We start from the raw sequence: 66,422 nt of genomic DNA on the forward strand, positions 1-66,422 counted from the left end.
AGAAGGAGTTAAATCTGCGGCAGAGGCGGTGGTTAGAATTATTGAAAGATTATGATGTGAGTATTTTATACCACCCCGGGAAGGAAAATGTAGTAGCTGATGCGCTTAGCCGCCGATTAATGGGAAGCCTATGTCAAGTTCCTCCGGAGAAGAAATAAATAATTCGTGAGCTCCACCAACTAGCTAATCTTGGAATTTGTCTAGTTGATTCAGGCAGTACAGGAATTGATGTCAATAATCCCATTGTTTCATCCTTGGATGTGGAAGTAAAATAGCGTCAATATGAAGACCCTCAGTTGAGCCACTATAGAGACACATTTCAGGAAAAGAAGAAGTCTCCATTTGAAACTTCTATAGATGGAGTTCTTCGATACTGAGGCAGGTTATGTGTTCCGAAAGTTGCAGAATTACGTCGCCGAATTCTAGAAGAAGCCCATCATTCTTGGTATTCTATTCATCCTGGTGCAACAAAGATGTATCATAATCTCAAATTGATGTATTGGTGGGATGGAATGAAGAAAGACATAACAGAATTTGTAACTCAATGTCCAAATTGTCAATAAGTAAAAATCGAGCATCAAAACCCAAGAGGGTTATTGCAAGCAATGGAAATTCTAACCTGGAAATTGGAAGCAATAAACATGGATTTCATTGTAGGGTTACCTCATTCCTGAAGCAAGTATGATTCTATATGGGTGATCGTGGACAGACTCACGAAATTATCTCATTTCCTTTCGGTTAGGACTACTTACTCAGCAGAAGATTATGCAAGGCTGTATCTTAAAGAAATAGCGTGACTCCATGGTATTCCGATGTCCATTATTACTGATAGGGGAGCGCAATTTACAGCTAAGTTTTGAAAGTCTTTCCAAGAAGGTTTAGGTACTCAGGTGAAGCTTAGCACAACATTTCACCCGCAAACTGATGGGCAAGCCAAACATACTATTCAGACCTTGGAAGATATTCTAAGAGCATGTGTTCTAGATTTTGGTAGTAGTTGGGACGACCACTTAACCCTTATTGAGTTTGCATACAACAACAGCTATCATTCCAGTATCCAAATGGCTCAGTATGAAGCTCTATATAGAAGGAAGTGTAGATCCCCAATTGGGTGGTTTGAAGTTGGGGAAACACAATTAATAGGCCCTGAGTTGATCCAACAGGTAGTGGAAAAGGTCAAGGTTATCCTAGATTGATTGTTGACAGCCCAGAGTCATTAGAAATCTTACGCGGACAACCGCCGGCGGGACTTAGAATTTAAAGTTGATGACTGGGTATTCTTAAAGGTGTCACCAATGAAAGGAGTGATGAGATTTGGTAAGAAAGGGAAGCTGAGTCCCCGATACATTGGACCTTATAAGGTTGTCCGCAAGGTGGGTCAAGCAGCTTATGAATTGGACTTACCCTCCGAACTGGAATCAGTCCATCCGGTTTTCCATGTCTCAATGCTTCGTAAGTGTGTTGGAGATCCTACTAGGATCGTCCCAGTAAATGATGTTCAAGTGACAGAAAGGTTGGCGTATGAAGAAGTACTCGTTGCCATACTAGATAGGCAAGTACAAAAACTAAGAAATAAAGAAGTGGCGTCAGTTAAGGTCTTATGGGGAAATAACAACCGGGAAGAGATGACTTAGGAGGCGGAAGAAAATATGAAGGCCAAGCACCCACATTTATTTCAGCCCCCGGAAGAAGTCCAAGATGAAACGTCAAGATTATGAGGTATGCATGCTTTCTTTTATGCTTTCGGGTCGTATGTGGCTAAACTTTATTACTGTGATGTTGCGTCCCTGTGAGACATTATTATTATGGGCTGTTGTGACAGGTTGGTAGTGCCATATTACAGAGGAAACTCTGGCGAAAGTTTCGTAAAATTCCCGAGAACTTAACATCCGAGGACGAATGTTTTAAAAGGGGGAAGAATGTTACACCTCCCATGTTATTTCAAGTAGATTTTGACTTATTGGCGGTGTATACCCTCGGTACGGTAGTCCACGCCAGAGCTTTTCTCACGAGATACTTTACGTTGTATGTGTACGGGAATATAAGTAGGCATCCTTGACATTACAGGGGAGTTGGATGTGAAACGAATCGAGTCGGACCAAAGCGAAGCTGTTCAGGTGACTGCTAAAACCAGTCAGCATCAACGGCCATGTTGACGAGCCGTCGACTGGTGCTGTCGACAGGGTTCAGAACTCAGACATTTCAGGTGGTAGTTCGACGGCGCATGTCGATGAGCCGTCGACCTGGCTTGTCGACCTGCCGATCTGGAAGTTTCCAGCCCTGTTTATAAATGTAAGTGTTATATCCCGCATTTTTGCGCATTCGGATAATTCAAGACAATTGCGGGAGGTTGAGTGCAAGCTTACATTTTAACCTTGATTAGCACACAAGTTGTTTATAAGAGTTATGGGAGCGGAAATATTGAGGAAGGCTAAGGGCAAAATTGGAAATTGGAAATTGGAAAAAATTTAGTTTTCATGAACTACAATTAGCTTTGGAATAATTGGGCTTAAAAATCAAAAAAAAAAAAAAAAAGAGGCCCAACTAGGGGCCATTCGGCCATAGTCACAAAAGAAAGGGCCCAAGCCCATGTTAAATAAATCCATGTGTTCAATAAATAAAAAGGGGTCAAATATTATCATGAAAGACATAGAACATTCAAGAAAAGCAAAGTGAAGAGAAAAAAAAAAGAAGGAGATATTCGGCCAAAGGGGGGGGGGGGGGGGGGGAATTTGCCCCCATGAAATCTTGATCCAAAAAATTATTTCTTCATGTATTCCTACTAATTCAAGGGTCCTCTACAACGTGGTGTAGTTATTTCGGAAGATAGGCCGCTTATTTTGTCAATTTAATACCTTGGTCAAGTGAAGAAGCTAGGAGGAAAAAGGTAAGATTTCACCCCTTTTGTCTTGGAAGAAATATATATATGTGTTGTAGAATGTGGAAAGGAATGTAAAGTGTGAAAATTGTGTGTTATGGTTATGTGTATGTGTGGCCGAAAATAGTGTTGGTGAAGAGGGATTATTAAAAATTCTATTTGTTATGTTAAATTGTGTTGTTGAAGCTTTGTGATGGAAATGGAAGAAAATGGTTTAAGATGGCGTGAAAAATTGTTGAAAATGATTATAGGAACTTATGGGATTTTAATGTAATTATGGAAGTGGGGTTCTAAATGTGAATTATTATGTTGATTGGTGAATTTGGAAGGATGCTAGTCCATATTGGCATAAAAGATTGGTTGGTAAGTTGTTATGGGAAGTTTTGTGATTTTATGGTAGATTTATGTAATGATGAAAATGAAATTGTTAAGGTGTGAATTATGATTATTGTTAATGAAATTGGAAGATGAAAATGTGTTATGAATATTTATGTCGAAGATTAGAAGTTTCGGATGAATTATAGTTTCGGCGGGATTTTTATATATTTTGTAAACACTTTGTAGAATGATGTGAAATGCTTCCGAATTGGGTTGGAATGATCTTGAATTAGTGAAGGAATATGAAAATATTGGTATTGGATTGGAAGTGCGAAGTTAGATTAGAAGTTGTCGCACTATATAGAAAAGAATACTATTCATGCTAGAATGCATTTTAATTCGATTGTTGATGTTGTTGGTGTTGTTGGGGGTGTTGTTGTTGACATTTTGGCTGAGCTGAATTCTCGGGGATGTTGTATGTATAGGGGAGATGCTGCCCAAATTTCTGTAGACAAGTATGAGTTAAGATTGAATTCCTAAAGGCTTGTAATTGATATTTGGTAATTGTGACCAATTGTAGACTTTGGAGGAAACGGGATTTGAGTTTGGAGAAGCGTAAGGAGCGAATAAGGTATGTAAAGCTTTACCTTTCCTTCTCTTGGCATGTCTTAGACATAATAGGTTTGGATACGAGCCTCGGGGACTACTCTATTCCTAGAAATCCAAGTTTGAATTTAACCTTTTTTCATTCAATAGAATTGAATCATATGTTCCATGCTTTGTTGAAAGAATAGTGTAAGCGTCTATAAATTACCTAGGAGGATATGGGATTGCCCTAACACCTTCATAGATGATTCCATAAGCTTATTGTACATAATTTGAGCCCGCCACCTCAATTGACTCGAGGTGGGCCCACTATTCCCGATTTCTCTCCTATTGTGTATTGACTTATTTTTGAGCGATTTCAAAGGGAACGTTTTAACTACTCTTCTAACTACTAAATGAAAATTTTTGTAAATATTCCGTTGAGTCTTATAAACTATTTTGGAGCATGGAAACGATCCCAGAAAGATTATTTTTATGTAACTTATTATGACATCCGAAATACACCTACTATGACTACCGTCCGATTTCATTATTACGATTTATCATCTGAGATGTCCCATCGAGTCTTTGTAAATGTATTGTGTTTTATATTGCATTTAGTTTCTCACTACTCCACTCGTGGATGCCTCAATGTTTCCTTCACTGAGCCCGGGCTAGGATTTGTTATCACGCGTATTCCACTGCATTGTTCGTCGTGCCTCGATGTGAGGGGGCAGGTATACATGTACATGGGTTGTGGAGTATGCTGTGCCATGTACACATATTCTGATATATGATGATATGATATGATATGGCCATCTGATATGATATGATATGGCCATCTGATATGTTTGATATGTGCACATTCTGATGTGATATGATATGTTACGAAGCTATTCCCTACTCTGGAGTATGCTGTGTTGTGGCGCCAGTGACGGGGTGGCGACCACGTTCTATTCACCGTGTCCCATAATGGGGCCGGATATGGCATATGTTCTGACATGCATTACCTATGTTTTATGAGTAAGCATTTTTGATACTCCGATTACTACACTTATTTTCTGTATCCCCTGTTCAGATTATGATTCTGTTTATTGTACCTTATGCTTTACATACTCAGTACATATGCCGTACTGACCCCCTCTTCTTCGGGGGCTGCGTTTCATGTCGCGCAGGTACACCCAGATGATGTGGAGTTATTATAGAGGTTGTTTCAGCAGAGTTGGCAAGCTCCAATTGCTCCTGGAGTGCTGCCGAGTCAGATTTTGTATGTGTGCTTCTTCTGGATTGACGTTAGAGACTTTGCAGACAGAGTCGTGGGTATAGTATGTCAGTTGTGTAAGCGGCTTCATCAGCCAATATGTCATTCGGTACTATGTATTAAATTTTTATATATGATCATAGATTCTGTTTGATTTGGAAATCATCGAACAAGAACATTTTGAGAATTTATTATGTATTTTTTTTATTTGATTTTTTTTTAAAAAAAATCTACTAAGATTATGTGTGTCCTAAAGGTCTGTGGGTTCGCTCGGCTTCGGATGTGGGGCCGGGTGCCCATCACACCCTAGCGGAAGTAGGGTGTGACAGTAAGAACCCACGTTTTATTTCATTATTTCCCACAAAAAGCAGATTCTGTATCTCTCTAGAACCCTCCATCTTTTTTCACAACAATCTATACTAAAAAGCCAAGATCAAAGCCAAGAATTAAGAGATTCATATACTAGGAAGCTTATTAGGGTTTGTGAAGGGTAAGAATTTCTTAGCATACAAGTGGAGGATTCCATTCTAATGGAGTAGAGTGACTCAACCTTGTTCCCAAGTGCTTAAGGTGAGTTCTATGTTTATTTCCCTTTTATTGAGAGCATTGGGGGGTTAAACGACTTGGATTATGGAAGGAAATAGAATATAGAGCTCAAATGTGAAAGTAATAGAATCTTAAATAGTAGTTGACATGAATCATGGCTTTTGACATATTATGAATAGAATCTTGCTATTAATGATATTAAGAACTCGGGAGAAGCATAATAGAAGGACGAATGAAATATTGTATCACGACCATGGCTATGGATGCCCTTGAAATGGGAATAGGAGAATGGAATGATGTATAGTTGATGAAGATTGTGGATTATGAGATTATGAATGTTCTTACAAATGTGTGGGAGTTATTATATGGCATGGGGAAATTTGTAGGAACTAAGGAGATGTTGCCTAATTTTCATTAGCTTTAGTTCAAATGTACTTATGCTATTAATTACCTAATTTTTGTATGAATTCCCTTGAAGGTAGAATCGCAAGTTAGAGAGGCACGCAAGTGAACGATAGAGAGTTGAAGCGATAGAGAGTTGAAGAAATACAAAGTATGAAAGGCTAGTCCCTTCCTTCTAAGGCATGATTCTCATGAAACGAATTTCCTTTTTCCTTCCATGACTTTCTTACATTCCGGGAAATATGTGTCAACATTATATAGAGATTCTAAAGCCCATGGTATGACAATTATTATTATTGATAAACCCACCTTATGATACTAGTTCCTTTAAGGTGAGGTAAGATGATTATGATTTCCCCATAATAGAATCGGGAGTTCTCGACCTTACGTCAACCGATATGGTTATAGATTATCCTGGGACTCTAATGTATGTTTTATGATGAGTTTATGTAATGTACGCGATGAGACGATTATACCGCGCCTAGATGGTCGGACATGTCACCGCTAATGCGGGATGCTTGTGATTATACCGCACCTAGATGGACGGAAATGTTACCGCTAATGCGGGCTGCTTGTGATTTTACTGTGCCTAGAGGGCCGGACATGACACCACTAGTGGGCGGCATATGATGGTACTCGGACGCCGGTAAACGAGAATTATATATGTGATAAGTTGATGTATGTGATGCGTTTAAAATGCATTTATTTTTAAAGGCTAAGTAGGTTATGTTTTCACCTTCTGTTTCAGAATTTCTTTATTATGCTCATTTTTTTAAGCCTTACATGCTCAGTACAATGCTTGTACTGACGTCCTTTTCTTTGGACGTTGTGTTCATGCCCACAGGTAGATAGGGAGGTGATCCAGACTCATAGGAGCTATCAGCAGTCTTGAGAGCACTCCATTGTTCCGGAGGTGCCATTGCTTATGATTTTGCAGGTTATTAACGAATTATCACAGAATGAGTATGATTATGAGTAATATGAGTGGTGCTCGGTGGTTAGCCCCGGGTACCCGTCATGGCCCTTAGTCGGGTCGTGACAACCTGCCCACAAACAGTACTAATAAGCCAGCGAGGCCGCAATCTGGATATATATATAAATACTGACTATCTCGTCTAAACTGGGCATACACACCCAAAATATATATACACAATTGAGCAAGCCGACAAGGCTGCTATGATCGTACAAAGCCAACAGTATCCAACAGACATACATAAACCGACAAGGCTATCACACAGACACACTATATACAGGACTCGTCTACAAGCTTGTAGGGAGATGTGTGACTGTACCCTACAATCTGAAATAAAAAAGGAAAACTCCAAAGGACCTGGCAACTCCAAATAGAAAAGGAGCTCACCAATCAGCGGAAGTCAGATCCTGCCTACTGGGAAGGTCCATCAATGTCGATCTGTACCTACAGGCTTGAATACAGCGCCCCCGGCAAAAGGGATGTCAGTACGAAATAATGTACTGAGTATGTAAGGCAACGATAACTGAAACTTAACTGAAAATAATACAATCTGGAGGCCAAAGAATGCCCTGAACATCTCTCCAGACCTGTCTCATATGAAATGCAATATAATACTATCATATATATCTCACTGACCAAGTGGCCAGGCAATATGTCTCACTGACCCGTCGACCAGGCAATCTGTCTCAGTGGCCCGTAGGCCAGGCATATCTGTCTCACTGACCCGTAGGCCAGGCAAAATAAAAATGTCTCACTGACCAAGCGGCCAGGCTATAGAAAATGTATATATATATATATATATATATATATATATATATATATCATGCAGTATATCATGCATATGCTGAAAAATACTTATACTATAACATGCCTCTTCTGTCTCTCTATAAACTCAAGGACATAGGGAGGGGATATGGCCCCTCAGAAAGATTAACATAATAGTCTGAAACTACACAAAAATATGACAAGCACTGTTTTGATAAATCTCTAGTCACAATGTCCATTACGCTCTTACCATATATGGAATTATACCAAGAAAAGAAGGAATAACCTTAACATACCTGAAGCTTACTTCCCGACTTTCCAACCTACCTCCTACCTCGTAATCTACACAACATTAGTCGTAGTCTCATAATATACATATAAAACCATTTATACTATCATTAGGCTTATCGTCATATGCTTGTCTTAAGCCTTCAAATTAAACCCTTTTAGAATCTGCCGAAATTCGGCCAGCATCTCCCCTGTTTATATCCCGAGCCCGAAATTACAATAACAACAACCAAGAACAACACTAACATCAACAACATCATCATCCGTACCAAAATATTCCACATCCACACGATGTTTATCCAATTTCTCAACCAACAAATTCATTATACGATCATTTAATAGCTCTATCGTCGTAAATAAACCTAAATCAATACAAATAAGGAGAGATTCATACCTTGTTCTTACTAGAACAGCAAGATCTTCAATGTTTGCTTTGAATCCAAGCCAAAATCCACCGTAAAACAATACTATAATCACAATTACACGCTATCCGAACCTAAACTAATATTCCGCCACTTGAAAATTACTCACAACCCTCAATTTTATGACATACTCACACCCCTATAAGATTTATGAGTTTTGGGAAATATTTTGGGTGAAAAATTAGGGCCTTGGCCTTTATACAAGGTGTGGAAGTCGGTGGAAACCGACTAAAACTTCACCCTTCTCATTCGCGGCCTTGGGTCGCGTTCGCGAAGGGTTATTCAGTCCTCCTCTTTACGTTCGCGGCCCTTTAGTCGCGTTCGCGAAGGGTGAATCCTTGCTCTGGCGGCCTAAATTGTAACGTCTATAACTCTCTACTCCGATATGATATCAACGAGCGGTTTATTGCGTTAGAAACTAGACTTCATGAACTTCAATTTAGGATTTTGCTTTACTTCAAAACTCCTCATATACTAAAAGATATTCTTTCTCCAAGTTTGACCAAAATTGTCCCCCATCTTTTCTCCAAAGTTCCAACAAACTTGATTTCCTTAATCCACTTGCCCTCCAATCCTTCCCTAGCTTATTGTATGAACTTAAACCCTCATAATCATAAGGTAGGTGCATATAATCTCATATATCCTAGAAGGTACTCCAATATCCATAATTACACAACTAACACCTAATGAATCTCAACGTACAAAACTATGAGGTGTAACATTCCTCCCTCCTTAGAAACATTCATCCTCGAATGTTAAACTCTTACGAATTCTATGAAAATTTTGCTAAAGTTTCCCCTTAATTGTACTACTACCATCCCGTCACAACAACGACAATAATGTCCCCACATGACCAAGGAACTATGAGAAGGAAAGCGTTACGCACCTGGAGTCTATCACATCTCTGTCTGAACTTCTGCTCTAAGTGGAAACAAATGTGGATACCTGGACTTCATATCTTCCTCAGCCTCCCATGTCATTTCTTCCCTATTATTGTTTCTCTAAAGAACTTTCACTGAGGCTACATCTTTAGTTCTTAGCCTCTGAACTTGTCTATCCAGGATTGCAATGGGGACTTCTTCATATGATAGCTGCTCGGTAACCTAAACATCATCGATGGGCACAACTCTCAAAGGATCTCCAACACACTTACAAAGCACGAATACATGGAAGACTGGGTGTACGGACTTTAAGTTGGAAGGAAGATCCAACTCATAAGCTACCTTGCCCACTCTACGAATAATCCTATAAGGCCCAATATATCGAGGGCTTGACGTCTTTCATCGGCGACACCTTTAGGGATACCCAATCATTAGCTTGGAACTCCAAGTCTCATTGGCGATTATCCGCGTAAGACTTATGTCGACTTTTGGCTGTTAATAATTGATCCCGAATAAGCTTAACTCTATCCACCGCTTGCTGAATTAAGTCTGGCCCTACTAATTTCGTCTCTCCTACTTCAAACTATCCAATTGATGATCTGCACTTCCTCCCATATAAACCTTCATACAGGGCCATCTGAATACTGGAGTGGTAACTATTATTGTATGCAAACTCAATAAGAGGCAAGTGATCATCCCAATTTCCCCCAAAATCTAGCACACATGCCCTTAACATATCTTCAAGGGTCTGAATGGTACGCTCAGCCTATCCGTCTGTCTGGGGGTGAAATGTTGTGCTAAGATTCACTTGATTCCCCAAACCCTCCTGGAAATATCTCCAAAAATTAGCCGCAAACCACGTACCCTGTCCGAGATAATGGATACCGGAACACCATGAAGTCGGACTATCTCCTCAATATAAAACTTTGCATAATCACTTTGCATAATCCTCGGCATAGTACATAGTCTTGACAGGTAGAAAATGTGTTGATTTTTTCAGCTTATCAACAATTACCCATATAGAATTAAACCTACGCAGAGACCGAAGTAAGCCTGAGATGAAATCTATATTAACTACTTCCCACTTCTAATTCGGGATCTCCATAGACCGCAATAATCCGTTGGGCTTCTGATGTTCAGTCTTCACCTGCTGACAATTAGGACACTGGGCTACGAACTCTGCCATATCCTTCTTCATTCCATCCCACCAATAAACCTCTATGATGTCGCAGTACATCCTTATTGACCCGGGATGGATAGAATAGCGGGAGAAATGAGCCTCCGCCATAATATTCTGACGTAACCCTGCAACATTGGTAACACGCAACGTACCACGATACCTGAGGACTCCCTCTCCAGTAATCCCAAATGGTGATTTCTTCTTTTACGGAGTTGTATCCTTGTAATGGGTCAATGAAGGGTCTTCATACTGGCGCCTTTTCGCCTCAGCTACTAAGGATGATGTTGCTATAGCCTGAATAGTAACTCCGGCATCTCCTGAATCTATAACTCTGACCCCCAAATTGGCTAGCTCAAGAAGCTTATGAGCCAGCTCCCTTTTTCCAGCTCGTAGGTATGCTAAGCTACCCATAGATTTACGGCTGAGGGCATCTGCTACCACATTCACTTTATCCGGGTGGTACAAAATATCAACATCATAATCTTTCATTAATTCTAACCACCGCCTCTGCTGCAGGTTTAGATCCTTCTGCTTGAAGATGTACTGAAGACTTTTATGATCTGTATAGATGTCAACATGAACGCTTTATAAGTATTGTCTCCATATTTTAAGTGCATGAATCACGACTGCTAACTCTAGGTCGTGAGTCGGGTAGTTCTTCTCGTGCTTCCTGAGCTGTCTAGAAGCGTAAGCAATCACATTACCGCTCTACATCAATACACAACCTAATCCGACCCTCGAAGCGTTACAATAGACAGCATAACCCTCAGATCCCTCTGGAAGCGCTAGAACTGGTGCTGAAGTCAACCTATCCTTCAAATCTTGAAAGCTTCGCTCGCAAGCATTTGTCCATTAGAACTTGGCTACCTTTTGAGTCAACTTCATCAATAGGGCAGAAAGGGAAGAGAAGCCCTCTACAAACCTTCTATAATATCATGTTAAACCCAGAAAACTACGAACCTCTGTAGGCATCATAGGTCGAGGCCAAGTCTTCACATCCTTTATCTTTTGAGTATCCACTTTGATTCCCTCATCTGAAACAATATGCCTTAGGAAACCCACCGAGTTTAGCCGAAATTCACATTTAGAGAATTTTGCATACAACTTCTGGTCTTGAAGAACTCTGAGTACTGCACGCAAATGATCTGCATGCCCAGTCTTTGATCGAGAATAAACCAGAACATCATCTATAAACGCAATCACAAATAGGTCTAGGAAGGGTCTGAATACACGATTCATCAGGTCCATAAATACGGCTGGAGCATTAGCCAACCCGAAAGACATAACAAGGAACTTGAAATGACCATATATAGTCCTAAATGCTGTCTTCGAAATGTCTTTTCCTCTGAGTCTGACCTGGTGATAACCCGACCTGAAGTCTATATTCGAGAAATATCTAGCACCCTGCAGTTGATCAAATAAATCATCTATCCTCAGAAGTGGAGACTTATCCTTAATCGTCACGTTATTCAACTATTTATAGTCGATACACATCCGTAGCGAACCATCATTCGTTTTTATGAACAATACTAGGGCTCCTCACGGTGACTTACTAGGTCTTATAAAGCCCTTCTCCAATAGATCTTTCAACTGTTCCTTCAATTCCTTCAACTCAGCAGGGGCCATCCTATAAAGAGGGATGGATATCGGTTGAGTATCCGGTAGTACATCTATAGCGAAGTCAGTTTCTCGCTGTGGTGGGAGGCCTGGAAGCTCGTCTGGAAACACATCTGGGAACTCATTAACTACATGAATGGACTGAAGAGTTTGTGGTTCTGCTCCTGTATCCTGAACTTGAACTATATGATAGATACAACCTTTCGAAATCATCTTCTTCGCCTTGAGATAGGAAATGAATCTACCTTTCGGCGAAGCCGTATTGCCCTTCCATTCTAAAGTTGTTTCCCCTGAAAAGTGGAACGTGACAGTCTTTGTCCAACACCCCACATTAGCATAAACGGAAGCTAACCAATCCATTCCCATGATGACGTCAAAGTCGACTATCTGTAACTCTATAAGATCTGCTATGGTCTGACGACCATAAACAACTACAGAACAACCACGATAATTCTCCCTAGCAATAACAGGCTCACCAACAGGTGTAGACATAGAAAATGGTTCATTCAACAATGCTGGCGCTATACCGAATTTTCCCGCAATAAGTGGATTGACATTGGACAAATTGCACCCCGAATCTATCAACGCATAAACGTTATATGAACAGACTGTTAATGTACCTGTCATAACATCTGGTGAGGACTCCAAGTCATGACGACCTGCCAAAGCATAGATGCTGTTCTGAGCACAGCCTGCACCAGAAGCTCCGCCCCTACCTCTGCCTCTACCTGCTGAAGACTGTGACCCGCGCCTAGAAGGACGCATGGATACTGATGACCCTGCTATAGACCCTATCGGCTGTGCCATACCAGTAAGTCTCCCCTGTGGGCAGTCCCTCATAAAATGATCTAGGCTGCCACATGTATAACAAGCTCTCGATCCATACTGACATCACCTATAATGCGCTCTGCCACAATTACCACACTGCTGTGGTAGTGATCTAGCCTGCCCCAGACCCCTTTACTGCTATGACCTGGACATACGAGAACTCTCACCTAGTCCAGATGGAATATAATCCCCCGATCTGTATCCCTGAGACTGAGCTTATGGTGGCCTAAATGGCCTACCCTAGTGTTGGGGTCTGAAACTACCCCTACTCTCACCCTGCTGACCAGTAGTCCTAGCCCTCTTATGATACTACCTTTCCATGCTCTCAGCTGCCCGCCGCTGACGTCTATGATCCTCGCAGTTTTGTGCGAATGCATGCATACGAGCAAAGTTCATATTATCACTCACTGCCGTAGTGGTAAAAGCCTCGATATAGCGGGGGTGCAAACCTGCTATGAACCTGTGAATCCTGGCCCTTGATGAATCAAAGAAGGATGGAGCATATCTTGCCAAGGAATCAAATTGGAGGCAATAATCACGAACGCTAGAACTACTTTGCTGGACTGTCAAGAACTGGTCTACCCTCACCTCTCGTATCTCCAATGGTAAGTAATGATCAAGAAAGGACTTTGAAAACTCAGAACAACGAGCGGGAGGTGCCTCAGGACCTCTGGCATGATCCCACCTCTCATACCATAAGATCGCTATATCACAAAGCCTGAAAGCCGCAAACTCTGCTACCTCTGTCTCGGTCACATGCATGACCCTGAAAATACGCTGAAGCTTATCGATAAAGTTTTGTAGATCCTCATCTTGCTTAACCCCCTGAGTGCTCTGGAGGGTCAAGTGCTAAAACCTCATAAACCCTCGAACTGTGGGACCTATTACCGGTCACTGCTCCCGCAGGTGCTCTCGGATATTTCTATGCCATCACAGTCTAGGTCAATAAGTGCACCACCCTCCTAAGATCCTGGCTTATCGGTGCAGGAGGGGGTACTGGAGGTACTGTCTCCCTTGGGAGCTCGTCAAGCGATGGATTCGTTGATGATGGCTGAGATAGGGTCTCACCCTTGCCCTCAGGCCAGGCCTCAATTGTCGGGTGTGCCCCGCTGCTCCCCTCACCAGCTGTCGTATCACCTCTCCGATTAGCTACAGTCTTCCTAGTTACCGACATAGCTGTGCACAAATACAGAAGAGTGTGTTTAACTCAAATCTCCTATGACTTGGATCTACAGCATGATTTAGATCTAACAGAAAGGTAATCAATTCCTAGATGCCCTGTAGCTTCCTGTTTATATGATGTGCTGCACATCACATCTATAAATAAGACTCTACTAGACACGGTTTGTAGACTCCCTAGGACAAACCTGTTATGACACCAAGTTTGTGTTACACCTCGAAAAATCTTCCTTTGTTGCTCAAATGAATGAACTAGTGTGGAGTACGAGTATACGATATTTCCATGAGTAAGAAATGACAATTGATGTCCTTAAGTAAGATTTCAAAGGAAATCGCAATAAGAGATAGTTTATACTCCATAATGACTAATTATAGGTTCTGAAAAATGTGGAAAGTTGCAGATTTGCATTTTGGCCAATTGGACGTAAAATGAAATATGGACCGTAAAGTGGTATTTGGCCCGTAAACTGCCATGTCGTATTTTGACTTCCAAAACTTCAACTTTCTGTCAAATGTTCAAATGGTTAAATACGACTTGGAATACGGACCGTAAATTGAAATATGGCCCGTAAACTGCGATCGTAAATCACCATGATCCCCAGCATACTTTCTGGTTCTATTATGCTTAAATACAACCACGAAATACGGCCCGTAAACTAGAATACAGACCGTAAACTGGGTTTACGACCACTGTGCACTTTCGACGATTGTTCATTTAAGATCAGATTTTGGGTTATTAAAAAGGGGACGAAGTTTATTATTTCATTTCACTTCTACATGACACCCCTTCTCTCTAAAACATCTCTCTACATAAATTCCACAAGAATTCAAGGATATTTGGTGATCAACAACATAAACTAAGTGAATCAAGTATATGAAAACCCATTAAGGATCATACAAGTCAAGAAATCTCATTGGAGATAAACTAGGGTTTTGCTCAAGTGAAGTATTATCAACCAAGGCTTGTTCCTACGACATATATGGTAAGAATTATGATGTTTCTATGTTTTTTAAGGTATTTAAGAGTTGAAATACTTGGATTGTAGAGAGGTATGGCAAAATGGGTCATGAATGTGGAATAGTGCCATTTTGAGAAATAGTTTGAATTGAGTTATGAGTCTTGATGTATTGTAATGTAAATGTGTTATAAATGATGTTGAGAACATGAGATGAGCAGTGTACGTGAATGGACATAGTCGTGTGTTATAGCCATAGATATGAGTAATTGAAAGCAAATTAAGAAATGTGGATAACGCGGATGAATAATGACTATTGCTACGGTATTGTGAATGTATTATTGACATTTGGGAATTGATATACGTTATGGAGGAATGTCGTATAAATAAAGGAGATGCTGTCCAATTTTCTCTAGCTTTAGTCGTATATGCTAGTTATCGATTCTAATGATAATATGACTTCAATGAAGGTAGAAACGCTAGCATTGGAGGTGAACGCGCAAGTGTAAAATAGTGAACAAAAAAGGTATGTAAGGCTAACCCTTCTTTCATAAGGCATGGTTCTTTGGCCTAATATCTAACTCTTCTATGAGGCTATGATGTCCTTCAAATGACTTGATCCCCCGAGCTAGTAAGCTCATGATTCTTGATACGCCACGATTGTACTAAATCCCTCGTATGACGAGTAAGCCGATAAAGATAAATGTGATGAATGACGATGATAGTATAACGATATTAGTGACGATGATGATAATGATGTAAATAGTAAAGATGCTTATGAGCTATTATGTATATGTGTCTATGTATGACTATTATGGAACCCTGAGCTTATGAGGCCTGGTAAGATATGTAAATAAGTATGTATATGATTACGTAACGCGTGCGCACACCTCTGCAGATGGTACGGATAACCCTGACGCCTTGGTAGGGCTAGGTAGATGTAACCCTGAAGCCTTGGTAGGGCTAGGTATGAGTAACCTTGAGCCTTGGTTGGCCAAGTATGTATGAAACACCGATCCTGCATGGTCGGGTATGCTATGTAAACGCTATAAATATGATATGAATACGAATGTGATACGATATGAATGTGGATAAGGGTATGTATACGAATACGAGTACAAATATGGAACATATACGATTTGGATGTAAGTACACAAATACGCATTAGAAATGGAAAGCCCTATGAAAGGCAAGTAAGTGCCTATGACGATGATATCACCATCTCTCATCTTGTGTTATTTCTTATGTTGCTTATTATGCTTATATATTGATATTGATCATGCTTTACATACTCAGTACATTCTTCGTACTGACAAACTTTTGTTTGTGGACGCTGCGTCATGCCCGCAGGTGCACAGGGAGACAGGCTCGATCCATAGCGATATTCTCAGAGACTACATAGTAGAGCTCCATTTCTTTCGGAGCCATAGCTTTTGGGTACTTATTCTTTTGTGTATATAATTATGGGCATAGCGGGGTCCTGTCTCGCTTATGTGATATGTTACACTCTCCTTAGAGGCTCGTAGACATGTGTATATGGTTAGATATGTCTGGCCTTGTCGGCCTATATTTTGTATATCATTTTGATAGCCTCGTCGGCTCATATACATTGATGTGGCATAGATGCCAATGATGATATAAAAGCATTGTTGTCCAATGGGACTAGTATGATGAATGAATAGAAATGTATGTTTAATTGTACGGCTCACCTAGACGTAAGTGAAGTGTAAGCCAAGGGGTGCCCGGGTGGGCTAGCACCGGGCGCTCATCGCGGCCCTCTAGATGGGTCGTGACAGTTTGTCACGCCCCAAATCTGGAGTGGCGTGACCGACACTCGATGCCAAACTAGGCTCGAGCGAACTACACTAAATCTGTGACAGTTTGTCACGCCCAAAATCTCGAGTGGCATGACCGACACTCGATGCCAAACTAGGCTCGAGCGAACTACTCTAAATCTGAAACTTTGAGGAGTAACCCCCGACTTAAACCGGAAAGGCCTACCTGCACACAAACAATACCAACAAGCCGGCGAGGCCACAATCTGGATATATTTATATATATATATATATATATATATATATATATATATATATATATATATATATAAATACTGACTATCTCGTCTAAACTGGGCATACACACCCAAAATATATATACACAACTGAGCAAGCCAACAAGGTTTCTATGATCATACAAAGCCAACAATATCCAACAGACATACACAAACCGACAAGGCTATCACACATAAACACTATATACAGGACTCGTCTACAAGCCTATAAGGAGATGTGTGACTGTACCCTACAATCTGGAATAAAAAATGAAAACTCCAAAGGACCTGGCAACTCAGAACAGAAAAGGAGCTCACTAATCAGCTGAAGTCAGATCCTGCCTACTGGGGAGGTCCATCAATCTGTCGATTTGTACCTGCAGGCATGAATGCAGCGCCCCCGGCAAAAGGGATGTTAGTATGAAATAATGTACCGAGTATATAAGGCAACGATAACTGAAACTGAACTAAAAACAATACAATCTGGAGGCCAAATAATGCCCTGAACATCTCTCCAGACCTGTCTCATATGAAATGCAATATAATACTATCATATATATCTCACTGACCAACTGTCCAGGCAACCGTAAAATCTCATTGGCCAAATAGCCAGGCAATATATCTCACTGACCCGTCGGCCAGGCAATCTGTCTCACTGACCCATAGGCTAGACATATCTGTCTCACTGACCCGTAGGCTAGGCATATCTATCTCACTGACCCATAGGCCAGGCATATCTGTCTCACTGAACCGTAGGCCAGGCATATCTGTCTCACTGCACCGTAGGCCAGGCAAAATAAAAATGTCTCACTGACCAAGTGGCCAGGCTAAAGAAAATGTATATATATATATATATATATATATATATGTTATAGCCCGTATTTTGTACGCTTGGATATTTCAAAGTTGTCGTGGAAAGTTAAGGGCGAGACCATTTTCAAAAAAATTATTTTAACGTACATGTGGTTATGAATATTATTTATGAACATTAGTGTTATGGAAATATTGAGAAAGGTTAAGCGTAAAAAGAGAAACTCACAAAATGGTACATGGTAATAATGTGGAAGGCTAGGGGAAAAATGGTAATATTGAGGAAAGTCGAGGGGCAAAACGGGAATTTTACAAAAGGAGTTCATGAAGGTTCCAAAAAGGGCATATTGGCCATGTGATGGAAATATATGGACCAAAGTGTACATGGTAAGACAATGAGTCATCTTTTATTTCTTTAAGAAAAATTCAAGAAAAAAAGAAGAAAACTCTAGGAAAAGAAAGAAAGGGAGACATGTGGCCATTTCATATTAAGTGGGGGGATAATTGTAAATAATAAAAACACATGGGGTCAAAGCTTGCATAAGAAGACAATTAGTCTTCTTTGACCAATTCAGAAAAATTCAAGAAAAAAGAAAGAAATTTCTAGAGAAATTGAGAGAGAGGCATGTGCCCCTCACATGCTTAAGGAATTACTTATATATATATGAGAGCTTACCCTTTAATTCAAGACAAGCAAGAACAACAACAAAAAAAAAAAAGGAGAAAGACTAAGGGGCTATTCGGCCCCCTCCCCACCAACAAAAACCTTGGATAATTTTTCACCAAAAAATATTCTCTCCTAGCTAAACAACTAATTGAAGGGTCCTTAGCAAAGTAGAGTGTTCATTGGAGCAAGAAAAACACAAATTCTTGAAAGTTACAATCTTGGCCAAAAAGGAAGATAAGAGGAGAAGGTAAGAATTCACGATCTTTTACATGTTATGGATGTTTATGTATGTTGTAGCATGTGGAAATGAATGAAATTCATGAAGTATGTGTATGTATGGTGTTGGCCGAATGGAGTAATTGTTGTGTAGAAATGATGAATTAATTTTATTTTAGTAGTTTGATTGTTGTGTTGTGAATTCCATAATGTAAAATGGATGAAGAACATGAGATCATGCATGTTGAAGTTGTGGCCATGTATGTGGTATGGTGGCCGAAAATGGTGGGGTTGTGTAAGACAAGTGAATTGATTTTATTTTGTACTTTGGTTGTTGTGTTGTGGATTTTATGTTGCGAATAAAAGCTTAATGATCTTAATAAAGTTGTAGTAGTTGGAGACTTGTTTTAGAGGGTTATGTAAATTGGACATAATGTTCTTGCATGCATGGAAGGTAATGTTGTTAGTGTATAACTCATGAATTTAGAAGTAAAGGATGTGGTTGGAAGATTGTAAGGTTGGGGTTGTTGAATTGAATTGAGTTGAATTGAATTGAATTGAATTGAATGTTGGAGTGTTGCTAGAATAAATTGCTAGCATTGTTGTTGGTTTGGACGAGTTGAATTCCCGGATTGTTGTTGATTGAAATTGGCCAAGATAGATTATTGGGGACGGTGTATTTACAGGGGAAATGCTGCCGATATTTCGGTAGACAAAGTGGTACTTTAAGAATCAACTTCTAAATGCCCTAATTAATGTTTGGTAAATGTGACCAAATGTAGATTTTGAAGAAATTGGAACTTGAATTTGGAGGAGCGTAAGGAGCAGAAAAAGGTATGTAAGGCTTTACCCTTCCTTCTTTGGCATGTCTTAGACATAATAGGATTGGATACGAGCCTCGGGGACAACCCTATTCTCCGGAATCCGCGTCTAAATTTGCCCCTTTTTCATTTAGTAGAATTGAATTAGACATTTCATGAATAGTTCGAAGAATTGCCTAAATATCTAAAACTTGCACAAATGAGACCCGACTACCTTAAAACTCTCACAAGTGACGTCATAAAAATGTAACGTACGTAAATTGTGTACGCCGCCTCATTTGACCCGAGGTGGGCCCATTGTTCTCGGATTTTCTTTATTGTTCCGTTTATCAAACAATAAGTGTTATAACTATTCTAATGAGAATATTTCTATGATGACAATGGTAACGATGATGTTAAGGAAGAGAAAATGTCTATGATGAGTATGACAAGAATGATTCCATGACTAAGAGTGTCAAGTTAAGGATTCAATATGAGCATGAAAGTATCATACTAGATCTTGATCTTTAATTCTATTCCTTGGTTATGACCCTATTTTCTAAAGATTTCAAAGCATATGAATTGACGTTTATGATGTCCATGATTTCATTCTATGTTTTCTTTTAATGCTATTCTCTGTTGATAGTCTCGCCTTATGATTATCGTTCCTTCAAGGTGAGACAAACGACCATGGTTATTCCATAATGAAATCGGAGGTTACCGACCTTACGTCACTCTGATAGAGTTGTAGCTTTCACTTGGGCTCTCATGCATGCTTTGTAATTATATATGTATTTTTTTTATGACACCGTGCCTACATGGCCGGGCAGTATAACACCGTGTCGTCCAACAGGCGGCTGGGCAGACACACCACTATAGTGGGCAGTTTATACCCCGGACGCGGGAGGCCCGGACACGGGCTTACACACCGATCCTATATGGACGGGCAGTTTACACACCGTTCCTACTTGGACGGGCAGCTTACTTATAGATATTTATATGTTTTTTTTAAAGAAAGCTAGCATGCATGGCATCCGCCCTAAGGGGCACCCAGATGTATAGGTTACTCTTTTATCTCATGGTATGCTCAGACAGAAGTACACCGTACCTGTATAGTCGGGCAGTTTATATGTATATGTTTATATGTTGTTTCAAGAGGGAAAGTTAGCTTACATGATATCTGCCTTAAGAGGTAAACAGAGGTACAGGTCATTTTCTTATTCTATACTGTTCTTTATGTCTTTTCCATGATCTTATGTTACTACTCTTGCCTTACATACTCGGTACATTGTTCGTACTGACCCCTTTTCTTCGGGGGCTGCATTTCATGCCGCGCAGGTACACCCAGATGAGTTGAAGCTATTATAGAGACGTTCCAGCGAAGTTGGCGAGCTCCATTTGGCCCTGGAGTGTAGCCGAGTCAGCGTATTATGCTATGAGGTTTTGTTCGAAGTTAGAGACTTTGCAGACAGAGTTGTGGGTACAGAGTGTCGATATTGTGATCGGCTCCACCAGCCAACGTGTCATTGTATTATGTCATAAAATCCATGTGATTGCAGAATCAGTTTGGTTTGAGTACGATGGAAAAAGAAATTGAAAGCCTTATTATGTTTTTCATTTTTATTGATGTAAGAGTCTAAGGAAATTAAGTATGTAATAAGAGTCAGCGGGTTCGCTCGGCTCCGAGTATAGGGTCGGGTGCCCATCACACCCTAATAAAGTCGGGGTGTGACAATATACATGCAGTATATCATGCATATGCTGAAAAATATTGATACTATAACATGTCTCTTCTGTCTCTCTATAAACTCAAGGACATAAGAAGGGGATATGGCCCATCAGAATGATTAACATAACACTCTGAAACTACGCAACAATATGACAAGCTCTACTTTGATAAATATCTAGTCACAAGGGTCCATTACGCTCTTACCATATGCTGACACCTAATTTTCACCGCATAAAACATATATTTTAATTTCCATATTTCCCGAGTCCAAGACGGGGTGAGGATGCCCTTTAAAAATTAAAAATTAAAATTTTTTTAGAAAACTACAAAACTGACGTTTAATTATTATTTTCATAAAAATTAACGATTACAAGGAATTACGGGTTATTTACTTTCACAAACGTGATTTGAAAAGAAGATACACATTCCGTTCCGTCTAGCTCGGTAAAATTGTTAATTAAAACAACGTATGACTTACGGTACTCTTGACTGCATTTTTCACATTTTTTAAAGATTGCTCGGAACTATGTCAATATTCGGCTCGTTTTAAAGCTTGCATTTTTACTTTACGAGTTTTTATTTTTATTTATCCTAAATGATTAATATATTTAGCTGTATATACATTTATAATATATAGTCCATTAAATAAGAAGGGGGTTAATTTAAATGTTTTTAAAACTTAAAGGGGGGGGGGGGGGGTTTCTTTTTAAAAAAGGGGAGTGGAAGTTTATTAAAATAAACTCCCCCCTCCCCCCCCCCCCCCCCCCCCCCCCCGCACATTTTCATTACCACCCGCACCCTCGTCTTTTTTTCTCTCACCCAAATGAGGCGATTTTTCTAGGGTTTGATCGCGAGTTTGATTCAGCCACTTCCATGACTGTTTCAGGCCTAATTTTGGGGGTTTTCATCCCCATCCTCTGTTTTATCAACGATTCAATTCACATTCAATTCCTAAAATTACCCCTAATAAGGGTGTTACCCGAATCCTTTCAAGTATTGAGGATGCCATGGGCGGATTCATGAACTCTTAGCCATCTTGTGCTACTCAATACAAATTTGAAGGGGTTTTAGGGGAAACTCCCTTAGGATTTTGTGGTTGGGTACGAATTTAGGAGGGTTTCTATCCATTAGTACATTTGTTTACGTTATTGTCCTATGATTGTACCTATTTTGATGACTAGTGTACAATTTCCTAATTTTATGGGATTGTTAGATAAATTTTGGTACAATATCGTTGTTTTCTTGTTTGTACGTGCTTAGGTGTAAACAATTCTGTTAGAATATAGTACATTTGGGCATATTTGCTGAGAATTAATCTGTCCTTTAGGGGAATTTAGATATTTTTTAATGTTGGGTAAGATTTGAGGGGGGGGGGGGGGGAATTTCAGTTGGGATAATTATTTTTATTCCTATTTCTATCCCTAAACCCTAATTTGATTGCTATAAATAACAAGCCATATGGCTGTTTTAAGGGTCTTTTTTTTTTCTGAAAAACATTCCTAAGTTAAAAACAACACAAAGTGTTCTAGCCTACAAAATACAATACATATACATTATGTATATACTACAAAAAAGCAGAAACATACCACTGATATATACTAAATATACCGCTCTACTAAAAACCATAAGATATATATACTACTTTCTACTTAATATATATAGAATACGTAAAACTTTGAAGAAGAAAGGGCTTATTATTAAGGTGTCAAGTGTTGGTGTTTGAAGAGTTGATTCAATACCCTCTATTTTGGTCTTTGGGTTTCCCCAATAAGAGGTAATTCCTTTTTTTCAATCGTTGTTTTATTTTAGGTTTTGATTATTTGCTGTCTTATGCTTGTTCAATATTAGAATGCTATAAATAATTAGTATGTTTCTTTATGTTGTTATTCTATTCTGTTTTTTTTATTCAAGTCTATAAAATAAGTTAAGTCTAAATCATGTCATGTCAAGTAGATACAATGCCTTGTTAGTTTAATTAAATGAGAAGAAATAGATAAAATGGGGGATTTTAGGCTCTTAAGTTTTAGTTTAAAGGTAGCAAGTTAGATGGTTATGGTAAGCAGTCATAGTTGGTGATAATCTGTATTTAGGCTATAATCTTATACTTCTCAGTTCTGTGTTTTGTGAAAATATGTGGTTGTTGAGACTGTAACTTATAGTTGTTGGAAAATTACTCTTCAATGTTCATAAATGACTTGCTTTGGCTTATTGGGTCACTGGACCATACCTGGTTGTTAAATTAGTTAAATATGATCACTATTAGTTACTTAAGTTCATTTTAGAGTAGTATACTTGCTTGATATGTTGAAAACTTGTCACGACCCAACCCCGTAGGCCGTGACTTGTGCCCGAATTGGACACTCATATTTATCTGTTAACTCTAATAATTTATAATTAGCATGTCATGATCTCATTTGTATGTAAGAAGATAGTGAGTTATTTAGATTTGTCAAGTTCTGTATGCCTTAGTCATCCATCTCCCGAGGAGTTGCACTTATCAAACAACCACATTTATATATATTCCTAAGCAAGCCGACAAGGCTGCCACGATATACAAAATACCAAACATACACACATATGCAAGCCGACAAGGCTGCCATTACGACTGGGTACGCCCCAAACTTAAGTCAAAACATAAAACGCATCAACAACTGTAAACAGACCCACACCGATGTCCACAGACTTCTAAGAGTAACGACCGTATTATGTGGCGGGACAGGGCCCCGCCGTACCCAAATAAACACATACGGACACAACATAAGGAGGTTATACCACAAGCTAGCTCCGGAACAAAGGAGCAGCCCAAAATAGCTGAAGGATGATCTAAGCTGGCGGATCTCCAAAGCGAGCGTCTGTACCTGCGGGCATGAACGCAGCCCCCCGAAGGAAGGGGGTCAGTACGGAATATGTACTGAATATGTAAAGCTTGAAACATAGTATAGACTTATATTGAGACACGGTACATAGGATGCATTGCAACAACAGAATTTCATAAAACTTGCCTTTGAACATATTTCATCTGTATCATTCTCATATCATTGCTATTATAGAGTTTTGTAGTCAAAGCTGCATAATCATTCTGTATAAAACATACATGACGTGTCCCGGCCCTTTTTATGAGGGACTCGGTAATTTAAAATCATAGCATCATAACATAAACATAGACGTGTCCCGGCCCTTTCCTGAGGGACTCGGTAATAAGGAATATGCCCTCCTGGCCACCATCATCTCCATATCATCATATCATCATATCATCACATCATCACATCATCATATCATCATCATATATATATACATAACGTGTCCCGGCCCTCTAGTGAGGGGCTCGGTGATTAATATAATAAATGTGCGCACGAAAACGTACCCTGGCCCGGGACTCAGTGAAGGATATAGCGGTAAGCACGAGCAGAATAATAAACAACCACATATATGCAAATCATCTTTTTAGACTCAAGGGATAAGCAACTAACCCGCTCTAAGTGTCAAAATAATGTTCACCTTCAGTTCATTTCAAGTCTCATAACAAACTATTACAAGAAACGTTTTAGACTTCATGTACATATGTCACTTTAATATGGTATAGCTTTTGGAAGTCAAGTATGTCTTTAGTTGTGCAATTCTTTAAGTATAGGAACTTTCATGCATCGTTCATTAGTCACTCATACTGTAGGTACATGACAATAACATTAGTGAAATATAGATTCATAAGCCATACATGAACTAGAGAATAGAATTTACCCCAAAATTCATATCGTTTCATTCTTACGTCTAGGACATGCCAAAAGAAAGAAGGAATAGGCTTTACATACCTTTTGCGTTTAGTTGTATTACGTTTAAGTAATCGATTAGCTAATGTTAATGTGAATGCTCTTGAAGGTAGAAACGTGAATATTGAAGAGAAGCGTTCAAGCGATAGAGTAGCTAGACAAAAAGGTATGTAAGACCAATCCTTTCTTTCTAAGGCATGAATCTTTCAAATTTTCCATGATCTTCCTATACGATGGAGACTATGAGTCCATGAATATACAAGCTACACACGCATATGATTAAGAAAGGAAATACGATACGAGCATGATAATGATGATGATGAATATAAGTATGTTTTCAAATATGCTTCTCTTTGCGTACGCTCACCTTAAATCGTTAGTTCCTTCAAGGTGAGATATGATGTTGATGATTACTCCATAATACAATCGGGAGTTCACGACCTTATGTCACCCCGGCATAGCCATAGTTGCCTTCAAATCCAAATGTATGTTTTTAATGATAAATGTATAATGATGCTAAGATCAATAACGTTAAGTTATGAATATTATGATGAGAATATGATAAGTTTATGACATGTATATGATGCTATCACACCGCGCCTAGATAGCCGGACATGTCACCGCTAATGCGGGCTGCTTATGATTACATCGTGCCTAGATGGCCGGACATGTCACCGCTAATGCGGGCTGCTTATGATTACACCGTTCCTAGAGGGCCGGACATGACACCACTAGTGGGCGGCATATGATGGTTACCCGGACGCGGGTTAACGATGAGGATTATGATGTGATGATATACGCGCTGTGATGACGTATGTATTATGTTTATATAAATATACGATATATGTATGAGATGTATTCACCTATGAAACTTATGCAGGTTATACCTTCCTCTTATGGCTCATGATTCTTCTATTATGTTCATTTCGTTCTTGTCTTACATGCTCAGTACAATGTTCGTACTGACGTCCGTTTTCTTTGGACGCTGTGTTCATGCCCACAGGTAGACAGGGAGGCGAGCTTGATCCTGACTCGTAGGAGCGGTCAGCTGACTAGAGAGCACTCCATTGTCCGGAGGTGCTACTTGGTTCACTCTTTTGTGTATATATATATATATATATATGTATATATGTATATGTATTTTGGGCACGACGGGGTCTTGTCCCGTCCATATGTCTAGTACTCTAGTAGAGGCTTGTAGATACGCATGTCTGAGTAGTATGGTCTCACGATGCTACGATTGTATATATATATATATATATATATATATATATATATATATATATATTATTTTGTTAGCCGAAAGACTTATGTATATGGAAGTATTTATGTTCTCAAATGACAAATGATTTTCTTATGATTTGAGTATGAAATTGATAAAAGAACGTTTAATGAGTATGATGAGTAGTAGAACGAGTGGTGCTTGGCGGTTAGCCCCGGATACCCGTCACGGCTCCTAGCTGGATCGTGACAGGTTGACCCGGCCCAGTTAGTAAGATAAAGTTAAAGAAGTTACCTATAGAGAAGTTACCACTACGGGCAGCATTAGAAATGTGGATCTGTTGATTTTGATGTAAGACTTCTCCGTCAAAACTTCTTTATCTCTTAAAAAAGAGCTAGACCAAAATACTTTTCCATTTTTTTGTGAAAAATATATGATAGCAATATACACACAAAGCAGAAAAAAGGGCATCTAGTTCGTGAAAAAATACTTTGTTTCCAACCGATTCAAAGTTTGACTTGGGGTTCTTTTGGTCAAAAGTTTAACGATTCTTCCGCTGCGTTAAGGTACACAATTCATTGTTCTTGCTCCGTATTATTTTTTACATTGACATTAAAGCCATTGTTGTGTACTTTGTTGATTGAATACACAATTAAATCGTAGTTTATTATTTGGGTTTGTGAGTCTGTTTATTCTTTGCAATATCTTTTGAATATCTAGTTCTGAAACAAAAGAACGTTAACAGTATTCTTGAAATAGATGTCGCATTAGTGAGATAATTTCACTAAGAGATGAAATTTAAATCTCAAATCAGTATTAGTGTGGGGTTGTGCCAAAATCCTTCTCAGAATGGAACTCACAGTTTCAATTTTTTCTTGTGTCTCGCTTTTGGAGAAGTGCTTTGTTTGTGACTTTTGTTTTGAATGTTGTTGTGTGACTTACCGAAAAGAACCGTTCTTTGTTTTAAAGGTTTGAGCAATGTTGCAAATTCAATTTCTTTTAAAGGAGGCAATGATAAATCTAGTTGTTGACTTTTCAATACCATTTCAAGTAAAATAATTGCAAGGTATCACTACTAAAATAACAACGATTTTCGACCAAAAATTTCGACCACACGCGATCGAAAAAGCCTTTATTTCGACCAATTTTTTGACCACACGCGTAGGTCGATAACAGCTTGGTCGAAAAAAAAATTCGACCACGTGTGGTCGAAATCACATTCTACCGAAATTAAGGGAAAAATTGTTTTCGACCACATGTGGTCGAAAAAATTATTTTTATATTAAATTATATTTAAATTTTTCGACTATGTGTGGTCGAAAACATTATTTATATTTAAATATAAAAATTCAATTTCGACCACATGTGGTCGAAATTGTAAATTGGGCCCAGAATTTCGACCACATGTGGTCGAAATTTAGCAAGGTTCTTGCAGATTTCGACCACATGTGGTCGAAATTGAATTTTTCTGGATACAATTTCGACCACATGTGGTCGAAATTGTGAAATATCTGGACTAATTTTCGACCACCTGTGGTCGAAATTCTGGAATATTTTTTTTCAGCATTTGTCTGTTTTTGACATCCCACCTGCCAATTTTCAAATAACCAAATTCATCAACCAAAACAGTCATCCAATTCATCAACAATGCAACACAACAACCATAAACAATGTTTGAACATTTAAACATTATCCATTCAAACACTTAAACATCATAGATTACGTTCAAACACTTAAACATCTTAAAATTAAAAGTACTTCTCGTTCAAATTAAAACTACATTCATATACATATCCATTTAAACATAGCAGAATTAGAATCCAAAAGCACATTAATCAAAAAAGTCAATGTTCGGTGCTAGAGACATGATCCGTATCCTGCCCACTAGACTCATCGACAAGAGCATGATTTATGTCATCCAAAAAGTTTTGCGCTACTAAATCATGATGTTCCGGCTTCCAAGAAAACTTTCTCTGCAAAGAAATTAATATGATTAGGGAGCATATTAAAGGAATATCCCATAAACAATCAACATATAGTATTTTACTACAAATATTAAATACCAATGAGTTGCTACCAATAGAAATCGAGACAGACAGTATAGAGGTAATACTATTACTCGAAAATGAAAAATATATTTATAACATTTTACATGAGTGCAGATTGTTGATGGACTAATTGAGGAATCCAAGAATCAAGTATAATTTGCTAGCAAAGCAAGGGACCAAGCTAGCCAGTTCTAATGTTTTCATCCAACCAATTCCACATATGTTTACCATTTCATTGTTAAATATGGCAGATAAAATGGGAATAAATTTTGTTAAAAATATGCCAGCTAGAACCTGTAAATAATTTGGCTAGATTTGATAATTTGAGTATTTGCTTCTATTGATTGTGTAACGACACTTCTGTAGTTTTTACACAGGAAAATGCGCAAATGAAAGAAATATAAAAACTTATAACACCTCGAAACCAACAATTATTTATTAACCCTTCTCAATACACTAACTTTAACATCCGATGAACGAAATATCATAACCATCCATAAGTAAAATTAAGTACCCACACTTCTTATAGTTTCCTAGCAAATATGAAGTTCATCCCTTACCTTTCAAATAGCTTGCCAACAAATTCATTAATGAAGATCATTTATATATTTAATTGCCTAGTGGACTGTGAACTCTGGGAAAAATACTAAATGGTTGAACAAATAGATTTGAATGAGCTAACCATATTGATGTCAATGATATCCTCATGGACGCTATAATAGTAGACATTATTCTTTGAATATCAGTAAACTAATAGGATAACCTGGTTCAAAACAACTTACTAATAAAAAGGAATGGCGACTTCAACAAAACAAAGTACATCCTCGAATGTGATAGAGACACTCAGCAGCCAAACTCTGCTGCAAGGTAGAATTAAGCGATATGCTAACATATCAAAAGGAAACAAACCAATTTATAAAGGACCAATAGATGCATTGGCCGCCACCCACCGAATGTAACAATAATCAAATTTTGTCCTGCATATGCAATTATAAAAATGAGTAAATACATTCAATGAACATTAACATAAAAAATTAAGAATGCTTCTATTTGCACAAATTAGTAATAATATGCTGGTCCTTGCCATATGAAAGCATTTATTTTTCTCTTCTTTTTCTGCTTGTCCAGATATTAGATTCATCATCACATACATATTTTGTATTTTTAAAGAGAAAGCAAAAAGATATGACTTTTTACATATCTCACCAATAATATAATCTGTTTTATCTGTACTCAACTTTGTGACACAATTATATTCGGCCTCCATCATGTAATAGTATCTCAAACATCAAGCTATACCATTAATGCACTCCATGTCGTGTATGGAATATAGGGAGCAGGCAGTCTCAACTAAGAGAACAATCCCTGCACTCCCATTTGTTGCAATGCATTACCCATAAACGCAGAACATTAAGAGCTTAGACGACATTTCTCTCTTTCAACATAGCACCTTACTTTTCAAATTCCTTAGACATTTGATGCATTGACTCATATCAAACTTTGAACACATCTAAGGAATTAACAGACTGTAATCAGAAACATGAGTAAGTCGCAAACAATAATTATGTATCTGAGGGATTGCAGACAAAGTAAATGTGCTATTTAAGTATACATCAGGTGTTGTATGAAACAAATAGCACACTTAAGCTGAAGGATGTGCTGCTTTTGAACAAATGAACAAATACAATCATGTACCAAAACCTTTGGGCATTTCAAAAACTAACCATTTCAATCTTGTGCCTAGTAGCTTCCTTTCACAGGATTTCAGTTTCCTCTAGATGGATATATGGTACAAGCTCGGGAATGAGGCACATATTAATTTAGAATAGTAACTCCAAAATAAAAGATGGCCCGTGAAATAAAATAGAGCGTGCAATGAGTAACACAATGGTAGTTGTAGAAGAAAACTTATGTACCTGTGATTCTTTATCTACTTCCTGCTAAGCAATAAACTCTATTCACACCAATTACCACTGGTCCACCAAATGTCTCATCCCCACCAAAAAATATTAAAGCTTGGTGTGTCGATCTCACATAAATTGGGGCTTTCAGTTATCTTTGTGAATTTATAAGCAGATCCATACATTCAACCAGCTAAGTTTTTATTGTTTAAACATTCAATCAGCTATTTCGATCCATCGTCTCATCCATCAAGAAATAAAGTAAGCACAACTGGATATTTTGCAACATAAATTCATTTACCCCTACCTTTGCTACAAATGCAACAACAACATTCAATTTCAATATTTCATTCCATTTCAATTGAAAACTCTAAAAAAAATAAAAAATAACATGATACCAATCCCAAAAAAACTATTTGACAATAAAGAAAAGTTATCGAATCTACTAAATATGGAAGGCAATGCAACTAATAACATGGTGTTGAAATACATTCTTGAGAACTAGTTCAATTTAGCGCTTGTATTCATGAGAATAAAAAAAAAATACCTTAACAGCCACGAATACGGCGGTGGAGACGCTGATGGTCGGGAAAGGAGGTGGCTGCGAGTTAAGCGTCGATGGGTGGTGGGGCAGTCGGGTGGGGGAGGCGTCTAAGGAGGTGGGGTCGTAGGCAGTCGGGTGGTGGGAGGCGTAGAGAGAGGAGAGGGAGAGAGGAAAGAGAGAGAAAGAGAAGGAGCAAAAATAAAACGAAAACAGACCCAATCGGGACTAAAAAAAATCTGTTCAAATTTTCGATCACATGTAGTCGAAATTAGTTTTTTATTTTTATTTTTTAATTAATTATTTTATATTTATAAAATTTAATTATGTATAAAATATTTTTTTCCCATTTATTATTTTTACAAAAATTAATTTCGACCACACGTGGTCGAAATTCACTTTTTCAGTTAAAAAATCGACCCAGTGTGATCGAAATCCTATAAAAAGTTTAATAAAAATTAAATTCTGCAAATTTCGACCACATGTGGTCGATTTTTTTCCGACCAAAATTGTGGTCGAAATTTTTTGGTCGAAAATGCCCCTTTTTTTTAGTAGTGTATGTGGTTTCCAACAGATCATGTCCGTATTTATGTTCTTAATTGATTTGGTAATTGTAATTGCATCACTGGAAATAGGGAAATTCTTGTCCCAATTTTGCCTTTTTCAAAGTTTCAATGACAATGTTTATTCTCCTTGGAGTTTTCATGATGACTTCATGATGAGATAAAGAAGTCAAATATTTTAATTAATGTTTATGAGTATGACATGATCTAATTTTCAATTGCTGTTACTTTTGCTGAAACCTTTGCAATAAGAAAGATTAGTATTTTTTTTTTTAATGATTTCTAGTCATTTTTCCCACTGTAATAGTATCTTGACATTTTCTTTTCTATCTATACGTAATTGGGTATTTGTTTTCATGTAACTATTATAGTAAATGTTGTATTATTAAATGATACTGTCTGCATCTCAAAATCAGAAGAAATCTTTCTTGATGTTAAACTAAGACATCATGGCATTTTTATTTACAAACATTGTGTCTGTTTCTTACTAAAGAAAATGAGAGCAGTACTCAAAATAATTGTTAATAGTTGATACCCTATATACCAAAGTCAAGACATGATCTTTCTTTTACTTGATATATTAGTGGTCATGAAAATTAATTTTTTGTTATAAAATAAACTTGTTTAGTCCTGATGGCCCTTAAACATATTTTTGTCTTCTACGAGTAAGTGTGACATACGTTGTCACATTGAATGGTATAGCCACTCTTATTGTTTCCTTGTTCCTTTTTCAGATAAGGCTGGACAGGTACAAGCTCGAAGTAATCCAAACGGGAGTTCTCGAAATCGAGCAAGGAGACAATGTAGAAGAGTACGTCGTTATAGGATATATTCCCGAGGGTGTGAAGTCATAAGGAATGATGTCCCCAAAATCTGTTAAGGGATCAAAGGGTTGTACTAAGGAAAGGAGAGAAGAAACTTCAGAGATTTTAAAATATTCAAAAGGTTTCCAAATGCTTCAGTACCTGAAGATATTCACCTTTATCAGTTAAAACTAGTTGAACTGGCTAATTATAATGTAATCACGCACATGACCAGATTTACCTTGGCCCGAGGGATGTCACGTGACACTGATTTATCGAATTTTTTAGTAGATATACATATATAAATAATAAATGAAACAAAACTAGAAGGTAACAAAAATAAAAGAACATTACTTGTAACAAAGATGTACATTGGCCTGTTGGTTGGGCGTTCAAGCTTTAAGTGAGAGGTTGCAGGTTCAAACTTTCTCAAATTCTTTTTTTTTTCTCTTACACTTTCGTTTAAATCCTAAAAGAACTAAGCACTTAAATAAAAATCCCAGATGACACCGCTTATGAAAAATCCTGCGTACGCTACTGATCAGGGATTGAGAAGCTTTAGCAATTTTAGCAGACTCTTTCCGAGAACCTTGGAGTGATAATTAATTGATATTTATCACGAGGTTTGGCCAAGTCAACCTTTTTGGGTGTATGTTCGGATATTTGAAGACAAGTGAGAGAATTATGTCCTTGTGGACTTGAAATTTGTTATTCAAAATTTCTTTCCAATATATGAATTATGTTGTTTGGTTCTCCTTTCTTTATATCCTGTTTATGTTTTTAAATGGATTGAGACTTAATTGAATGTCATTGATAAAATACACACTAAGAAATATTTTTCACTTTTGATTAAATGTTTGGGCTGCAGATGATAATCGGAAACTTCGTGACCTTTTGGTTTTACACTAAACGAATCATTATGATAATTAATTTTCTTGAATGTGTATATCACATGCATTATTGATGAGTAAAACTTGCTTAATTGTCTCATATTATCAGACATGGTATCTAAAAACATCATTATTGACTTAAACAAGGGTGAGAAATTAAACAGTGAGAATGACGACATCTGGAGTCGTAAGATATGGTTTGTATAGAAAAATAAGATGATCTTGAAGGTATTAACCATATTTTGAGTCACCCAGAAGAGGGTAACTGTAATGACTCGCTTGGTTCTTTTGAGTTTTTTGTTTTACTCTTTTTCCTCAAAACACCCTCCCTGTAGCTTTAGTATGATATTTATGACCTGAGGAGATGAGTGGTGAGATTCCCAAAGCAATGGGGTGAGTATCAAATAAGAAATAGTAAATTTGGAAATTCTTGAGTTGAGGAAATGAGGAAGTTTGACCAAAGTCAACATCGGGGGTTAACAAACCCGTATTAGAGTTTTATCGATTCCAATAGGCCCGAAACGTAATTTATGACATAGTCGAGGGGTCAGTAAAGACCCCGAGGGGCTCCGCAGTGATTTGAACCCTTGGTTGGAAACTAGTGAAGTTTAATGATTAGTACTGACCACGGTCAATATCGGGTCAAGATGACCTCATTTCGATATTTTGAGTGTACGAGCAGGATCGTAGCGTGTTTTAGAACTGAAATGCATATTTAGAGGAGTTCCAAATGAGTTTTGGGGGGTTAAATCTAGGAATCAAGCTATTAGAAAAAGCTGGACTTTAGCTGGTTCTGGTGTGTACGCTTATGCGCAAGGTGGAGCGCACTTGCGGAGCCCCAGCTGCCCATGGTGGGCCGCATGCATGAAGTTGTGTGGGGTGTCATTGGTCACCATATGCGGATGGTTCCCCGCGTGTACGACGTCACAAGTGCGAGGTACCTTCCGCATATGCAGGGGTCTCCATGTCAAGTGAGGCTCGCACCTATGATTGTTTTTTTTGCATGTGCGACGCCGCACCTGCGAGGGATTTTCCGCTGGTGTGACGTCATTGGGCAGAATTCCCCTTTTATTGCCCAATTTGATTTCATTTGTTCATAACTTAATTTTGGGAGCGTTAGAGCTTGGGTTTAGGCGTTTTCAAGGGAAAATTGAACATTTTGGCTTAGGGTTATGATTTTAACTCCTAATATATTGTTTCTTGTTAAATCCTTCACTTAATTAGTGTTTTAGATCATGGTTTGGGATGGTGGAAATGAGATTTTTAGCCCTAAGGCTTGGATGATGTAATTTCTTGAATTGAGATCCAATTAGTGGACAGTTTTGGCTAATTTTCTGGATTTAGACTATTAAAGTCATTGGTAAGCCGATTTTTTAATAAATTCTAGTTTTGTGCTTGGGGGCTCGGGTTTGGATTTTTGGGTGACTTTTGAGGCTTAGGATATAAGTATTGCATTATGGGTGTCTATGAACTTATTATCTTACATGCGATGCGTATTTGTTAGATTGGGAACGATTCGAGGCTTTGTGAAAAGAAAAGGCATTATCTTGAGGTTCGTGGCACGTTGCTCGACATTAGAGGTATGTCAAAACTTCTGACTTCGCTTGAGGGACATTTTTGATAAAGATAATAAAACAAGATTAATAATAAAGAGGTGAGGGTTTAATGGGGGTCTCATATCTGTGATGTCACAGGTACAGATACAAGTACCGATGTCATGATATGGATAGTAGAATATTGTGTAGTTATGGGTCGTGACCCTAGAATGTCAAGGCATATGGACATTAGCTATTATGTGCTACTTTCTTATACTTGACTGTGTAATTGTATTTGGTACTCTAAGGAACCTCGTACAAACATGTTGATGAACTTACTTGAATATGTTGGCTATTAAGTCTGGATTGTTGATAAACATACTTGAACATGGTCGCTAGTAAATCCAGATTGTTGAGATATTCACTATCTTATGTGTTGTGTCATGAATATGCATTCTTTTAGCTGTATATGATCTGAGAGATCTGGATTTAAATATAAGTGACATATTCTCGGTCTAAACGGTTGGTTGAGGAATATTTTGGCCTCATAAGATTGATTGCATGGTATTTTTGGCCTCATAAGTTGGTTGCATGGTATTTGGTCTCTTAAGGTCGATTGGATGGTATTTGGCCTCTTAAGGTAGGGAGCATGATATTTGGCCTCTTAAGATCTGTAACCCGATGTGATCTGGAGGACCTGGTATTCTGGGTGGTATATGAACTTAGCGGTCCCCCATGGGTCACATCTTCCATATAGTCCTGTGGAGCTCTGTGTGTATACGAAGCATACTGCATTGCATTGCATTTCATTACTCATTTCTTAATTTATTACCTGATTGGCTAGTGATTGATCTAATTATCTAATTACGTGGCTTACTTGGTACTTTTTACTGTCACGACCTAGTCGGAGGGTCATGACGGGCACCCGGTGCTAACCCACACGGGCACCTCTTGATGTACTCTCATATTCACATCTAGGTGAGCCACATGACTTACTCATAATTTACATACATCAATAGTGCTAATCTCGTTGGGCAGCAACACATTTATATCATCATCAATAACAATGCCTATATCCATATACACAAGCCGACAAGGCTATCAAAATGATATACAAAAATATGAGCCGACAAGGCTAAAAGACATCTACCCATACACAACTATCTACGAGCCTCTAAGAAGAGTATGTAACATAGTATAGGCGGGATAGGACCCCGCCATGCCCATATGTATGTACACAAAAGAATAATACCCAAAAGCCGTGGCTCCAGATGAAATGGAGCTCCTCTATGTGGTCCCTGAAAAGAAATCTATGGATCAAGCCTGTCTTCCTGTCCACCTGCGGGCATGACGCAGCGTCCACCAACAAAAAGACGTCAGTACGAATAATGTGCTGAGTATGTAAAGCATAGTCAACATCATAGTAGAAGCATAATAGACAGCACAAGAAATAACATAAGATGGGAGAATCAGGAGGTAACAGAGTCATTTGTACATCTAGTGGCCTTCATCATATCTACTTACTTGTCTTTCGTAGGGACTTTTCATTTCTAATACTTACTCATGCATATATACATACATATACATATTTGTATTCGTATTCGTATTTATTCATACTCGTATCCATATCATACCCGACCATGAGGGTTCGGTGTTTCACATACCCGGCCATGACAAGGCTCGGTGATTATACATACCTGGCCCTACCAAGGCTCAGTGTTATCCGTACCCAACTGTAGTGGTGTGCGCGCGATAGGTATCATACCCAGCCATATAATCTCTATGTTAAATAATAGTCATACATACTTAGACACATATACATAAGAGTCCATAAAAGTCGTCAACATCATTACCATCATCGTTTTCGTTACATTTATCCTTAGAGGATCAACTATCATATAAAGGGAAGCAATATGATAGCGAAAGTATCGAGACTCGTGAGATTTAGTAATCTTAGAGATAGAGTCACTTGGAAGACATTATGGGACTCATGAAAGAATATATATCAAAGGAACCATGCCTTAATGAAAGAAGGGTTAGCATTACATACCTCTTCATCTTCTTAACTGTTTAACGTTCACCGTTGAAGCTTGAGCAATCTACAGTTAGAAGGATTCATACCAAGGTTAAACCTTAATGATACTCTTAAACCCAAACTAGAACAATTCATGATCTAACGAAAATTGGGCAGCATTTCCCCTATTCTATTGACTTCCACTATACTACAATACCATTCCCAACATCAACAATAACATGCACAATATCACAATCAAGCAATCACATTTCCATTAAACCTTTAAAATCTATCCGTGTGCTCAACTTATACCAACAACTCCACACCCATTTTAGCACATTTTCATATAACACTTCTTCATCACCATTATTACCTTCCATAACATGATTATATCCATATCATACTAAGAATCATGACTCAATATATATTACTACTCATAAACATTATAAAAGCTACATTTAGACTTCATTTTCTACTTTCTTCTTCTAACACATAAACACTTGATTCTTGCTATTTGATCTTTGTAATCTCTTGGGTTTGGGTGTAATATGCTTAGAGAAGGGTTTTGGAGTTTTTGGAGAGCTTGGAAGAATGTGGGAAATGAAAATGAGCAAGGGTCGTCCATGTTACAAAATAAATATTTTGACCCGACCCGATTTATATGGCCTATTATACGGGCCGTATAATTTATACGGTCCGTATAATCAGGCCGTAGAATACCACCAGGCTACACCCTTCTCTGTAGCAAACCTACGGACCATTATATGGACCGTATAAATTTATACGGTCCGTACAAATGGTTGTACAACTAGAAAAATTCCGATTTTTATTCTCGTCGACTCGTTTGACTTCCAATCCTCGTGGAACATTCTTGGCACTTATGTAACACTTCATTAACCATAAAATAGGCCCTATATCACCCCCTCAGGATAATCCTAAATAAATATTAGCTCAAATATAGCGGAGACCGTCCGAACACGACTTATGCTTCACCTCTTTCAACAAACTAAACTTCACATATTCGTATGACTCGAAATCTTATAGTATGAACCTTAAGCTATCCAATACTTCCCTTAATCTCATAAGGATTTCATAATCATCCTAAGCTCATACTAGCCTATCCACAAGGCAACACATCCAGAATTTCCGAGGTGTAACATTCTCCCCCCCCCCCCCCCCCCCTTAGGAACATTTGTCCTCGAATGTTAGATGCTTAGGGATTCTATAAATTTTTTGCCAGAGTTTCCCCTATAATATGACACTACCATCCTGCAACAGTAACCCAAAATACATCGCCTCACAGGGCTACACAACAACATCAATAACCATGGCCACACACGACCAGGAAAAACATCAAGAAAAACACTACATACCTGAAGATAATGGCGTCTCTGCCTGAGTCTCCTCTGAAGGTGAAAATAAATGCGGGTACCTGAACTTCATGTCTTATTCGGCTTCCCAAGTCATTTCCTCTCTATTATTATTTCTCTATAAAACTTTTACTGAGGCTACCTCTTTGGTTTTGAGCTTCCGTACTTGCCTATCTAAAATGGCAATAGGCACTTCTTCATAAGACAATTGTTTGGTAACTTGGACATCATCTATTAGTACAATTCTAGAAGGATCTCCGATGCACTTACGAAGCATCGATACATGGAAAACTAGGTGAACTGACTCCAAGTCAAGAGGTAGATCTAATTCATAAGCCACTCGGCCTACCTTGCGTACAATCTCATAAGGTCCAATGCACCGGGGACTAAGCTTGCCTTTTTTGCCAAATCTAATAACGCCCTTCATTGGTGACACCTTCAAGCATACTCAGTCCTTCACTTGGAACTCTAAGTCCCTTCGATGATTATCTGCATAGGACTTTTGGTGACTGAGCTATTAATAATCGGTCCTGTATAAGCTTGACTTTCTCTATAGCTTGCTGGACCAAATCTGGCCCTATCAATTTGGTCTCTTCTACTTCGAACCACCCAATTGGGGATCTGCACTTTCACCCATATAAAGCCTCATACGGAGCCATTTGGATGCTAGAATGATAACTATTGTTATAAGAAAATTCAATAGGTGGTAAGTGATCATCCCAGCCACCTCCAAAATCCAATATACATGCCCGTAACATATCCTCAAGGGTCTGAATGGTACGTTCCGCTTGTCCATCAGTCTGCGGGTGAAATGCTGTGCTAAGACTTACCTGAGTCCCCAAACCTTCTTGGAAAGATTTCCAAAAATTAGTTGTAAATGAGTCCCTCTACCAAGCTTGCCGCTCGTCGTGAAATATTGATGACTTCTTGTTGATATATGACATATTATTATTGGTGTTGCACTTGTTGTTGTTACACCTCGGAAAAATCCTCCATTGTTGTCCAAGTGAATGGACCCGCAAGGAGTACGAGTATCCGATATTTTCATGAGTAAGAAATAACATTTGACGACCCTAAGTAAGATTCCGAAGGCAATTGCAATAAGAGATAGGTTATGCTCCATAATGAATAATTATAGGTTTTGGAAATGTGAAAAGTTGCAGGTTTGCATTCTGGCCAGTTGGTTGTAAAGTGAAATACGGATCGTAAAGTGGTATACGATCCATAAACTACCATGTCGTATTTTGCCTTCCAAAACTTCAACTTTCTGCCAAATGATCAAATGGTTAAATACGACCTGAACTACGGACCGTAAAGTGGTTTACGGCCCGTAAACCGTGATCGTAAATCACTATGTTTCAGCCTGAGTTTCTGGTTCTGATATGATTAAACACGACCACGAAGAACGGTCCGTAAACTGGAATACGGACCATAAAACATCTCTCTACATATATTCCACAAGAATTCAAGGATGTTTGGTGATCAACAACATTAAACAAGTGAGTCAAGTGTAAGTAAACCCATTAAGGATCATTCAAGTCAAGAAATCTCATGGAGATAAACTAGGGTTTTTGCTCAAGTGGAGTATTATCAACTAAAGCTTGTTCCTACAACATCTAAGGTAAGATTTATGGTAATTATATGTTGTTTAAGGTATTCTAGAGTTAAAATGCTTGGACATTAGATGAGTATAGGAAAATGGGTCATGAATGATGAATAGTGACATTTTGAGAAATAGTTTAAATTGAGTTATGAGTCTTGATGTATTGTGATGTAAATGTACTATAAATGATGTTGAGAACATGAGATGAGCAATGTACGTGAATGGACATAGTTGTGTGTTATAGCCATGGATATGAGTAATTTAAAGTAAGTATAGAAATGTGGATAATGCGGGTGAATAATGATTATGGTTATGGTATTGTGAATGCACTATTGACGCTTGGGAGTTGATATACGCTATGGAGGAATGTCGTATAAATAAAGGAGATTTTGTTCGATTTTCTCTAGCTTTAGCCATGTGTGCTAGTTGTCGATTCTAACGATAGTATGACTTTAATGAAGGTAGAAACGCTAGCATTGGAGGAGAAAGCGCAAGTGGTAAATAGTTGAACGGAAAGGTATGTAAGGCTAACCCTTCTTTCATAAGGCATGGTTCTTTGGCCAAACATCTAAATCTTCCATAAGTCTATGAGGTCTCATAAACGATTCGATCTTTCGAGCCATTAAGCTCACGATTCTTGATATGCTACGATTGTACTAAGTTCCTCGTATGACGAGTAAGCCTATAAAGATAAGTGTGATGAATTATGGTAATAGCGATAATGGTATTGATGACGACTATAATGGTAATAGCGATGATGATAACGATGACGATAATGATAGTAATGATAACAGTAAAGATGCTTATGAGCTATATGTATGTATGCCCTTGTATGGCTACTATGAAACACCGAGCTTATATGGCCGGGTAATATATGTATAGAGGTAAATGTATGTATGTTTACGTAACGAGCGCACACCACTGCAGTTGGGTATGGATGACACTGAGCCTTGGTAGGGCCAGGTACGTGTAACACTGAGCCTTGGTTGGCCAGGTATGTATGATCACCGAGCCTAGCTATGGTCGGGTACGTGAAACACCGAACCTTCGGGGTCGGGTATGTTATGTAAATGCTATGTATATGATATGATTATGTATATGATATGGATAAGTATGAAAACGAATATGATATGATATGAATGTGAATAAGGGCATGTATACGAATACGAGCACAAATATGGTACGGGTACTATTATGGAATACAGATAACGATGTATGTACACAAATACGTATTAGAAATGGAAAGTTCCTATGAAAGGCAAGTAAGTGCATATGACGATGATATTGCCATCTCCCATCCTATGTTATTTCTTATGTTGCTATTTATGCTTCTATATTGATATTGATCATGCTTTACATACTCAGTACATTCTTCGTACTGACGTCCTTTTGTTTGTGGACGCTGCGTCATGCCCGCAGGTGCACAGGGAGACAGGCTTGATCCATAGCTGCTTTCTCAGAGATTACATAGCAGAGCTCCATTTCATTCGGAGCCATAGCTTTTGGGTACTTATTCTTTTGTGTACATAATTATGGGCATAGCGGGGTCCTGTCCCGCTCATGTGATATGTTATACTCTTCTTAGAGGCTCATAGTCACGTGTATATGGTTAGATATGTCTGGCCTTGTCGGCCTATATTTTGTATATCATTTGACAGCCTTGTCGGCTCATGTACGTTGATGTGGCATAGATGCCGAATATAGTATAAAGGCATTGTCGTCCAACGAGACTAGTGTGATTGATGAATAGAAATGTATGTTAACTTATGTGGCTCACCTAGATGTAAGCATAAGTGTAAGTTAAGGGGCGCCGGGGTGGGCTAGCACCGGGTGCTCGTCGCGACCCTCTAGACGGGTTGTGACAAAAGTGGTATCAGAGCAGTTCAGTCCTAGGGTGTGTCTACGAGCCGTGTCTAGTAGAGTCTTGGTTATGGGTGTGTTGCGCGCCACACTTATAAATAAGAAGCTGCAGACATTATAGGAATGAATGACCTTCTTTCTTCGTAAGAATCGTGCGATAGAGCTATGATGTAAGAAATTCTTGTTCCTTAATCGTGTGTTGTGTATTTCAGAAATGCCTGTAAAGAGAAAGGCTACAGCAGCCCAAAAGGGCAAGACGGTGGCAGAAAAGCGGGTTGAAAGAGCACCGCCACCGGTAGTAGAGGAAAGTGAGTCCAGAGTGCGGCTCAATCCCAGTCCTCCCGTTTAGTGCCTACATTAGAGGAGCGTGAGGGAGCCTCAGTCCCAGCTCCAGCACCTCCAGCTCCTCCACCGGATGCTTCGGGCCAAGATGTGAAAGAGGCCATTAATTTGCTGACTCAATTGGTTGCGGCCCAGACTCAGAGGCAAAGTTCAGGGCAAGGTGATAGGGCTATTAGTGCGAGAGCCCGTGATCTCATTACCTTGAACCCACCAGAATTCTTTGGATCAAAGCCGGAGGAGGACCCTCAGGATTACATTGATGGTATGTTAAGGACGCTCCAATTGATACATGCTTCGGACACCGAATCGGTGGAGCTAGCGTCATATAGATTGAGAGATGTCTCGATCCAATGGTATACGGTTTGGGTGGTTTCACGGGGAGCCAATGCACCTCCCCCGGTATGAAAAGAGTTTGTTGATGCTTTTCTCCGACATTACATGCCTCCAGAAGTTCGGCGAGCTAGAGCCGATAAGTTTTTAAATTTGAGGCAAGGTAACATGAGTGCTTTAGAGTACAGTCTCCGCTTCAATTCTTCGGCTAGGTATGCTTCGGCCATGGTAGCGGATATGGGTGACCGGGTACACCGATTTGTGAAAGGCCTAGGGCCACATTTGATGGATAGGTGCTTGACTGTGTCCCTTCAGGACAATATGGATATTGCACGTATTCAGGCCCCTGCTCAGAACTTGGAAGAAAGTCTGCAACAACAAAGAAGTGAGCGTGAGCATGATAGGGCACAGGGCAAGAGGGCCAGATCTTCGGGTCCGATGAGCGAGTTTAGAGGCGGGCACAGGTAGCAGTTTTCCAGACATTCAGACTATTCTATGACCAGTGCACCTCCACGGTTTTCAGGCCAGATATTTGATAGATCTGCTCGTTCAGGGCTGAGTCCGAGTTTTTTAGGGTCCCAGTTTAGAGGTGATTCGGGTCAGGCGAGGCCACCCGTGCCACGATGTTCCCAGTGTGGGAAGTTGCATTGGGGTCAATGCCGATCAGGTTCAGATGGTTTCTATTCATGTGGTCGACCAGGCCATATTATGCGTGATTGCCCCTCGGTTCATGGTAGAGGTAGGACCCAGCCATCAGGGTCGGTAGCCGGATCTTCAGCGTCTGCACGCCCTATGGGGCCAGGTTCACATGCGCCAGTCGGCCATGGTAAAGGCAGAGGGAGAGTTCCTAGTTCCAGCGGTCCTCAGCACCGTGTTTATGCTTTGGCTGGACGCCAAGACCTTGAGTCTTCCCCTGACGTGGTTACAGGTATAATATCGGTATTCTCTCATGATGTATATGCTTTGATTGATCCGGGCTCCACCTTGTCATATGTTACTCCGTATGTTGCGGGTCGATTTAGAGTCGAACCGGAGTCGATTAAACCTTTTGAGGTGTCTACACCTGTGGGTGAATCGGTAATATCTAGCCGAGTATATAGAAATTATGTAATTATGATTTGTGATCGTCGTACCATGATTGATTTGCATGAGCTAGAAATGGTGGACTTTGATGTTATCATGGGCATGGATTGGTTGGCTTCTTGCTATGCCAATGTTGATTGTAGAAAGAAAATTGTTCGTTTCCAATTTCCGGGAGAACCAGTCTTAGAATGGAAAGGTAACACGACGTCACCAAAAGGTAGGTTTATTTCCTATCTAAAGGCAAGGAAAATGATCACGAAAGGTTGCATCTATCATCTAGTTCGGGTTCGAGATGTAGAAGCTGAATCGCCAACTCTTCAGTCAGTTCCTGTAGTAAATGAATTTCCGGATGTGTTCCTGGAAGAGCTTCCAGGCCTTCCTCCCGAGCGGGAGATTGATTTTGCTATTGATGTGTTGCCAGGCACTAAGCATATATCTATTCCTCCCTATAGAATGGCTCCCGCAGAATTGAAAGAGCTGAAGGAGCAATTGAAAGACTTGCTTGAAAAAGGCTTTATTAGGCCTAGTTCATCCCTATGGGGAGGACCCGTATTGTTCGTCCGAAAGAATGATGGCTCCTTGAGAATGTGCATTGATTATCGGTAATTGAACAAGGTGACGATTAAGAATAAATATCCTCTTCCGAGGATTGATGATTTATTTGATCAATTGCAAGGTGCCAAATGGTTTTCAAAGATAGATTTGAGGTCCGGGTATCACCAAGTGAGAGTTAGGGAGAAAGATATCCCTAAGACAGCCTTCAGAACAAGATATGGTCTTTTTGAGTTCTGGGTAATGTCATTTGGGCTAACTAATGCACCGGCAGTATTTATGGATCTGATGAATAATGTGTTCAGGCCTTTCCTGGATTTATTTGTGATCGTATTTATCGACGATATCTTGGTGTATTCTAGATCCGAGGCAGAACATGCGGATCATTTGCGTACTGTCCTCGGAGTTCTTTGAACTCGAGAGTTGTTTGCAAAGTTTTCCAAATGCGAGTTTTGGTTGAACTCGGTGGCATTTCTGGGGCATATTGTAGTAGCCGATGGTATTCGAGTGGATAGTCAAAAGATTGAGGTCGTGAAGACCTGGCCAAGGCCCACAACTCCGACGGAGGTTCGTAGCTTTCTGGGCTTAGCAGGTTATTACAGGAGATCCGCTGAAGGTTTTTCTTCTATTTCTGCACCACTCACAAAGTTGACCCAGAAATCGGCAAAGTTTCAATGGACAGATGCTTGTGAACGTAGCTTCCAAGAGTAGAAAAGTAGGTTGACTTCCGCCCCAGTCTTGACACTCCCAGAGGGATTGGAAGGATATGTTGTTTATTGCGATGCTTCAGGTGTTGGGCTAGGCTTTGTATTAATGCAACGTGGTAGAGTGATTGCGTATGCTTCAAGGCAACTACGGAAACATGAGCGGAATTATCCAACCCATGATTTAGAATTGGCCGCAGTGGTTCATGCGTTAAAGATATGGCGACATTATTTATATGGTGTCCATGTGGATATTTATACAGATCATAAGAGTCTACAGTATATCTTCAAGCAGAAAGAGCTGAATTTACGGCAACGACAATGGTTGGAATTGCTAAAAGATTATGATATTGATATCTTGTATCACCCCGGAAAGGCAAATGTTGTAGCTGATGCTCTTAGCCGCATATCGATGGGAAGTTTATGTGATGTACGACCAGAGAAGAGGGGAATGGCCCGTGAGCTCCAGCAGTTAGCTAGCCTAGGAGTTCGAGTGGTGGACTCAGGTAGCAGGGGAGCTACTATTCAGAATTCAGCAGTCTCATCGCTAGTAGCAGAAGTGAAAGAGCGACAATACGAAGATTCCATGCTAATACAGTACAAAGATACACTCCCTCAGAAAGAGGAGTCCTCATTTGATATTTCAGGAGACGGAGTTCTCCCATGTCGAGGCAGATTGTGTGTTCCCGATGTGGCAGGTCTACGCCACCAGATATTGAAAGAAGCTCATTGTTTCCGTTATTCTGTTCACCCCGGAGCGACGAAAATGTATCATGACCTTAAGTATGTATATTGGTGGAATGGAATGAAGAAAGACATAACGGGATTCGTAGCTCAATGTCCAAATTGTCAACAAGTGAAAATCGAGCACCAAAAGCCGGGTGGATTGTTGCAAGCTATAGAAATCCCAACTTGGAAATGGGAAGTGATTAACATCGATTCAGGCTTACCCCGTTCTCGACGTAAGTATGATTCCATATGGGTGGTTGTGGATAGACTCACCAAGTCAGCTCATTTCTTACCGGTCAGAACGACCTATGTGGCAGAAGATTATGCAAAGCTTTACATTAAAGAGATAGTGAGACTCCATGCTGTTCCAGTATCTATTATCTCAGACAGGGGGACTCAGTTTACAGCCAACATTTAGAAGTCTTTCCAAGAGGGTATAGGGACCCAAGTGAACCTTAGTACGGCTTCACCCGCAGACTGATGGACAAGCCGAGAGTACCATTCAGACTCTTGAAGATATGTTGCGGGCATGTATGATAGATTTTGGAGGAAATTGGGATGACCATTTGCCACTCATTGAGTTTGCTTACAATAACAGTTATCATTCTAGTATCCAAATGGCACCGTATGAAGCTTTATATGGGCGAAAGTGTAGATCCTCAATTGGGTGGTTCGAAACAGGAGAGGCCAGACTGATGGGGCCAGACTTGGTCCAGCAAGCCATAGATAAAGATTGGGTATTCTTGAAAGTGTCACCGATGAAAGGTGTAATGAGATTTGGCAAAAAGGGGAAGCTTAGTCCCCGGTACCTTGGACCTTATGATATTGTGCGCAAAGTGGGCAAAGTGGCCTACGAATTAGATCTACCTCCGGATTTGGAGTCAATTCACCTAGTTTTTCATGTCTCGATGCTTCGAAAATGTGTTGGAGATCCTACTAGGATCGTGCCAATAAGCGATGTGCAAGTAACAGAGAAGTTGACTTATGAAGAAGTGCACATTGCCATACTATATAGGCAAGTACGGAGGCTTAGAAACAAAGAAGTGGCCTCAGTTAAGGTTTTATGGAGAAGCAGTAAACGAGAAGAAATGACATGGGAAGCGGAAGAAAGTATGTGATCCAGATACCCTCATTTATTTCAGCCCTTGGGGGAGATTCAAGACGAAACATCAGCGGTATGAGGTATGTATGATTTCCTTTTCATGCTTTTGGTCGGGTGTGGCCATAGATATGTTGATACTGTGACGTAGCCATGTGAGGCGATGATATTTTGGGTGTTGTGACAGAATGGTAGTGCCATATTATAGGGGAGACTCTGCCAAAATTTTTATAGAATCCTCGAAGACTTTAAACATTCGAGGACGAATGTTCTTAAGGGGGGGGGGGGGGGGGGGGGGAGAATGTTACACCTCGAAAAACCCTCCATTGTTGTCCAAGTGAATGGACCCGTGAGGAGTACGAGTATCTAATATTTTCATGAGTAAGAAATAACATTTGACGACCCTAAGTAAGATTTCGAAGGCAATTCCAATAAGAGATAGGTTATGCTCCATAATGAATAATTATAGGTTTTGGAAATGTGAAAAGTTGCAGGTTTGCATTCTGGCCAGTTGGTCGTAAAGTGAAATACGGACCGTAAAGTGGTATACGGTCCGTAAACTGCCATGTCGTATTTTGGCTTCCAAAACTTCAACTTTCTACCAAATGATCAAATGGTTAAATACGACCAGAAATACGGACCGTAAAGTGGTTTACGGCCCGTAAACCGTGATCGTAAATCACTATGTTTCAGCCTGAGTTTCTGGTTCTGATATGATTAAACACGACCACGAAGAACGGTCCGTAAACTGAAATACGGACCGTAAACCAAGTTTACGACCACTGTGTTGTTCATTTAAGATCAGATTTTGGGTTATTAAATAAGGGACCAAGTTTATTATTTCATTTCCACTTCACACCCTTCTCTCTAAAACATCTCTCTACATATATTCCACAAGAATTCAAGGATGTTTGGTGATCAACAACATTAAACAAGTGAGTCAAGTGTAAGTAAACCCATTAAGGATCATTCAAGTCAAGAAATCTCATGGAGATAAACTAGGGTTTTTGCTCAAATGGAGTATTATCAACTAAAGCTTGTTCCTACAACATCTAAGGTAATATTTATGGTAATTATATGTTGTATAAGGTATTCGAGAGTTAAAATGCTTGGACATTAGATGAGTATAGGAAAATGGGTCATGAATGATGAATAGTGACATTTTGAGAAATAGTTTAAATTGAGTTATGAGTCTTGATGTATTGTGATGTAAATGTGCTATAAATGATGTTGAGAACATGAGATGAGCAATGTACGTGAATGGACATAGTTGTGTGTTATAGCCATGGATATGAGTAATTGAAAGTAAGTCTAGAAATGTGGATAATGTGGGTGAATAATGATTATTATTATGGTATTGTGAATGCACTATTGACGTTTGGGAGTTGATATACGCTATGGAGGAATGTCGTATAAATAAAGGAGATGTTGTTCGATTTTCTCTAGCTTTAGCCATGTGTGCTAGTTGTCGATTCTAACGATAGTATGACTTTAATGAAGGTAGAAACGCTAGCATTGGAGGAGAAAGAGCAAGTGGTAAATAGTTGAACGGAAAGGTATGTAAGGCTAACCCTTCTTTCATAAGGCATGGTTCTTTGGCCAAACATCTAAATCTTCCATAAGTCCATGAGGTCTCATAAACGATTCGATCTTCCGAGCCATTAAGCTCACGATTCTTGATATGCTACGATTGTACTAAGTTCCTCGTATGACGAGTAAGCCTATAAAGATAAGTGTGATGAATGATGGTAATAGCGATAATGGTATTGATGACGACTATAATGGTAATAGCGATGATGATAACGATGACGGTGATAATAGTAATGATAACAGTAAAGATGCTTATGAGCTATATGTATGTATGCCCTTGTATGGCTACTATGAAACACCGAGCTTATATGGTCGGGTAATATATGTATAGAGGTAAATGTATGTATGTTTACGTAACGAGCGCACACCACTGCAGTTGGGTATGGATGACACTGAGCCTTGGTAGGGCCAGGTACGTGTAACACTGAGCCTTGGTTGGCCAGGTATGTATGATCACCGAGCCTAGCTATGGTCGGGTACGTGAAACACCGAACCTTCGGGGTCGGGTATGTTATGTAAATGCTATGTATATGATATGATTATGTATATGATATGGATAAGTATGAAAACGAATATGATATGATATGAATGTGAATAAGGGCATGTATACGAATACGAGCACAAATATGGTACGGGTACTATTATGGAATACAGATAACGATGTATGTACACAAATACGTATTAGAAATGGAAAGTTCCTATGAAAGGCAAGTAAGTGCATATGACGATGATATTGCCATCTCCCATCCTATGTTATTTCTTATGTTGCTATTTATGCTTCTATATTGATATTGATCATGCTTTACATACTCAGTACATTCTTCGTACTGACGTCCTTTTGTTTGTGGACGCTGCCTCATGCCCGCAGGTGCACAGGGAGACAGGCTTGATCCATAGCTGCTTTCTCAGAGATTACATAGCAGAGCTCCATTTCATTCGGAGCCATAGCTTTTGGGTACTTATTCTTTTGTGTACATAATTATGGGCATAGCGGGGTCCTGTCCCGCTCATGTGATATGTTATACTCTTCTTAGAGGCTCGTAGTCACGTGTATATGGTTAGATATGTCTGGCCTTGTCGGCCTATATTTTGTATATCATTTGACAGCCTTGTCGGCTCATGTACGTTAATGTGGCATAGATGCCGAATATAATATAAAGGCATTTTCGTCCAATGAGACTAGTGTGATTGATGAATAGAAATGTATGTTAACTTATGTGGCTCACCTAAATGTAAGCATAAGTGTAAGTTAAGGGGCGCCCGGGTGGACTAGCACCGGGTGCTCGTCGCGGCCCTCTAGACGGGTCGTGACAGTTGTGTTGCTATGGATTGTTGTTGTTGATATGTGGGATTGAAGAATGCCAATGTTATAGGGGAGATGTTGCCCAAATTTACGTAGGCGAGCTACTAACTTAGAGTTACCACTTAGTTCCTTCTAGACACTATTTAAGGGCCCTATTGTATTAATGTAGATTAAGTGTATCGTGGGCTGCTTCGGAAGTATTGTGGAAACAAGGAGATTGAGGTATGTTAAGGCTAATCCTTTCTTCTTTTGGCATGATCTAAACTGAAGGAAACGTATACGAAACGTTATTCCATAATGAATTCGCTCTTAGTAGTTAGGGATGTTCATTTCATTCATTTCCTTATAGTATTGTTTCAAGCATGTTTTTATGTATAATCCTTGAGTCTATTAAGGCAAAAAATTATAGTAATGATGTCCATAATGTAATCGGAGATATAACGACCTTACGTCACTCCAATAAATTCATGATGTTTCTTTATGGCTCTTGTACATGCGCATGTGTGGCTCCATTGGCGTTATATACACATATATATAGTTCGACGACGCTATGGACGCACCCCTGATTAGGTGGATATTATGATTATGATGATAATGATGGTGCCCACGGAGGCTTGACGGCGCTATATGCGCGTATATACTGTATTCATGCATATCATGACCCTCAGTGGCAATACAGAGCCAAAGTTGAGCTTTCTTACCCATCTTATTACATTGATGTCTTTTCTTATGCTGTTATCTGTCTTACATACTCGGTACTTTATTCGTGTTGACGTCTCTTTGCCTGGGGACACTCTGTTTCATGCTCATAGGTCCTGATAGACAAGTTGACAGTCCTTCCAGTAGGCTACCAACTCAGCAGAAAATGTTGTTGCACTCCACTTGCTTCGGAGGTACCGATTTAGGTCAGTATGAGCCTGTACATATGTTTATGGGTATGGCGGGGTCCTGTCCTGACCTTATACTCCTTAGAGTTTTGTAGACAAATGTTATGCATATAGATGTTTTGTACGACCTTATCGGCCTATAGTTTTATGTACAAATGTTTCTATCGGCCTTGTAAGCCCGTATATCTCATGTATAGTGCTTGTATGTCATTATGGGGTCATTCTCTGTCAAGTGCTCTTTATGTTATATTTAGATTGTCGTATGACGACCCTTCTGGCCCATTCACACAAGATAGTATGGTTATGTAGATAGGTATGTTGGTGCTTAATAAGTTAGGTTCAGGTGCCTGTCACGGCCCTCTGGTTGGGGTCGTGACAGTGCGACTCCTCTTTACTAGTTTTGGCTTTTCTAACAGTCTCCTCAGCTCTTTTAGTTGCGATCTTATCACTCTTGGTTGTTGCGATGTCATCGACTTTTACTTCCTTCACAATGTAGTTCTTTAAGTAAAACTTTACATCGACGAAGTGTGACTCAACCTCAGTAAATGGCTCATCATCAGCAACTATCTTCTTTTTGACACTGCCTTCGAGATACTTTAAACATTGATAATAGGATGAGGGGACAACTTTGTTCTCGTGTATCTACGCCCTGCCAAGTAACATATTGTACGAAGTCTTTGTGTCGATGACATGCATCCATGCACTTGAATGCAAATCTTCAATGGTGATATCTAATTTGATAGCACTTATGACCCTTTGCCCTCCTTGATTGAATCCTTGTATCATTAAGCGGCTTTCAGAAAGTTCTTCAGTTGTGATGCCAAGTTCCTTCATTGTGCGAATAGGAAGAATGTTAACTCGAGATCCATCATCTATCAATATTGTGTTTATCCTATGTTCGAGCACATGACCTACCATATACAAAGGACGACCTACCATATACAAAGGACGGTTGTGTAGCGTTTCACCAAGTAGAAGATCGTCATCCGTTAATGTGAGTTTTGTATCACATGCGTGTACGTCTTGGAAAGAAGATTCAATAGGTTTTTCATATGACGATGGAGACAACGTTGATAGGCTTTCATTCTTTACTTCTTCTCTATCGGTATTGAAACATGACACCTCAATGTTTCCTAGAGCAGTCTTAGTGCAGAACCAACTTGGTAGGAATTCCTTCAAAGTCACAGGACGTCGTGGTTCCTGGTGGTAGTTCACCTCCACTTTTGCTTTCTTCAAAAGCTCAACTGATTTTTTCTTCCTTAGTCTTCTAATCATCATCTTCCTAGTTGGTTGTTTAGATGATTCTTTTGGTGGACTTGTTTTACAGCGTCTCCGCCTAGTCACCAGAATCTAACCTTCATCATCGGCTTCATCAACTTGGGTTTTATCTTCCTCCAATGGTCCTTCCTCATGTTCTTCAAAGCTGCATATCTGGACCAGATCGAGAGAATCGAGGTGATAGAGACTTGATTCGAACTTGCCTTCTCATCGTCAAGCAGAATCTTATTTTCATTAGCTAACTTCATAACTTTGTCTTTGAAGACAAAGCACTTTTCAAGAGGGTGAACCAAAAGCCAATGATACTTGTAATAGTTCGGGTCATTTGTTCTTCCAGCTTCATTGGGCCACTTCATCTCCTGTAACTCAATGAGTTTCAGCTCAAGTAGTTCATCAAAAATTCCAGGGATATTAGAATCTAGGAAGAGGTATCCTTTCTCTTGTATCTCCTTCAAGGTTGACTTTCGTCTTGCGTTGTCTTGAAAGGAAGTTGCTTTCATACTCTGCTTCTTGCTCACCTTCGTAGTAAACTTTATAGGCAAGACATTGATGTTCATGGATTCTTTGTTGTCATTCTTAGGAACGAACTTTCTCCATCTTTTGGGTTCCTGCTTATCCTTTCCTTTGTGAGGGTCGTAGACAGGCATTACTTCATTTCCAGTGGAAAACATGCTGAACTCCATGTCATGAACATGAGTAGCTAGTTCTTTAAAGGACTTTGGCTTAATTCCTTTGTAGTGAAGCCCAGTGCATTCCATGGATACCCATCTCTATCGTAGAAGCTTCACTGAGCCTATCTTTGCAGTTTAGACTTACATTTCTCCATCGATTGATGAAATCGATCACTGGTTCGTCCTTCCTCTGGTGAGTGCTTTTAAGTTCCACCATGATCATGCTGCGCCTAGTGCTATAAAAGTGATTGAGGAACTCCTGCTCTAGCTGCTCCCAACTATCAATAGAATTAGGCTCAAGATCAGTGTACTAGTCAAAAGGTTTCCCTTTGAGGAAGCGGACTAACTGCTTGACAAGATAGTCTCCTTAAGTCCCAGAGTTGTTTCATGTTTCAATAAAATGTGCAACATGTTGCTTCGGATTTCCCTTGCCCTCAAACTGCTGAAATTTGGGCGGTTGGTAACCAGTAGGCATCTTAAAGCTATCAATTCTTGTAGTGTACGACTTGGCGTAAGTAAAAGTAGACTTGGTAGAACCTTTGTACTTATCCTTGATAGTCCCTTTGATGGACTCCTTGATTCGGTCAAGTGGAATTATCCTTTCAGAAGAAACTGGAATTTCCTTGGTAGGCAGTGCTTGGTTTGCGCGAGGTTCAGTCTCTTATGCTTCTGGACCCTTCCTAGGTGCATGGTTGGATTCTCATTCCATTAATCCATCCATCTTGTCCATCAACTTTTCAATCTGAGCATCTTGATTTTGCACATGCTTGGCCAAGGCGTCAATTACCTTTGTCAAGTTTGCTAGTGTCTCCTCCATGGATGAAGCATTAGTTACCACCGTTTGCATGATTGTTGGGGATGTTGGAGAATAGAATGGATTATCGCATAAGTTGATCTTTGACTGGCCTACTTCATGTGGCGTGAGTGGAGAGGATCCATCACTTGAAGCATCATCATCTTCCTTCATGGCAGAGTTCTTGGATCCAGAGAGATCAAGTAGAACTAGAGTCTTCTTAATCTTTTCAGCAATGCTGCTTCCTCCCTCCGATGCATCGGTAAAGGATCTTGCTCCTTTTGAAGATGAAGATATGAAAACAGGAGTTGATGCGGAACACTTGGAGTGCTCGTTGTCCCAGCGTGCTTGCTTTGCTCCTCGTAACTGGCCCCATGCTTCCAAAGGTAATTTCGAGGATGCTTTCCACATCAGCAGAGAACTTGGAGTCAACAACCTTAGAGGAAGTTGATTCTAAGTTGATCTTCTTTGAGGCCATTTTGATGTTGGTAAACTTTGATAATCGAAAGGTTGATATGAGAGGTAGAGATTGTCCCATTGGGCATGCCAAAATTTGTAGACCATAAATTCGCGTCGAGAAAATAATAATCAGGACAGGAAAATATCGCAACAATTGTTATATTTGATTTCAAATATGAGTGTTACAATCTCTATGATTCCTCTGATTCATTTTTTCAACAATAAATTCAAGGGTTTTTGAGCTTGATCTTGAACTTGATGGATTTGATCTTGACTTGTACTTGAATTCAAGGGCTTTTGAGCTTGATCTTGAACTTGTGCTTGGATTCAAGGCCTTGAATCTTCGTCTTGATCTCTAGAACTTCTAGAGAAATACTTGAGTTCTTGAACGCTTTTGGCTTGTAGAGAAATTTGCAGCGTTTGATCCATGAGCTTTCTCTAGCTTCTTGTTAGAATTTATGATCCCTTTTTTGAATTATGAGACCCCTATTTATAGTTATAGGATAGAGGAGTTGGGATAAGGACGAACTCCTTTTGACCAATCAAATTGAAGCTGACATGACGATATTTAATTGGTCGGAACATGTCACTTGAACACGTGACACATTTTCATTGGCCTTTGATTTGTCTAGGCATGCTGTGTCATTTTGACATGTGACATGATCCTATTGGCTCTTTAATTTGACTTGGCGTGCCACATTATCTGAGACGTGGCACCAATTTGGGCCACTAGGAAAATGACATCTTGGGCTTAGCAAAGTGGGCTCATTATTTATAGCCCAAATTAATGGACTAGCCCAACAATATTGGGTCATTAATCAAATCCATGTTTATTGGACTTAAATAATTAATTTAATTATATTAGCCCATAATATTTATTTGGACTAATATATCTTGAATTTAAGATAATCCAAATATCTTGTGGATTTAAATTTAATAAAATATCATTGTCCACAGTATAGTAACAAACTTAGATTTTTTATATATACTAAATAAGTCTAAAATTGGAGCATTAAAATATTCTACTATCAGTGACGAATTGTACATACTATTGATATGACTAGTTACTGCAACGATTTTGTATCTAGCTTTAGTCATAGTAAGGCAAATAAGTTTTGAATCATGACGAGGAAATGGTTAACTCTATTGGAGCTCATTTGCTCCCTTTGTTCTATTAATCTGAATACAAAAAACACATACTTATGAGCGCTTGTATAAGACTATTCTAGTTGTTAAATAAAGTAGTATAAGAATAGGAGAAATAAGTCTAAAATTGGAGCATTAATATATTCTACTATTAGTGACGAATTGTACATACTATAGATATGACTAGTTACTGCAACGATTTTGTATCTAGCTTTAGTCATAGTAAGGCAAATATGTTTTGAATCATGACAAGGAAATAGTAACTCTAGTGGAGTTCATTTGTTCTATTAATCTGAATACAAAAAACGCATACTTATGAGCGCTTGTATAAGACTATTCTAGTTGTTAAATAATGTAGTATAAGAATGGGAGATTTTGCAATTAGTATTCTCTATTTCAAGTTGAAGTTGGAATAATGGATAAAATAGTAAAACAAACATTAATTTGCAACCACTATCTCAATATCTGCAAATGATCTTGGGTTTGAGATTATGGCCAAACGCTTAGAGCTGGATAAAGTTAATATTGAGATAGACTTTGAACTTTGATAATGGAAGGGTGATTATATTTTTCCAAGAATTTGGTGCTAGATAAAAACTTACGTTGTTTCAAATGTTTCTGGATCTTTTTATTGTCCTCAGTAAATTGAAAAGAGCACATAAGAAAACAACATTATCATCATCATTCCCCACCTATCATTTCAGTTTTGTCGCCAAAAGATATCTACCGTTGTTTAGCTACATATAAAATTTTAATTTAACATAGTATAAAGACCTTTTTGGTTGATATGTAAAAGAATATCTGTTTGTTGAAGAAATATGAACAAGAATACAAAGCAAAATCCTCATAATAATAAAATAAATACATGACTTGAGCACGAATATAGAAGAGATATCTATTTTTTCATCCACATCCTTATTTCTAGAATGACAGCAGTGATGAAGAATACAATTAGAGTAACAGCAAAACCAACATTCCAAGCAGTGCCTGCATCTCCTAAATGGATTCCATAGAAAATATTCCCTGCTGCCAAAAGTATCAAAACCCTTCCCAGTGTGTAATGGTACCAATTCCAATATTTTCTTACTTTTGATTCCTTCCCTGGTCGAGCCAAAAATGCAATAACCTAACAATGTGAAAAACACCAAAATAAATACCAAGAAAAGTTGTAACAACGCAACCACCTATGTAAGATTTCACAACACAAATAGGCTAGTTTTCTAGAGGTATTTTGACACGTTGAATCCCCCGTGTCAAGATTTTGTCTGGGTTGAAAGCTCCCCCGTCCATATTGCAGGGATCAAAGGCAAATAAGACGCGATTTGCTATTTGCTAACGACAAGAGTATCGATAGGCAAAAAGTATATATAATGGATGATGATTTTAAAACATTGAGTAGTAAAAGAGGGATAAATTTGATCATTTTCATTTATAAAAATCGAGGAAGTAGACGAAGCAACCTGCAAGCAACCAAGAACGAGAATGAAGATGCCAAGGGTTTTGTGTCTATCAACATCAACGCCAAGACGATCTTCGAGAACAAAACCACAGATAATAGCCGCAAATCCAAGGAGAAAGCCAAGTGATTGAATGGTGATGTGAGAGTAAAACCATATTGGATCATATTGCCTCAAGTATCTAGCTACCATGGCCCCAATTGGTATCAGAATACCCCAGCCGAACATGTTTAGGAGTCCATGAGTTCTCCTCAGATTTGCATAAGGGCTCTTTGATTCACTTTGTCCTGTTGGACAACAACACAAGCATAGAAAATTAAAATTAGGATCTCAATTTACAGTTTAATTTTTCTCAGCTTTGTCTTACAAAAATATGTAAATAAGTTTAATAGCGACATTTCAAGTTGGAGTTGAATTGGGAAAAGTCCTCCAAATTGGTACAGCTTAGAATAACAAGCACGTTCATTGCAGGTTTTTATATAAGGTAGTAAGATATTCAAGGGTTGGTTGTAAATCAGATCCATTGTACTGTATTAAATGAGTATGCCTTCTCCCACTTGGAAGTTGGAACTACGATTAAAAGGTTGACTATTAAAACATTGACACAAACAAGACTACAGGAGTACAACTCATTCCGACCCTGAAACTAAATTCAGTTGCAATTCAATGGATGTGACTATGTGAGTTGTAGTCTGATGATTGTATATCTACTCTACATTACTTTAAGTGCAAGATTGAATACCCCTAAAAAATTCCCATTTCCTACTTGAATTTCCCTCCCCAGCTATTCTCACATGCTGCTGGTATCCCCAAAAAACATTTTAAAAGGAAAGTTTGAAAGATTCTCACTTCTTGAAGTTAACGGTGATGTCAGGTTAGCTTGAGACACATCACATATTTAATACCTCTCACCAATATAGCTAAATGTTGAATTTGGTCTCCGTATATGATTTTGGGCAATCCTCACGTTATCAGCTAGATTTTGAGGTTGAATTAGATCCGAAGTCCATTTTCTTATCAGTAGTAACTATAGGTATGAGAATCAATCACCTAGTTTGTCTCTCTTAAAATTTGAATCCTAATCTTCATAGTTCTTACCCATTTCATTTACTGCGAGGCCACACTTATAAGTGTAAATGTCTATTAATCAAAATACTCCAGAGTTCCAAGTCTCCAATAATCAAACTATTTTCTCTACCAACAAATTTGCAAGTGGAAGCATGTTGAATATTATAATTGTATTCTATACATAGTACTTAGGAGTAGTTGATAAAGTAGTTGGTGACTGCCGATAAACTAATAAACTGCTTCCTTCTCTCTTACTCTCTCTCGGGCATCTTCTAGCAAAAAAAAAAAAAAACACACACACACAACACGCGTTCATCACTTGCTGTGTAGACCCTTACCCACCCCTTTGGTTACACCCTTGACAGTGGACTTTTTGTAAACTAAAAACAATAATATATCTTTTTTTAAAAACTGACTGAAAAAGAAGAGTATCACATGAATTGAGAGCAATATAACCAGATAAACTAACCAATTATACAACTGAGTGCTATGGTTCTCTCTCTTTGACATTTGTCACAAACTTATTATAAAAAAACTTGGCATTACGGAAGCAAGGGAAAAAATGTATTAGTAAGAATTAAGAAATAACAAAGGAGAGATTTCCTAGAAATGCTAGTCTTGAATTTATTTAACCCCTCCACCTGATTTACTAGGACAATTTTTTTACCGATGCTCAATTTTCAACAATTTTATTAAAAAACTAAATTGGATAAAATTAACTCATTTTCAAATTAACTATCAAAAATCTAGGAAGTAAATGAGAATTACAATAATTTGTAATCTCAAATCAAACAGCAGACGAATACTTATTCAGAATTTTAATTTAATCTCGAGAAGCAAAAAGAAACAAATATTTCCAGAGGTGTTTGTTCATGCATACTATTCCCAGAAAACTTTGCATCATATTGGATGTGTGTCTTTTTCTCAAGTTATTTTTTTCTTTTTTTTTTTATGACATAAGAACCCGCACTAGGCAAGCCCCGTGTGACGAAGGGTAACAATTGCTTTAAAAAAACTCAGATGCTTCGACCCGCATTGAATGCTGGGTCACTCGTTGAAGATAAAAGTACATCGAACCCATATGAAGTTTTACCATGAGCGGATTGTATCCATTGAGCAAATATAGGTTCAATCAAGACTCTCTCTTTAGCCCTATGTCTCTTACCCCTAGGAGGTCTTCCTCCATTAGCAGGTTTTTTTTTTAAAAACTCTATTTATTCTGGTGTGAATGGCAGGCAGGCCTATATTTCTTGGTTTTAATAGGACTCCTTAAAGTGAATATTCATTGAGAAGAAATATGATATTAAGTAAACGAAAGGGTAATTGTAGGAAAAAAATCTTTATTTTTAGATCTTCTTCCCCTTACTCTTTAATATCATCGTAATTTTTCTCAAACTTTAATTTATAGCATCAGTCACTAAATAAATTTTTGTAAAAAAAATATAGACTTGTAATAAAAAGGATTTCAAATGCCAAAAAAGAAATGAAAAAGAATATTTACCATTCAAATTGAAAATGAAAATAAAAGAATATTGACACTATTTACAATCACTGTTTAATAATATTTGTACTAGAATTGGTATTAGAATTGTGATGAATCAAAATAAGTGAATGTTTTTCGAAATATTGGATATTTTGATAGCAAAGGAGTAACTCATTCAATATTGCCTAAGTATAAAAAATAAAAATAAAATTATGTCCACTATTTCCATATCTTTTGTTTCCTCTTGATAACTATATTTATGCAAAGGTAAATAGTAACTATTTTGTTTTAAAAAGATAGGAGTTTGTAGAATCTTTTGTGATACGTAGGTAAAGTTAGAGTATTTTCCCATTATAAAAAATAATTTAAGAACTTTGGTACAATAAAATTAAAATTGAGTTACCATCCACGAAATTAAATTTTTTTTTCCTTATGAAAGTTTGTGTCAAAGAAGTTATCTTGAGAAAAAAACATATTAAAAAAAGAAGGGGCCAAGTTTCAAAATTGAGAACATGTACTTAACTACTCTCGAATTCTGAAACAAAGAATTAATCAAAATCTGAAGCAAAATTGAAAAAATAAAGACCGACCTGAATTATAATCCAAGAAGGTGGAGGTATGTTCTCGATGTTCAGACAACTGATAGTTGACCGGAGAAGGTAGCCTTCCGGTAGGGCCAAGAGAGTAAATTAACCTATTACTGGGCATTTCAGTGTTCAATTGAAAAGCCATATAAATCCTTGAATTCTCAGCTACAACTGATGATGTCATATTCACTAGTTCAAGATTCCCCTGATCTGGCATAACTTCTGGTGGCGATTGTCCTCCAAGAAAATACCTCTTCATTGTGGCAGACCCATCGTTGCTTACCCACCCCACTATTGCACTTGACCCCACCATTTTCCCATCTTTTGAAAATCCCATACCTATGAATGAATTCGAATTCGGCGCTGAGAGAACGAAACTCCACACTTTTGTATCCGTCTGCATATACTGCACCAACAAATTTTATTAGCAGAATTGATAAGAGGGTAAGCACTCTCCACCTCCAATCTTAAGGTTGTGGATTCGAGTCAAAAAGGGTAAGCTGCCAAGTTACAAAACTGCAAATTTTTACAACAACATAACCAGTGAAATATCATAAAGTGGGGTCTGGGAGGGTATACTGTACGCAGACCTTATCTCTATAGAGAGATATAGAGGTTGTTTCCAATAAACACCGGGCAAAATTGCGAATATTTATTAGCAGAATTTTGTTACCTTCAAAAATATTTAGTAAAGGGGGGTTTTAGTTTACTTACTCTGAGAATATAGCCTTGTGCATCCCATACTGAAACACAGAGAAAAGAAGTAGTATCAAAGAGAGGTTTGTTTTTGAGGTTAAGATTGGAGGTACATGAATCTGTGCCTTGACTATTTATTTGGGAACTGAATATTTGGAGGAAGATGAAGGAAAAAGCAAAAAAGTTGGAACATGTCTTCATCTCTCTTTCTCTGTTTTCTTTTGTGAAAATACTATGAATGAAACAGGGGAGTAATGATTTTTAGTGAAAGGAGAGAGGGGATGAAGTAGTTGACCCTAGTGATTTGTTTATTGGGTGCGGGCATTGGACTATGGAGTATAATATTGGGGAACTTATTAACACGTTTGTTATGAAATATAGAATGGATGTCTACTACACAAATATAATGTTTCTTCCATTATCTTTGACCATATTAATGGTTCTTCCATTATCTTCCATCATATTAATGGTTCTTCCATTATCTCATATATTGAATGCATATGTAGCACTATAAATAGAGGCATAAGTTTTCATATGTAATGTACTTGAAACACATTTTGGAAGAATAATAAAATCTCTCCTCTTTGTCACTCTATGTTTATAGTTTTCATCCTTTAATATTATTACTCTTTTAGCTTCATTTTATAACACGTTATCAGCACGAGACTCTGCCGTTTCGAGCAAATACTTTAAAAGCCTCGAAGGTATTGACTTTCTATTTCCCTTTACGAATGGCAAATCTTACTAAACGTGAATTTGTAGCCTTAGATATATCCGGCAATAGCTATATGTCTTGGATTCTTGATGCCGAAATTCACCTTAATGCGATGGGTCTGGCAGACACCATCAAAGATAAAAATGAGGCATCAAACCAAGACCGTGCCAAGGCAATGATATTCCTTCGCCATCACCTTGATGAGGACTTGAAAATGGAATATTTCACTGTTAAAGATCCTCTTACTCTGTGGAATAATTTAAAAGATAGATATGACCACCTGAAGATGGTCATACTTCCACAAGCACGTTTTGATTGGCTCCATTTAAGGCTACAAGATTTTAAATCTATTAAAGCATATAATTCTGCCATGTTTAAAATTATTTCTCAGTTGAAATTATGTGGTGAAAATATCACTGATCATGATATGCTGGAGAAAACATTCTCCACTTTTCCTGCCTCGAGTATGCTCCTGCAGCAGCAATACCGAGAAATGAAGTTCAAGAAATATTCTGATCTAATCGCACATCTTCTAGTGGTTGAACAACATAATGAATTATTAATGAAAAATCATGAAAGCCGACCCACTAGTACTGCCCCATTCCCTGAAGTGAATGAGGCAAATTTTCGCCATTCTAGGCGTGGAAGAGGTCGTGGCCCCAGTCGTGGTCATGGCGTGGTCAAGGAAGAAATTTTAATCATGATTCTCGTCTTGCACCAAATAATACCCTTCACCACCAGCAGTGTAAAAGGAAGGATGAAAAGTATGAAACTGGGCAAAAGAAAAATTCAGAAAATAAATGCTTCCGATGTGGAGGAAAGGGGCACTGGTCACGTACCTGTCGTACGCCAAAGCACCTAATTATGTTGTATCAAGCCTCTCTCAAAAGGGCAGAAAAGGATGCCGAAGCAAATTTTATTTCTGAAGATAATGTTGAGCCCATGCATCTAGATGTGGCAGATTTCTTTGAACTCCCTGAAGGAAAAATAGATCATTTGATCGGTGATGGATCTGTAAAAACTTAGATATTTCATACGTGTCGTTTGTATGTGGTTATGTTTCCATGTTTATGTAAATGAAGTGTGTGTAATGCTTTGTTTAAATAGTAATATATGTAATAAAATGTGTGTAATGCTTTGCCTAATCATAATATCTACTTCGATATTCACTTTATCTATTATTTCATTTTGAACAATCTATGGAAATTCCTCAAATTTTATTTGGATCAATGACCAATCATGAAGATATTTGTGTGATTGATAGTGGAACAACACATGCCATATTCAAAGATGAGAAATATTTTTCTCACTTGCATAGAAAAAGGGAAAATATTAATACAATTTCTGGCAATTCGAAATTGATTGAAGGCTCCGGAAGAGCTACTATATTTCTGACTAAGGGGACGAAACTTGTTATAGAAGATGCATTATTCTCTTCTAAATCCCCAAGAAACTTGTTAAGTTTCAAAGATATCCGTCGTAATGGATATCACGCTGAGACATTAAACGAAATAAATGATGAATATCTTGCCATTACAAAGAATGTCTCCGGCCAGAAATATGTTTTGGAGAAATTGCCAACTTTGTCTTCTGGTCTGTATTATGCAAAAATTAGTACAATTGAAACACACTCGATCGTAAACCAGAAGTTTAATGATTCAAGTACTTTTATGCTTTGGCATGACCGAATAGGCCACCCTGGATCAATAATGATGAGACGAATTATTGAAAATTCAAATGGGCATCCACTTAAGAACCTGAAGATTCTTGAAAGTGGTGAATTTTCATGTGCTGCTTGTTATCAGGGTAAGTTGATAGCTAAGCCATCACCAATGAAAGTTGACATTGAATCCCCTGCTTTTCTAGAACGTATACATGGGGATATATGTGGACCTATTCATCCACCTTGTGGGTCATTCAGATATTTTATGGTCCTAATAGACGCATCTTCAAAATGGTCTCATGTGTGCCTCCTATCGCCTCGAAACCTGGCGTTTGCGAAATTATTGGCACAAATAATACGCTTAAGGGCACAGTGTCCGGATTATCCATTAAGGCTATACGCCTCGATAATGCCGGAGAATTTACGTCTCAATCTTTTGATGATTATTGTTTATCAGTTGGGATAAAAGTTGAACATCCTATAGCACATGTTCATACCCAAAATGGCCTTGCTGAGTCATTTATTAAACGACTACAATTGATAGCAAGACCACTACTTATGAAAACACGGTTGCCCACTACCATCTGGGGACATGCTATCTTACATGCAACATCTCTTATTCGTCTCAGACCGACTCATTATAATAAATACTCCCCGTCACAATTAGTATTTGGTCATGAACCAAATATTGCTCATCTCTGAATCTTTGGCTGTGCTGTATATGTGCCTGTAGCACCACCACAGCGTACTAAGATGGGCCCCCAAAGAAGGTTAGGTATATATGTTGGGTTTGAATCACCCTCTATTATTCGCTATCTTGAGCCATTGACGGGAGATTTATTCACTGCCCGATTTGCAGATTGTCGATTTGATGAAACAAATTTTCCACAATTAGGGGGAGAGAGAAAAGAAATCAAAAGAGAAATTGTGTGGAAAGTTCCATCACTATCTCATTTTGATCCACGTGCCCCCATATGTGAACAGGAGATCCAGAAGATCATTCACTTGCAAAAGATAGAAAATCAAATGCCAGACGCATTTACTGATTTGAAAAGGATAACTAAGTCACATATCCCTGCAGAGAATGTGCCTATCCGAATTGATGTCCCAAAGGGAAAATCTACTAGTGTCATAGCCTCTGAATCTCATGCACGCCTGAAGCGTGGTAGGCCATTGGGTTCTAAGGATAAAAATCCTAGAAAAAGAAACACCAAAAATGATCAAAATGACACTATGAAAGAATATCATGAAGATATTCAAGATCTGACTAATCCTGATACTCCTGAAAATATTAGGGAACCCGAGACTCAAGTAAATAAAGAACTATCATTGAGTTCTTCTGGTGATGGGATAAATTTTAATCGATCGAAGATTATGGTGGATAATGTTTTTGCATATAATGTTGCACTAAATATTATGAAAGACATTGACAATCAGGAACCGCAATTTGTCGAAGAATGTCGACGAAGATATGATTGGCCAAAATGGCAAGAGGCGGTTCAATCATAATTGAATTCACTTGCCAAACGTGAGGTTTTTGGACCTATAGTCCAAACGTCTAATGGTGTGAAACCAATTGGCCATAAATGGGTTTTTGTGCGAAAAAGGAATGAGAGAAATGAAATTGTGAGATACAAGGCACGCCTTGTTGCACAAGGATTCTCTCAACGACCCGGTATCGACTATGAAGAAACATATTCACCTGTTATGGATGGCATAACATTTCGATATCTTATCATTTTAGCTGTACATGAAAACCTTGAAATACATCTGATGGATGTGGTTATAGCTTACCTTTATGGCTCACTTGATAATGAAGTCTATATGAAAATTCCTGAAGGATTTAAAATGCCTGAAGCAATTAACTCAAAGTCTCGGGAGATGTATTCAATCAGATTACAAAGATCGTTGTATGGTCTAAAATAATCAGGGTGCATGTGGTACAATCGCCTCAGTGAATACTTGGTAAAAGAAGGTTATATATATGATGTCATTTGTCCATGTGTTTTTATTAAGAAAACAAAATCAGAGTTCGTTATAATCGCTGTCTATGTTGATGACATAAACCTAATTGGAACTCCAGAAGAGCTCCAAAAGGCGATTGAATATTTAAAGAAAGAAGTTGAGATGAAAGATCTGGGAAAAGCAAAACTTTGTCTTGGTTTGCAGATTGAACATTTGACAGATGGGATCTTTATCCATCAATCTGCTTATACCGAAAAGGTTTTAAAACGATTTTACATGGACAATGCACATCCTTTAAGTACTCCAATGGTTGTTCGCTCACTTGAAGTGAGTAAAGATCCGTTCCGACCTCAAGAAGAAAATGAAGAGCTTCTTGGTCCTGAAGTACCATATCTTAGTGCAATTGGTGCACTTATGTATCTTGCTAACGCTACAAGACCTGACATAGCGTTCTCTGTTAATTTGCTAGCAAGATATAGCTCCTCTCCTACACGAAGACATTGGAACGAAGTTAAGCATATATTGCGATATTTGAAGGGAACTAGCGATATGGGTCTGTTTTATACTAACAAAGGTAGTACAGATCTTGTTGGTTATGCAGATGCAGGTTATTTATCTGATCCACAGAAAGCTCGATCTCAAACAGGCTATCTGTTTACATGCGGAGGTACTGCTATATCATGGCGATCCACAAAGCAGTCCATTGTTGCTACTTCTTCAAATCATGCTGAGATAATAGCTATTCATGAAGCAAGTAGAGAATGTGTGTGGTTGAGATCAGTGATACATTTCATCAGAGAAAGATATGGCTTGAAGTGTGATACAAAATTACCCACAGTATTATATAAAGATAATGCTGCATGCATAGCTCAATTAAAAGGAGGATTTATAAAAGGAGATAGAACGAAGCACATTTCACCAAAGTTATTTTTCACACATGATCTCCAGAAGAAAGGTGATATTGATGTGCAACAAATTCGTTTATGTGACAATCCTGCAGATTTGTTCACCAAATCTTTGCCAACTTCAACTCTTGAGAAGCTGATATTCAAGATTGGAATGCGAAGACTCCGACATCTGAATATTGGTCTTCGTCAGGGGGAGTGAAATACGCGTTGTACTTTTTTTTCCTTAACCAAGTTTTGTCCCATTGGGTTTTCTTGGTAAGGTTTTTAATGAGGCAGCTCTCAAAGCGTATTACTAGATATGTGTACTCTTTTCCTTCATTGAGGCTTTTTCCCACAGGGTTTTTCCTAATAAGGTTTTTAACGATACACATCATCTATGGACATCCAAGGGGGAGTGTTATGAAATATAGAATGGATGTCCACTACACAAATATAATGCCTCTTCCATTATCTTCCACCATATTAATGGTTCTTCCATTATCTTCCACCATATTAATGGTTCTTCCATTATCTCATATATTGAATGCATATGTAGCACTATAAATAGAGGCATAAGTTTTCATATATAATGTACTTGAAACACATTTTGGAAGAATAATAAAATCTCTCCTCTTTGTCACTCTATGTTTATAGTTTTCATCCTTTAATATTATTACTCTTTTAGCTTCATTTTATAACAATGTTGAATTTATTTGGTCATAATTGCACTTTTGGTTCCTCAATTATTGAGATGTTTTAAATTTTTTTCTTCTGGTAATAATAAGCTAAATACATTTAATAATTAATTAATTGAAATATGTCTTTTCTTCCTTTATATATCAAATATCTAATATTTAGACTATTTATAAAACTATATTACATTCAAATATAGAGTAATTTTACGAATTTAACATAAGACATCAATAACTAAATGGCGTAGCACTTAGTAACTCATAGAATATGTGAAGATTCACAAGTAGAAGGGTTAAAAGTTGATATATCAATCAGTTGGAGATTAATGTGTTTAACTGGAGATTACGAGGATAAAATTTAAAATGTGCTAATAATGGAGGGATCAAAGGTGCAATTATTCCTTTGTTGGTAACAACATGGCACCAATTGTATGAGGACTAACTTTGGCTGTTTATTTTTAAGAAAAAGATGTGATTATTGATATAAGATTGTGAATTTTTGCTTTACTGTATTTGGCTGGCATCTATATTCCATGGCCTACCACCTAAGTTCTTTGCTTGAATAAAATCTTTAGGACAATTGACTAACTCTAACAGGTTGTTCAACATCCTTTCACGCGTCATTAGTCAATAAATACGTCATGAAACACTTTTCTGTAATTAGTTTTACACCTGAAATATACAAAATTTAAAGACAACGTCAGAATATCCAAAGCATGTTAATAGGAGAGAAGATTAAAGAGGACTAAAAATTACAAAAATTCTCCTATGATCT

The 66,422-nt window shown here is 38.4% G+C and overlaps 1 protein-coding gene and 1 long non-coding RNA gene across 2 annotated transcripts; both read right to left on the reverse strand.

Moving 5' to 3' along the window:
• Positions 1–27,952: 27,952 nt before the first annotated feature.
• LOC132633952 (uncharacterized) lies at positions 27,953–31,233 on the reverse strand. Its single transcript, XR_009579966.1, has 3 exons — positions 30,837–31,233; positions 29,171–29,365; positions 27,953–28,313 (listed from the first exon to the last, which is right to left on the reverse strand). It is a non-coding gene; the product is annotated as an uncharacterized LOC132633952 (long non-coding RNA).
• Positions 31,234–55,163: 23,930 nt separating this feature from the next.
• Positions 55,164–60,057, reverse strand: LOC132631634 (cytochrome b561 and DOMON domain-containing protein At3g07570-like). The gene is made up of 4 exons (XM_060347289.1): positions 59,744–60,057; positions 59,033–59,435; positions 55,895–56,178; positions 55,164–55,560 (listed from the first exon to the last, which is right to left on the reverse strand). Exons 1-4 carry the CDS (start codon positions 59,924–59,926, stop codon positions 55,330–55,332), a joined length of 1,101 nt encoding a protein of 366 aa, XP_060203272.1. The 5' UTR covers positions 59,927–60,057; the 3' UTR covers positions 55,164–55,329.
• Positions 60,058–66,422: the final 6,365 nt, after the last annotated feature.

The sequence above is a fragment of the Lycium barbarum genome, chromosome 3 (genome assembly GCF_019175385.1).
Source record: "Lycium barbarum isolate Lr01 chromosome 3, ASM1917538v2, whole genome shotgun sequence".
In the NCBI taxonomy this organism is placed as follows: Eukaryota; Viridiplantae; Streptophyta; class Magnoliopsida; order Solanales; family Solanaceae; genus Lycium; species Lycium barbarum.

Coding starts and splice junctions, on each gene's coding strand:
- LOC132631634 (XM_060347289.1), bottom strand. CDS start 59,926: ATGAAGACATGTTCCAACTTTTTTGCTTTTTCCTTCATCTTCCTCCAA. Junction 59,436..59,743: donor CACAAGGCTATATTCTCAGA/GTAAGTAAACTA, acceptor TTGTTGGTGCAG/TATATGCAGACGGATACAAA. Junction 56,179..59,032: donor CTTCTTGGATTATAATTCAG/GTCGGTCTTTAT, acceptor GTTGTCCAACAG/GACAAAGTGAATCAAAGAGC.